This window comes from Ictidomys tridecemlineatus, chromosome 6 (genome assembly GCF_052094955.1).
Source record: "Ictidomys tridecemlineatus isolate mIctTri1 chromosome 6, mIctTri1.hap1, whole genome shotgun sequence".
Taxonomy (NCBI): domain Eukaryota; kingdom Metazoa; phylum Chordata; class Mammalia; order Rodentia; family Sciuridae; genus Ictidomys; species Ictidomys tridecemlineatus.
In genome coordinates, this window is record NC_135482.1 from 146,715,572 (window position 1) to 146,787,660 (window position 72,089).

Here is a 72,089-nt window from a genome sequence, read left to right on the forward strand (position 1 = left end):
GTCTTGCTTCTTTTTCAACATGCTCTACCCAAAAGCATTTAATAGTCTAGTTCATAGCCAACTACAATTGTTGTATAAAAGTAGTAAAATGTTATTAATGTAACTTAATTGCTAAATAAAGACTATACTTTGTTGTTAAAGCGAGAATACTAAGGGTTTCAAAAATAGAAAAAAATATACTACTCAAGAGGCAGAGGGGAAAATTTTATCTATCTATCTATATTTTTTTTCAAATTTTATTTTATGTCATTTGGTCTATGATAAATTATATTATATTAATAGTACTAAATGTGATCTTTATACAGGTGTGATTTTTCTATCAGGACCTTATTTATATTCCTTACAAAAATAAAAACAACTTTAAAAAGAAAGGTTTAAAAATACTTAAAAACTTTCTAGAAATAACAGCTTATGGTGTTACCAAAAATCATGTGAATAAATTGATATGTACCACTTTCCTTAGCTGTCTTATGTAGGAAAAACTATAAAATACTGTGAACAATATTGTATGAATTTACAAAAATTAATAAATATCATTTAATGTAGAAATCTATGTATTCTGGAATCTACATAATCAAGGATTTTTCTCAAAATGAGAATTCAGCAAGTAATCAATATGTGGAGAACAGCTAAGCATTGTTTGAAGAGCTCACACAATGTAATTATTTTTATTATAGTTAAAAAGAAATTAAACTTTTTAATTAGAAAGTTACATTGTAATTTGAATCTAAGCAACTGTTAATAATATAGCCACTGGCACTGTCATTAAAATAAAAATAGATTTAATTTAAATTAAAATAAATGCCTTTTCAGAAAACACAGCTGGGCTTCTAATACATTTTCTTCATAGAATCTATTAAAATGCCTCTAAACATTTTAAATCATATTTCATTTTATTAATTATCAATTTTTGATATATATGTACTTTTTATTTTAAAGTTCTAGGATGGCATAAGTTGTTGATACTTATAAAATTCATTATTTCAAGACGCAATTTTATTACTGAGTGCTTGAGAAACCCTAATCTTTCCTTTATGTTTAAAAACATGGCTAAGTAAAAGAAGATTTTGTGAAAAACATTCAATTTCAATCACAGTAGTAGTGATAGTACAACTACTACAGATATATAGGTCTAGTTTTGCCTATTTTTTTAATTGATCAATGCAAAAGAAGTATGAATACATGATTCACAATTAATAGCTTCAAGAAGTGTATAAAATTGTAATACAGAATTTAAGACTGAAAATATTTTAAACTGACAATGACAAATGAAGTCAAATTTTCCATGGAGAAAATAGTGTCTAACAAGGTATATAAATTGTTAAATCTTAAGCAAAATTATGATTCAGATTTAAAATATTTTGTTAGTATTTTGTGTACTTTAATGGAAAAGACAATTTTTCCATCTTCAAGAAACTGGTCTCAGTGCAAACTAAAACTACACAGATTTCATGTCATTCCAACCAGAATGGCAACAATCAAGAATACAAGCAACAATAAATATTGGCGATGATATGTGGACAAGAGTATATTCACAGATTGGTGGTTGCAAATTGGTGCAACCACTCTGGAAAGCAGTATGGAATATCCTCAAAAAACTAGGAATGGAACCCCACCACTTGACCAAGTTATGCAACTCCTAGGTACATGTCCAAAGGAGTTAAACAGCATACTGCAGTGATGGACACACATCAATGTTTATAGAAGCTCAATTCACAATAACTAAGCTATGGAACCAACCTAAGTGCCCTTCAACAAATGAATGCATAAAGAAAATATGTATACATATACATGTAATATGTATGATGTATATGTGTATATTATACACATATATACACACACACATATATATATGAAATATTACACACACACACACACACACATATATATATATATATATGGAATATTAATCAGCTGTAAAGAATAATGACTTTATGAATTTTGCTGGGAAATGGGTGGATCTGGAGACTATCATGCTAAGTGAAATAAGCCAATCTCCCAAAAACAGAGGTTGAATGTTCTTTCTGATATTCCTGCCTCAATTAGTGGCTTACAATTATTTCAGAAAATGTTTCTGTTTTGTACCTAAAGTATAGAAAACAGATACAGAAGAATGATGGTTGTCAAAGACTTTGAATTGAGGTGGATTATTAAAAATCATTTGTAATGAGAAGCTCCATCATTACTTCTGAACTCATTCCCTAGCCTTTCTTCAGTATATCACTCTCACTAACATCTCACAAAGTAGAAAAGTTGTGTGATTAAGATGTTTTCCAGCAAGATTGATGGGTGGCAGAATGTAATTAAAATATGAGGTCATATGTAGATAAGTATTTTTGTAAGGGAAAAAAATTATTGAAAGAAGGAGATTAAAGTCAGCATTTCATATGATTGCATTCTGCATCTACAGATTCAACCAATCACCAATCACAGGTTGAAAATATTTGGTTAAGTGTGAAGAGCAGTGATTGGAATCAAATCATGGCTCTGACTTTCCTGGGGCTACCTTTGCACTGGAGTTGACTATGAAAAGTTCAGGGCAGGATGCCCCAGTTTCTATGGCACTCTAGCCAGGGAAAGCATCCTGGCTATTATCAGTAGAGGCCTTGAATTCAGCACCTTCTCTCAGGGATAGTGAATTCTGAGCAAAACAAGATGACTCTAATGTCTCACAAGCCTTGCATCCTTCAAATTGCCTGCTTTGCTGAAACTTTCCAACAAATAACCTTTTGATTAAACCTATATAATATACTTGCTGAGCTAGCTTGGAGTCAGCCAAGCCTCACTAAGGCTTGGCTTACCCACTGGGCCTCCGCTTTATGCTCCATATGCATCTCTGTGTGTTTTTTTTTAAATCCCCCATGGTCTCTGTGCATCTGGTATCCCCTTAATTAAGTGCCATAGCAGTGGGAAAAACAAAGAAACCCTATATTGAACTGAACACATTCAAATTATTTTTAATCTTGCATTAGATATTTGTCTATCGATAATATAATATATATTGTTGAATGTGCAGAGATTATATATAAATACTATTACATTTTATGTAAGAAACTTAGAATTCTGTGGATTTTTGTAACTGTGAGGGTCTTAGAAGTTAACTCAGAGATATACCCATGGGGAAAATTGTGTGAATGAATGCACACAGCTACTAGGCACAAACCTACATATATATGCACACTAAATTTTTCAGAAATATAGATGTTTTTATATTGACAATGTGTAACATAATAGAAAATATGTAAAAAAATAATTTTCCATTTAAATCTTATTGTATTATTTTATTGGTGAATTTATGAGGTCTGGGTGTTCAATATTAATTTGTATGCAATTGGAAGCCTCGTTATTTTTACCAAAAATGAAATTTTACCCATTTTCTGAAATATAAATTTTTAAACAGCTGTGTAGGTACAATTGAAGTAAGTAGAAAAGAGTAAAAAAGAGTCAAGGATATCTTTGGAATGTTTAAATTAAATAATTTTAAGGTCCCAAAAAAGTATGGGGCAAATAATCTAGAAGCAAGGTAATCTCTGAACTGTGTTAATCACTTTTTGCAAATCATGTTAATGTGTTGGTGCAAGGAAAGAAAGATGTAGGAAGTAGTGAAGACAAGAGATGACTGAATAATTTTTGGAATATTTTTTAAATTGGATATTCTAATGTAATGAGAGATAAATTGTGATCCAGAACTTTCTTTTTACTTTCTTCTTTTTTTCCATTTCACAGAGATACAACATCTAATAGTGTCTTTGGTATCACACATTTGAGTATTTTGAAATATACATTGAATCATTAAATAATAAACAGAGATTTCAGTTAGATAGGGGTTATTGGTGAATATAATTTAAAGAATTGAAAAAATATTTTTTATTCTTTTAAAACAGGTGATAGCAAAAGAATCCTTGAAGGTCAATCTTACTCATTTTAGTGGCAATGAATTTATATTAATTGAGCCATCTATAAAAAAATGCCAAATTCTTCAGAGGCATTTTAGAGACAAATTTCCCCTTCTTAGAAGATAAATTTAAAGATTCACAGGCAGAACTAAATTTCCTAAAGAGTATAAAACTCTAAATTTATGTGCCATGATCCTCTTGAGAGCCTTTTGAAGTCATGAGAGCAATATATTGAAAGATGCTATGGGATTCAGGAAAAGTAAATTTAAAGTCAAAATTATATGAAAGATATTTTACTATTACATCCTGAAAGATTTAATACAATTGATCTCATTTTTGCTTATGAAATTTCAGGTGATTGAAATAAAAACACATGTTAATTTGAGCTTGAAAATAAAGTTTCCTTTTTTCCCCTTGCTTTCTAATTTTGCTTATGGCTTTTAACTTTAGATGTGAAGTTATTTTTTTTTCCATTAGCTAAGAATGGTGAAGAAAAGAAACAATTAGGCACTCTACAAGTCAAAATTCGATTACATAGTGACACTTGTCTGTAATAGTTGCAAAATACAAGTATAGCTTTCTATTTAGAAGATACGAACTTAGGTATCCCTTTTGGAAAAGATATTTGGGCTCAGAAGTGTTGATTTGGCTCTCCATAGTTCTACGTGTGTGCTTCATTTCTATTAAACACTGAAACGTTTTCTTTTTAAAGAAAAGACTGCCAAGAATCCTTGGGTGGTGATTTATAGGAGGAGCTGGTATGAGCGGAGAAAAATCCTGCTTATAGTACACTAGATAAATGAGGGCTCCTTGTTTGCTAAGATTGTTTGGCACATCTGCACAGACCAAGTTATGTTTGGTGAATTATAAAAGAATAGAACACCTTAGGAAACAATGTCAAATGGTGTAAAGATACTAAGTATGTGACTTTTGATATATTATTTAGCCACTCTAATTTCCCATGCATATAATAAGTATTAAAATATAAAACTAATCTAAATGATGATTACCTGAAGTCAAAAGAGAGGATTTAATGGAGAATTTACCAAAAAGCAAATATTTTGTCATCTAACATAAAATTTGTTTTTCATTTTTGAAAAAAAAAACACTTAAATTTTAATTTGAAATAATAATTTTAATCATTTCCTACTAGTATAATACCTTTTTAAAATATAGAACCAAAAATAATAAAAGTGTAGAAAAAGGGAATAAAAGATTAAATGAAATTCATATTTTTTAAATATTAAATAACAGTAGAATAATGTTGTTTATAAGATTTTTAGTTGTAAATTTAACTTATAATGTAAAAGTATTTTCTGATAATAAAAAGGTACTGAAGGTATTTAAGCCATGTCCTTTCTTTGATACCTACGTAAATAGAAGACCCATTTTCTTTATAACAATAATGCCAGTTAAAACAGTTGAGACAAGGTACATACAATAAAATTCCAGGAAATTAAAACTGTAATGCAGCAACTGAGAAGTCAAATGAGGCTATAATTAGCAAATACTTAACTAGCTAGAACTACCTGACTGCAGATAGAGACACCAAATCTTCTCACTCCAAGTTACCATTTTATAAACCTGCCCCAGGATAACATTTTTGGCAAATTCACAGTTTTCTGAATCACTTGGAATTAGATTCAAGGGAAAATATGAATGACAACGTTTTTTAATGTAAAAGTGTTTTTCAATTCAATATACTATCAAAAGCTAAATATCAACATATTTAAAAATCCTTCTGTCTCCTGGATTGTCCTCTCTTTAGGCCAAGAAACTTATAATGGGTTTCATATCTCTAATCACTCATTCCCACCAACTGGTAGATTAGGAATTCTGTCACAATAGAGGTAAGGGGGACTTCTCAATCAGAATAGGATAAATTGATGAGCATCAGGAAAGGTCTTGCTACTACTGTGTTTATCTGGCACCCATATAATCAGGTTGGCACTCTCTCTTATGGGATGCTTGTGTGGTTTTTGGATAAGCCTCATTATTTGGAGAGTCAGCATTAGTTGGCGCTCATATAGGGGGTATCTTTGAGTCTTTGTGCAATGTTTTCCAAATTCTTCAAGTCAAGTCACCCTAGTGAAGGTTCTCTTAGCTTGAAAGCAATTTTTTTTTTTTAAGGATGAAACTTCTCTTTCCTCACACCCAATGCTTTCTGAGAACATAAGCATCCAGAGAAACTCACATGCATCCTGATTCCACTGTTCAACCTCATTCTAAACTTATGTTATTTACAATATAATTTTTTCCAACTGGTAAAAAAGAACCCCCTTTAGTCTTTAATTTAGACTTTTCATGGGTTAATATCATTTTTCATGTCTATTGAACATTAAGACATATATAAAGTTCACTGAAATGAACTAACTTTACAATCACTATGTCCAATTGAGGGAATCCCTCTTTCCTCTTTCCATGAAATACAAAAGGTCATGAAAATAAAATCCAACGAAAGTTGTCTTCTGGACAGTTGACTTGTGTGGACACAGAAGACATAAAATCTGAAAACAAAGCTACCATTTTTTTGGTTGCAGAAGTTCTTAAAGTATCTGGTGGTTATACATTAACTGTTTATATGTAATAATAAAACAATAGAAAAAGCAATTGAGAGTTTAGAAAATTGGTGATCCTTATCAACCAACAAACTATTTTAAGTTAACTAACTATAAAATACTGAAACGCTACAGTCATTTACTCTGGGAATATTTAAAATTCACCAACAAAATATTTATGTGCTTTGTAGTTATATAAAAGTTCAATTCCTGCACTCTGAATATAAGTAGAGTTTAAATTTTGTATACTGAATGTTTTAATTACTCTCTCAACTGCTATTTCCCTGTTATCCTTCAAAAATAGCATTTGGAACATGTATCTCTTATGGGTCCCCTGAGAAACCAATTCTTTATTATCCACAGTCCTCTCGATGCATTAATCTTTGTAATAGCTTTCTTTTTTGATATTTAATTTTTAAATGAAAAACATAATGCATTTTATAGTTAAAACATTTTATTATACTTTATACCTAAACACTGTGTAAATAAATATTTAAAATTGCATTCACCATCCAGGTGTTTTTCTTTCATTTTCTTTAAATTCCTATATGTGCTTACTCTTTATCTTATACTTTGAGATAATGGACAAATGTAGATAGACAATACTTCGTCATAAGGCAGAATGTTTTCAAAATTTCAAACAACTCACATCATTTGGGGGAGGGGGAAATTTGAAGTCAAATTATATAGCATAAGAGGAAAGATTCTTCCATGATTCTCTCCATGGAATATATGAATTGTTATAACAATATCTATAATTAAAATATGTCAAAGTAAATCATAATGACTATTTTCCCAGGTACTTATACATTTATGAATTATTAACAACTTGAACAGAGGAAATCAGATCATGACCTTGGGACCATGTGGGAAGAGCAGTCATTGTAAGCAAAGATCATTCAAGAAAAGCAAATCGCAAAATCAAAGATCTTGAGGTAGAGCTATATCTTTCCTATTAAAAAATAACAGTAATAAAAACAGTGTGCCTGAAGTAGAGAGAGAATGAAAGAGTAGTGAAAATATGTACTATTTATAGTAAATTGAGAATTTTATGGTTAGTCTGAGAAAGATTAATGTGTACTAGAGAGATGGAGAGTGAAATCTACTTGTATGGAAAGCATTATCTGGTTAATATGTTGATAGGTTAAAAGTAGAATTTAGAGAGACAGAGATAAAAAAGACAATTATACAAATATATATCTTAAAAATATATATTTCTTGCACTTATTTGACTTGATTATAAAATGCATTATTATGTTTTGTTTAAAATTTAAATAACATAAATGAGTCTGCTATTATCATATAAGATTTCTATCATTTTGATTACCATTTTCATGACCATGAAACCACAAGAACTTTGAGAATTTAATAAGGTTCACACAGCTTCCTCAAACATTACGAATGCTAATAGGATAATGGTATTTGATTAAATTCCATCTCTTTATAACCAGTGCTATTACACATAATTGTATTTATTTATAGTTGTAAACAAAAAGCCAGTGTAAATTTCCCACATGGCTATTAAAAAGCTAAATATTATATATTATGAGTGCCTATTAATAGTATGGGTGTTTTTCTTACTATAAAATATTTCATTAAATTTTGAATAAAGGCAATTATCATAATTAATTGGAGAAATAGGAATATATTATAGCTATGTCAAACATAATAAAGAACTACTAGAAATAATTGAATATTGCAAGCTTGCCAGGCTGGTGAGATGAGCTGGGTTCAAAGAAGCAGGCTGTAACAACAACTATGAAAATGGTGAAGAAACTATGTAGCACACAAACATGAGTTTGTAAGAACAAGGGCAGGACAGTTTGGTGACCCCAAGGGTCAGCTCCACACTGGGCAGTGCTGGGAAGAGCAAGAGAGCGAGCATGCAGAACCCCCCCTCCATTTATTGGGGAGAAGACATTCAATAGAATATTTCACCCAAATAAGGCAAGGTTTTGAAGGGTGGAGTCTTGCTTGGTAATGTCTTGTGGTCAGCAGATTGATTGACATCTTGGCAAGTCACACCCATCTCAGGTGCTGTGTGAGATCACAGGCAGAGTGAGAGGAAAGGCATATTTGTTTGGAAAAGCCCAATCAGTGTGCAACACCAGATCAGTCCCCTCATATGCACAAATGCTCATAGCTCACACACACAGCCTATGGTTGGCTGGAGACAACTGAAAATCTAGAAAATAATTTTCTTTCAGACAGTCAAATGCAGTTCAATGTTACGGTATGTTAAAAATGATTGAATTGGTAGCTGAGATTATAATTTAGGAAGAAGGATTAATAGTATCTACTGTGAGTAAAGTCATTATAGAAAACTTGAGAGTACAGGGAGGGATGTTAGAGTCTACAATGAAAATGGGCTTCAATTGGCAAGAAGAAAAAAGGCTCAGAGTTAAAAAACAGTTTAGAGTATGAAAATGTTTGTCAATTCTTTGGATTATAGAAATTATACCAGAGCTTAGTAATATGTTTTATCTTGAACTCACAGGCTACCTATAAAAAGAAATTCTATATTGGGCTCTTACCATAAAGGAAGAACTTGGTCCTATATATTTTTATTCCAAAAGAATGTTGTGATACTGTGCCAGGAACTATTTTAATATCAAATACCTACCACCTGGCTACAATAAAATTCAAAATTTGAGAAGTAGACATAATCATTCACATTAAAATGTTTCTTTTACCATAAATGTATAACCATGAATGTCTTTATACATATTTTTTTTATTTTTCATTTTTTATTTTTTTTAATTTTTATTGTTGGTTGTTCAAAACATTACATAGTTCTTGACATATCATATTTCACACTTTGATTCAAATAGGTTATGAACTCCCATTTTTACCCCATATACAGATTGCAGAATCACATCGGTTACACATCCACTGTTTTACATATTGCCATACTAGTGTCTGTTGTATTCTGCTGCCTTTCCTATCCTCTACTATCCCCCCTCCCCTCCCCTCCCCTTCCATCTTCTCTCTCTACCCCATCTACTGTAATTCATTTCTCTCCTTGTTTTTTTTTCCCATTGCCCTCACAACCTCTTATGTGTAATTTTGTCTAATAATGAGGGTCTCCTTCCATTTCCATGCAATTTCCCTTCTCTCTCCCTTTCCCTCCCACCTCTCATCCCTGTTTAATGTTAATATTCTTCTTATGCTCTTCCTCCCTATTCTGTTCTTAGTTACTCTCCTTATATCAAAGAAGACATTTGGCATTTGTTTTTTAGGGATTGGCTAGCTTCACTTAGCATAATCTGCTCTAATGCCATCCATTTCCCTGCAAATTCCATGATTTTGTCATTTTTTAGTGCTGCTTAGTATTCCATTGTGTATAAATGCCACATTTTTTTTTTATCCATTCATCTATTGAAGGGCATCTGGGTTGGTTCCACAGTCTAGCTATTGTGAATTGTGCTGCTATGAACATCAATGTGGCAGTATCCCTGTAGAATGCTATTTTAAGGTCTTCAGGGAATAGTCCAAGAAGGGCAATAGCTGGGTCAAATGGTGGTTCCATTCCCAGCTTTCCCAGGAATCTCTATACTGCTTTCCAAATTGGCCGCACCAATTTGCAGTCCCACCAGCAATGAACAAGTGTACCCTTTTCCCCACATCCTCGCCAGCACTTATTGTTGTTTGACTTCATAATGGCTGCCAATCTTACTGGAGTGAGATGGTATCTTAGGGTGGTTTTGATTTGCATTTCTCTGACTGCTAGAGATGGTGAGCATTTTTTCATGTACTTGTTGATTGATTGTATGTCCTCCTCTGAGAAGTGTCTGTTCAGGTCCTTGGCCCATTTGTTGATTGGGTTATTTGTTTTCTTATTGTTTAATTTTTTGAGTTCTTTGTATACTCTGGATATTAGGACTCGATCTGAAGTGTGAGGAGTAAATATTTGTTCCCAGGATGTAGGCTCCCTATTTACCTCTTATTGTTTCTCTTGCTGAGAAAAAAACTTTTTAGTTTGAGTAAGTCCCATTTGTTGATTCTAGTTATTAACTCTTGTGCTATGGGTGTCCTATTGAGGAATTTGGAGCCCGACCCCACAGTATGTAGATCGGAGCCAACTTTTTCTTTTATCAGACATAGTGTCTCTGATTTGATATCAAGCTCCTTGATCCATTTTGAGTTAACTTTTGTGCATGGTGAGAGAAAGGGATTCAGTATCATTTTGTTGCATATGGATTTCCAGTTTTCCCAGCACCATTTGTTGAAGATGCTATCCTTCCTCCATTGCATGCTCTTAGCCCCTTTCTCAAATATATGATAGTTGTAATTTTGTCGATTGGTCTCTGTGTCCTCTATTCTGTACCATTGGTCCACCCGCCTCTTTTGGTACCAGTACCATGCTGTTTTTGTTACTATTGCTCTGTAGTATAGTTTGAAGTCTGGTATCCCTATACTGCCTGATTCACACTTCCTGCTTAGAGTTGTTTTTGCTATTCTGGGTCTTTTATTTTTTCATATGAATTTCATGATTGCTTTATCTATTTCTACAAGAAATGCCATTGGGATTTTGATTGGCATTGCATTAAACCTATAGAGATCTTTTGGTAATATCACCATTTTGATGATGTTAGTTCTGCCTACCCTTGAACAGGGTATATTTTTCCATCTTCTAAGATCTTCTTCTGTTTCTCTCTTTAGGGTTCTGTAGTTTTCATTGTATAAGTCTTTCACCTCTTTTGTTAGGTTGATTCCCAAGTTTTTTTTTTTTTTTGAGGATATTGTGAATGGAGTGGTTGTCCTCATTTCCATTTCAGAAGATTTGTTGCTGATATACAGGAATGCCTTTGATTTATGCTTGTTGATTTTATATCCTGCCACTTTGCTGAATTCATTTATTAGCTCTAATAGTTTCTTTGTAGACCCTTTTGAGTCTGCTAGGTATAGAATCATGTCATCTGCAAATAGTGATAATTTAAGTTCTTCTTTTCCTATTTTTATGCCTTTAATTGCTCTGGCCAGTGTTTCGAGAACTATGTTGAACAGAAGTGGTGAGAGAGGGCATCCCTGTCTTGTTCCAGATTTTATAGGGAATGCCTTCAATTTTTCTCCATTCAGAATGATGCTAGCCTGAGGCTTAGCATAGATAGCTTTTACAGTATTGAGGTATGTTCCTGTTATCCCTAGTTTTTCTAGAGTTTCGAACATAAAGGGATGCTGTACTTTGTCAAATGCTTTTTCTGCATCTATGGAGATGATCATATGGTTATTATCTTTAAGTCTATTGATGTGGTAAATAATATTTATTGATTTCTGTATATTGAACTAGCCTTACATCCCAGGGATGAAACTTACTTGATCATGGTGCACAATTATTTTGATATGATTTTGTATCCGATTCGCCAGAATTTTATTGAGGATTTTTGCATCTAGGTTCATTAGAGGTATTGGTCTGTAGTTTTCTTTCTTTGAAGTGTCTTTGTCTGGTTTAAGAATCAGGGTGATGTTGGCCTCGTAGAATGAATTTGGAAGTTCTCCCTCTTTTTCTATTTCCTGAAATAGCTTGAAAAGTATTGGTATTAGTTATTCTTCAAAGGTTTTGTAAAACTTTGCTGTATACCCATCCGGTCCTGGGCTTTTCTTAGATGGTAATCTTTTGATGGCTTCTTCTATTTTCTCAATTGATATTGGTATGTTTAGGTTGTGTATATCCTCCTGACTCAATCTGGGCAGATCATAAGACTTAAGGAATTTATCTATGCCTTCACTATCTTCTATTTTATTGGAGTATAAGGATTCAAAATAATTTCTAATTATCTTCTGTATTTCTGAAGTGTCTGTTGTGATATTGCCTTTTTCATCCCGTATGCGAGTAATTTGAATTCTCTCTCTTCTTCTCTTCGTTAGCATGGCCAAGGGTCTGTCGATCTTATTTATTTTTTCAAAGAACCAACTTTTAGTTTTGTCAATTTTTTCAATTGTTTCTTTTGTTTTGATTTCATTGATTTCAGCTCTGATTTTAATATTTCTTGCCTTCTACTTCTTTTGCTGTTGTTTTGCTCTTCTTTTTCTATGATTTTGAGATGAAGTGTGAGATCATTTATTTATTGTTTTTTCGTTTTTTAAGGAATGAACTCCAATCAATGAATTTTCCTCTTAGAACTGCTTTCATTGTGTCCCATAGATTCTGATATGTTGTGTCTGTGTTTTTGTTTATCTCTAAGAATTTTTTAATTTCCTCCTTGATGTCTTCTATAACCCATTGATCATTCAGTAACCTATTTTTCATTCTCCAAGTGATGCATGATTTTTCCTTCCTTCTTTTATCATTGATTTCCAGTTTCATTCCATTATGATCAGATAGGATGCCTGGTATTATCTCTACTCCTTTATAATGTCTAAGAGTTGCCCTGTGACATAATATATGATCTATTTTTGAGAAGGATTCATGTGCTGCTGAGAAAAATGTGTAACTGCTTGATGTTGGGTGGTATAGTCTATATATGTCAATTAAGTCTAGGTTATTAATTGAATTATTGAGTTCTATAGTTTCTTTATTCAACTTTTGTTTGGAAGAACTGTCCAGTGGTGAGAGAGGTATGTTGAAGTCTCCCATAATTATTGTATGGTGGTCTATTAGACTCTTGAACTTGAGAAGAGTTTGTTTGATAAACATAGCTGCACCATTGCTTGGGGCATATATATTTATGATTGTTATGTCTTGTTGGTATATGGTTCCCTTGAGCAGTATGTAGTGTCCCTCTTTATCCCTTTTGATTAACTTTGGCTGGAAATCTATTTTATTTGATATGAGTATGGACACTTCTGCTTGTTTCTGAAGTCCATATGAGTGATATGATTTTTCCCAACCTTTCCCCTTCAGTCTCTGTATGTCTTTTCTTATCAAATGCATCTCCTGTAGGCAGCATATTGTTGGATCTTTTTTTTTTTATCCATTCTACTAGCCTGTGTCTTAATTGGTGAGTGTAAGCCATTAACATTTAGGGTTATTATTGAGATATGAATTGTTCTTCCAGCCATATTTGTTTATTTATGTTACTTAACATGGTTTGTTTTTCCTCTTTGATTATTTTTTCCCTTTACTGTACTACCTTTCACTGTTGGTTTTCATTGTTATTTTTCATTTCCTCTTCCTGTAATGTTTTGCCGAGGATGTTTTGAAGAGATGGTTTTCTAGCTGCAAATTCTTTTAACTTTTGTTTATCGTGGAAGGTTTTAATTTCATCTTCCATCCTGAAGCTTAATTTCACTGGATACACAATTCTTGGTTGGAACCCATTTTCTTTCAATGTTTGAAATATGTTGTTCCAGGATCTTCTAGCTTTCAGAGTCTGTGTTGAAAGATCACCTATTATCCTGATTGGTTTACCCCTAAATGAAATCTGCTTCCGTTCTCTTGTAGCTTTTAAAATTTTCTCCTTATTCTGTATGTTGGGCATCTTCATTATAATGTGTCTAGGTGTGGATCTCTTATGATTTTGCACATTCGGCATCCTGAAGGCTTCTAGGATTTGGGATTCTGTCTCTTTCTTCAAGTCTGGGAAGTTTTCTCGTATTATTTCATTGAACAGATTTCTCATTCCTTTTGTTTGGACCTCTATAGCTTCCTGTATCCCAGTGACTCTTAAGTTTGGCCTCTTTATGTTATCCCATATTTCTTGGATGTTATGCTCATGGTTTCTTAAGAGTCTCACTGAGCTGTCTATGTTCTTTTCAAGTTGAAATACTTTGTCTTCATTGTATGATGGTCTATCTTCTAAGTGTTCTACTCTGCTGGTAGTATTCTCATTTGAGTTTTTAATTTGGTTTATTGCTTCCTGCATTTCGAGGATTTCTGTTTGTTTGTTTTTTATAACCTCTATCTCCCTGTATAGTTGATCTTTTGCTTCTTGATTTGTTTATGTAATCCATTGTCGAAGTGACCTTTCATTGTCTGATTTTGCTGTCTAATGTCTTCCTTGAGATTCCAGATCATCTGAAACATGTATATCCTGAATTCTTTATCTGACATTCCATCTGCTGCAGATATTACCTCTTCTAAAGTTGAGTTGACCTGCATTGCTTGTGGTCCTTTCTTTCCTTGTCTTTTCATACTGCTCATGTTTCTTTCTTCTTGGTGAAACTGTTATGTTATTAAATTTTCCCCATATATTTATATTGCTCTTGTATAGTTGCAAAGTCTCCCTTTTGTGGAGAAAGACAATGTTAACAGATCTCAATATCAATAGTACATCATCTAAGCACACGTTTTCTTTATTACTACATTTATAGCTAGACTCTATGTCTACAAATGTTGGTTTCGATGATCGTTTACAAATATGGTCATTAGTTTCATGAAAGGCATCCGATTTCTGGTAGCTTGAAGAAAACTGGATTTCATGTGTAGGATGTTATGTTTATGGGGAAAGGAGTGAGGGTATGGGGTTAATCTAACTTAGTAACTTTGGAGAGCTCTAACCAATAGATGGGTAATTTATGGAAGAATGTATAGATTCAAATTCCTATCTGTATTTATAAGATTACTCTACTTATGAATAGTAAAATTTAGGGGCTTGCAAGTGGAATCGAGGGAGTAAGAGGGAGGAAAACAGATAACAAGGAAAGGGAGAGAAAAAAGAAAATACGAGAAAAAAGAAAAGGAATAAAAAGGGGGAAGGGAGGTGGGGGATATGCAATTCCTCTATAGTATATTATTCTAGTGATTCAGTTGTTAAAGACCTTTTTTGTGTACAATTTTTGGTTTCACATATGTTGAGGTTGCGAAGACCCGAGGGGGAAGGGTAGAGGAGACTGGGTGAATGGCTGAAAAGAGAGAGAGAAGAGAGAAAAAGAAAGAAAAAAAGAAAAAAAAATGTCTCTCAGAACTCTGTTTTCATTTCTTCCAGTTGGTGGCATTGTCTATTCCTAGCTTGAATCTCTGGGTTCAGGATGGTGGTGGTAGTCAGTGTGAGAGGACTTGAACTTCTACTCTTATTCTCTGAGATGTAAACCAGGTGCCTGATCTGCTGCAGAACTGCACTGGTAGCCATGCTAGTCAACTGGTTGGTGTGTTTTAAGGTTTGGTGGGATTTTCCAAGATGAGTTCCATCAGTTTTTCTCATAAGGTGTTTGATGAGGTGGGGGTATTGGGGAAACCTTATGTTTGTCAAGAGCTTAGTCAGGTGACTGCAGGGGCGGGTGGCAGGGTCCCTCCTCCAATTGGAGTGGTCTGTCTACCTCACCGGCAGGAGGCTGGGCTCCTCCAACTGGGGAGGTCTGTCTCCTGCTCAGGCGATTCGCTGGGCCTGTTCTCGAGGTCACAGGTCTGCCTACTGTGCAGGTGCAGGTGGTGGCTGGGCCCCTCCTCCAATTGGGGTGCTCTGTCTACCATGCCGGTGGGCCACTTGGCCCCTTCTCCGGGACACACAGCCTGCCTACCTTGCAGGCCGTGGCTGGGCCCCTCGTCCAATAGGGGTGATCTGTCTACCGTACGGGGCGGGGGGGGGGGGACCACTGGGCTTGTTCTTCAGGTCACAGGTCTGCCTACCTTGCAGGCGTGGGCGGCAGCTGTGCTCCTCCTCCAATAGGGGTGATCTGTCTACCACGCCAGTGGGCTGCTGTGCCTGTTCTCCGGGTGGGTCGCAGATGGCTATAATTCTAAAAACTCCTTAGATTAGTAAGATTAATATACCATCCATAAAATTATACATGAGAATATAAGTAAAAAACAAATAATAAAAATTTTAAAAAAAGAAAAGAGGAAGAGTTACACACAGTTGCACATACCTGCAATCCTAGTGGTTTGGGATACTGAGGCAGGAGAATCTCAAGTTCAAAGTAACTTAACAAGGTTCTAAACAAATCAGTGAGACCCTGTTTCTAAATAAAATATGGGGCTGTGACTCAGTAGTTAAGTATCCCTGGGCTGAATTTTTGGTACCAAAAAAATAAAGGACAATAGGCACACATACGTAATTTACATCAGATAATTAACTATGTTACATTCAAGGTTACCTACACAATCACAGAGAAATATGTTTAAACCTCATGACTAGCTCTAACTGAAGTTAGTTAAAAACCACAATGCATTCAAGATGAATGTATCTCCAACTACTAAACCAACTTTGTTACAAAAATAGTTTCTGCCTTCTTTCCAAATCAACAAGTTGTGATCACATTGAAGCATAGGTATAATTGAACATATTTCTTAAAAAAAAAATAGTGCATTTAATCTAAGTAACATAAACAGATAGAGTTGAATATTCTTTATGCTTCTTAGTAAACAGAAATTTTCTGTTTTCTAATAGAATGTATAAGATACGTTCTATTTGAGAAAATACAATTGTATAACATTCAATACCATTCAAACATTCATTCAAATATTACTTCATAATAAAATCAAAAGCATAACAATTATATTATCCCAAACAACTTTCTTCTTACACACAGATTGCAACAATTGACTTCTACCAGTCATCAGAATATTATCTTTATGAGGTCTATTCTTTATGAATTCTTATTGATGTAGCACTGGATATTTAGTAAAGGAAGTTAAGGCAGCTAACATATTTAAATGTGTACAGCAAATTTATTACTGATAATGACAAAATAATATAAAAATGTTTAAATGGTAACTGTCTCATAGATAGAATGAAGAATTAAATCAGTAAATGCTTACATAGCAATAAAAAAATCAGTAGTTATATAAACTTGTAGTTATAGCATTGCTGATAAAATTTTGGGAAAATTAAGAATCAAAGAAATTTTTTCTGGCTATTTTGGATTTATATTGATTAGTATGGCAGGAGAAATTGTAAAACAAACAAACAACAGCAAAAATAACAAAAACCTTCCCTAGTTATAAAACTTAACAATTTAAGATGTATAATCTGGGGAATTTCTTTTAATACCCTTTTCTACCATCTTTTTTTCTTTAATTTCCTCTCCTCTGCAGTTAGTTATTTCTTAATGTGTTAATTAAACCCATATCCCATACATTTGTTTAGGTATAATAATAAAATTTGTGATAACTTTTCATTGCTGTGACAAAATACCTGATAAAATCAATTTGAGTTGAAAAGTTTTATTTTGGCACTAGATTCAGAGGTTTCAGATCATGGTCAGCTACATCCATTGATTTGGGCTTCAGGTGAAGCAGAGAAAAACTCCTTACCTCATGGCAGACAGCAAAGGAGAAAGAAGAGGAGGCCAGGGATAAGATTTAGCCCTAAGGGCATTCCAACAGGAACCCTCCAAATGGTTTCTATGCCATACACTTTCTACTACCTCCCAATAATCCATTCAAGTACAAATTCCTCCATGTATTAATCCACCAATGAGTTTAGATCCTTCATTATCTAATTATTACCCCAAATCCCTACCTATGAGCATAGTTTGTACTTGGGACAAAGCTTTCAACACATGAGTCTTTGGGGGGACATTTCAGATTCAAACCACAGACAATGTGTTTTGAATTTAAATTTTGACAGTTAAATTTTAAATAATGTTCAAAGTTTCAAAATAAAAGCTGTCAGAAGAATCATATTTCAGCTCAAACATAAAATCAATGAAACTTTGGTAACTGTTTTCAAGTATATTTTTAATTATTCCAAAACTATTTAATCATAATTTAAGGCTTTCTTGAAAAAGATAAAACACAAAAACTGTAAGAGTCATTTAAAGTGAAATAAATATCAAACTTTTACAATCTTCAGAAAAAGTTATAAATATGTGTTTGGGGTTTTGATTTCTTTTTACAATTAATGTGCATTCTGATAGCAACATTTCTTAATTATGGACAGAAACTATAATACATTTTGACTATGCCCAGAACGTGAGTTATCTATTTAATAGGCATTTTTCTACTTCTTATATACAGTAATTTGACACATTTGAATATATACATTTCTTTAATTCTTGTGCTTGCCTTATAAGATATGATACAATACATTATCTTTCACATTTATATAATTTATACTAAAAATTTTACCCTAAATTAAATATTAGGATCAGAAAACCAAAGTATTGACACTTGAAGAAATTCATTCCTAAATTTGGTGAAATAGATTAAGTGCTTTTATATTCAGTAAAAATACTCATATATATTTACACAAAATAGTAATAATTTTTTTTTGGTTTGTATTAAAGACTCAGTACTTTAGTAGAAGTTTTTGAGAGGAAGTACTATTCTTATCTTAGCCTGGAGTGTGCTTTTCACATTTGCTACACAGCAAAATGCCATGTGCACCTTTCCTAAGAATGAACATGTTCTAGTTCCTCAGAGAGAATCAAAGAACTTCTGTACATTGTTTGTTTCATATGTCTTTATTGACAACCAGCAAAATATGGAATATTGGGATGAAGTTTATATTCCTACATAGAGTATTATACACATCTGGTCCTCTTCAGTTAATTTATTTTACTGTTAGTACTCCCTAAGATAAGCAATGTTTGTTTGTTAGTGTTTATATCTTCACCACATAACACACATTTCAGACAAATGAATGAAAATTAACAATTTAGTTATGCTTCTAAACAGTAATAAAAGTTTTGTACATAATTGAAGAAGATACACAAAGGTCTTTTTGCAAACAACACTCTAAACTAAAACTTCTGTCTGTGATATCAAAACATGACCTATGCTGACTGACTTGATCCTTCTCAGTCTTCCCATGATAATCAGCTGAGCAATCAATAAGAGGCCATAGAGGCTAAAGGTTGAGGATTCTGTATCTCAATTTTTCACACTTATTCTTAGTTTTAAATTTGCCCTGTCATGCTTGGATCTTATTTCATAACTCTCCCATATAAAGTAGAAGAATAATTTTAAGTGTAGTACACCCAAGTACATGTATGTGTGTGTGTGCATGCACATACACACACACACACACACACACACACCCCTTCCACTGTATATTGTCTGAATGTAATCTGGGTAAAGATGATGCATTTCAATAAAAAAATCAAAATAGAAATGACATAAGATTGACATCAATGTGTGACCAACATTTCACTCATATCTGGATGATAATCACACACATATATAAAATTCATTTCCCAGAGGTAACCTAAAAATGACATTTGGTCTGTCATAAATCACTTTGCTTATTTAAAAGAAGTATAAGGTCAAAGACGATTTTCCACCAGAGAGAGGACCTGTAAAAACAGAATAAAATAAATTTCAAGAAAAGATCATAACATGAATCAGAGCCTTTTTAAAAATCAGAGCTATTGCCACTACTTAATTTTTTTTCAGTGTTATGAAAATTATTCCTTTAATTCTCCTAAACTAAGATCAGCAACATTATTCATTTCAGAATCCTAAATAAACTCTGGATATGATGCTGAATTAAGTGACCATGTGACACACTGTGTATCTAATAATGTGCCACTGCAATTGTGTCACTTATTATGACAGACACAGACAAATAAACTTCCTGGAAAAGCATTGTTGGCTCAAATCAGTAAAAGTTTTATTTATGCTAAAAACATAAAGCAACAGATTAAATGGCAGCCCAGAAGAAAAAGTCATGACCCTTGGCAGTATACTGTCACTCACCTTTCTCAAGTGAATTAATTTGCCATGAACATTACAAATAGCATCTAGCATATCAGAAGGAAAACCATTAAATAACCATCTAGAGAATGGACAGGATTACATAGACATGTAGGGACTTGAATGCCACAGCAATGATAATATCCAGTAACTCAGTGGCTTGAGAGTTTTACTTATCTGTTGTTTAACCAATGGACATCTGGATATAAAATCTGTAAGCCCTGAGTGGCTACTTAAAATAGATGTGGCCAACAGATGCAAAAGAACCAAAATAAGAAAACAATTTAAATGACAGAACAGTTTGATTGCTACCAGAAATAACAATAAATAATGAATAGATGTTGGTAGGCAGATGTTATGCAGGTAGGAAATATAACACAGAGATATTATATTTAGTGCTGCTATTTTGTGCTCATCTACCATTTTATTTACAGGATCAGAGACACTGCAATAGGACTTCATTAACACCAGACATACTTATGATCAGTGTGATAGTTTCTTATTGGTACCGACTGAATCATGACACTCTGGCCTTCAGCCTCCATATCAAAATGAGAAAAGTATTCTAGTAACAGCACTGGAGTGTGTCATTTAAAAGTCTGTGTCCTCAGACTTCATAATGTGGTGCAGGTGAATCTCTCTAGCCAACTTTTTAATTCTGCACTAACCAATATGTGCTTCAGTTTCTCCTACACTGGACTAAACTTTAAGACAGGCTTCTTCCTGACTCTAGGTCCTCGGCTTCCCTTTTCTTAGAGCCTTCACATTAGAAAATTTGAAATTGTAAATAATCTTTCCCCTGTCCCACTCCAGTGTAAATCTCTCAGCCTATTTCTAGTTTTATAACTCAAGAATATTCTTCTTAAAGACTTAGGGGCCATTCTTTTAAAATGAAACCATCAAGAAAATGGTGCCTCTCTCCCAATCTCTAGAAAATTATAAGATCCTAACTTCACTTCGATCAGCAAACCCATAAGGCTTAATCACATTGACAATATTCACCTTCAATGTCTTAGGACACTTACCCACTAAATCACCCCAGTCCTTAAAAACTATTAAAAATTCTTCTGTTTTTTTTTTTTGTTGTTGTTGTTGTTGTTGTTATTGTTGTTGTCTGTTTGTTTTATTTTTTTTCCAGAAGGCACTTAAATTAAATTTTTCTCCTCTGTTGCGACAGTCTTGACCCTGTTGTAATAATATTCAATATGACTTTCTCATCCATTTCATTCTGTGATCCATTTTCTTCTTCAAAAGCACTTGCCCCTGCTTGCCATTTTTTCATGGCTTTTTGTGTTTCCTCCAGGTTTTTTTGAGATCCCAATTATTTTTCCATATTTATACCAAATGCATTTTATGCAAGTACAAGCAATTGAAATGAAATTCACACAGGAGTACTGGGAGAGCCCTTGCAATTTTTTAAAATAATTTTTTCCCAAAAATGTAAAAAAAAAACTAACTAAATAAACAATCTTGTGCTGCTTGTCTTAGGCATTTTCTCTTACAACACTCAATATCTTTAATGAGTGGCTGAAAGGGTAGTGAAAGATATTATTTTTTGCCTAGTAGTTATCCAAGTATTCCTTTGGTTTCCAATCTTCACATGTTCTCTTAGAGAGGGAAAATAAATGAATTAGAATGCTGTGAAATTTGTCTTGCTGAAATATTTTTCAGTTACTTAAAAGATGAAGAAGACTATCATCTTCTCTCTCACCAGGAAGCTTCCTTCAAATGATTTTATAATGTCACTGAATATAGAACTCTGCTGAGCAGGGAATAGAAACATTGATGTCTATAGAAAAGTGCTAAAGAACTTCTTGACATTTTGTGTCTGGCTCTGCAAGGAAGTTTACTTATAAGAAAGTTTATTGTGATGCTCATCAGGCATTGAACGTTCTATTTTTTCCATACAAAAATGTGTAATTATGTTCAGCAGTATACATGTATATCTGACTAGGAAAAAAATAACACAGTAGGAAATGAGGGCAGGAGATATAAAGGTATTTTTTGTTATTTTATCTTTTATTCTTAGGCTTTAAAAAAATATCAAATGGAAATGAAATAACATTATGATCATAAAATTAGATGTTGAAAAAGAATAAGATTCTATTTAAAATTTTTTTTTGACTCATGCATTACTCAACATATGATCTGTTTATGCATTGTCTGAATATATCTTAAAATATATATCCAAAATTCTCTTCTGGTCTGGGTCATTAGGACTCCAAACCTCTTTCCCACCCATCTCTCAATTGGGCTTTTTCAATGACTTCAGAATTGCTATTTCTGTTTTTTCTCCTCCTTCTAAAAAATGTGTATTCCTGGCAGTAAAAGTCACCTTGGTGAAATAATACTATGCTTTCAGTCAAAGAAAACATGTTACTCCCATGCTTGAAAGCTGTCAAAGCTATTTCAAAAGATCTCAAGCACTTGAACCTATTCTAAATGGTACTGTATGATCCTATATGATCGACCTGAAATCTACTTACTTAAAATGACTGCATTTTCCTTCTTCTCAAATGGTCCTCTACTTAGTCCAAATTGAATTAATTGCTTTACTCAAAAGTAAATGCCTGCAATTTTTTTCCCTGGAGATCTGGATATGATTCACTGCTTTACTCCATTTAGGAGTATAATCAAGTATCTTCCTTTTAGAGACTCCTAGACTCTCTTTTTGAAATGGATCATTCTTCTTTCTAGGTCACCTTGTAAGACAGGAACCTTCTCTATTGTTGTGATAGTACAATTTCAACTTGATATAATTTATGAAACAATAAGATTTTATCACTTCAAAAAGGTTGCTTCCTCCTTAAACCAAGAATAAAAGCCACAATGTCTTGCATAGAGAAAGAAACCATGATCAGAATCCCCCCTGTGTCTGTGAATTGGTCATCACACAGCATTCCTTCTATTTGTTGACTCTTTTTCAGCCATTTTAATCCTCTTTCATATTTTAAACATAAAACTTAGCTTCTGTTTTAGGGTGGTTGTATCTGTTGTCTTTGTCATGGGTCATTTTTTTTCTTTATAACCAGGTGTAGCACCTCTTCTGAATTGAGACATTCCTTCAGTATTGAAATAGCACTTCACAACATTTTTGCCTTATCTTACTTATTTTTCATACATCCATAGTTATTTCATATGTTAAACATCCATTTTATTTGTTGATTTATGCACAACCCAATAGAGTGAGAGTAGAAATGTCAACTATCTCAGTTTTCACAACATCTTTGGCTGTAAGAAACAGTGCCTGCTACACAATGGGACCTCATTAAATATAATGAATAAATCAATTTACATGTATATTCATAAGCTCTTTTCTTCAAATACTGCACATGAAAGACTCATAGGAATATACAAATTTCCTTTCAATTATACCACTTTTGGGGATTCATATATTGTTTCTTTATGCCCCAAAGAAATTTGAAATGGATATTTTAATTTATTATGATATTTGATTAATAAAATAATAAATAACATACTGTTTTAATGTAAAAATCATCCTCATGCTCTGCAATACCTCATTTTTGAAATAACATTATAAAATACTAGCATAAAGAAGGAATAATGAGGCATAAGCTTCTTGGGATTCAGTTCCTCTTTGCTCTGTTGTAGAAAATATTTGATTATTTATTTAGTATTTGTATCTCCAACCTAAACTTGTTTCCTAAATTTCAATTTTGTAATGTTTATATCCTATTCTCTTTTCATTAGCTTAAAATTATCAGATCATAATCTCTTTTCTAATCCCATTGTAATTCCTTCCCTTGTTTTAAACTTTCTCCTGTTTTTAATCTCTACCTCAACTAATATCATTTAACATTAACTCTGTTGCCAAAACAAGACCACTAAGTAGTCCTTAATTGTAATGGACATCCCCATTGAACATTTTCTACCACTGAAATGCAAAACATTTGAAAATGCAATACTAGAATTAGAATCCTGAGCAAAATTTATGAAAAATTATTTTTAGTCACTGAATACCATGCACCAACATGACCATGATTTCTAAAACAAAGTAAAATAAGTTTGATTGCTGAGGGCAAGAACCCTCAGAGGTGAGGCAAGAACCTCACCCCCCCACTGGTGCTTAGGCCTATCCACAAGCATGGCTGAATGCTGGACTGGTAGTCAGTGACGGGTTGATCTGGTTGCAGTGGATTCAATCTAAGACAGGAAACTGACATGTAAAGGTCAGTTCTCCCATGACAGGTAAAAACCACATGTTGAATTGGACAACCTACCAGGCACGGTCCTAAGCCACATTGCTTGTTGTTTAATTAATCAGAAGGGGGGAGATGCTGAGGGCCATTACCAAGTAGGAATGACGCATCGAAATTTCCTTGCCAAGCGTACCCCATGCTGCTTAGAGGACATTCGATGGGACATTGCATGCATGCTTTAATAAGGTGACCTTGCTCAAGGACCAAGGCGGATCCAGGTTTAGAGCTGATCAGGTTTGAGGAAGTAACCGGCTCCTTGAGTTTAAGGCTTACCAGTTTAAGATAATGGGTTTTAGGGAAGTTAAAGGTTGAAGATTATTGCTGTGATTAGGGTGTTCCTGCTGCTTGTTCCTGTTGAGTTCTGGTGAGATTAAAATGGGATTTGGAGAGAGCCTCGTGAAGTAGGTGGATTGTGCGGGCAGACGGCAGAACGCGATTGCCCCTGGACCTGTGTGGAGGCGGTGTGAGAGCTGGAATAAAGAATTGCTGTTTGAACGTACAAAGCTGTGGTGCCTCCTGATTCTGGTGCCCCCCAAGACATCGGCATTCTACCATTATTCTGTCTTTTTCTTAGAGGGTACTATGTACTATGTTATCAGAAAGCCCAGGAACAAAGCACAGGTGTGTAAAGGAATACCTGTGCAGGAATACCTGTGAGGAGGTGCACAAAAGAATAGACACAGACAAAGTGCAAGAAGACAGACAGGAGGGTCAGAGAGAAGTGAAGTGAAGTGGTGGAGGAAAACTGCAAAAGTGAAATGTCCACTCTTCCCTGCCTGGGAGTTTATTAACTCAAGAATACATACCTCCTGTTACCATAACTATATTCTAATTAGTATTTCTTTAACCAAGTGCTAGCTAACTGAGATAAGGTCCAGGTTAATACAATCACAGAGCCTCTTCTTTCCAAGGAAATTGCTAAGGAAACCAGATAGTGCCTGCATAGTTATCTTATTACCTCATAGGGAGGCTGGGCAAACCAATCATGGGAATCAGGGCTCAGGTTACCCCTACCCCCACATCCTGGAGTTTGCTAACCCGGGGAATGCTTCACTATTTCCATGGTCAGAATACCTACACAGGGATCTTACATTCCTGCTGATTATAGAAACATATTAAATTTCACATAAGTTGAATTAATTGGAATTTTCAAAGCCAAGTAATGGTGACAGGAAATACAAGAATAAAAAGTGATTTATAATTTTTATTTATTTATTTAATTTTATTTTATTGGTTGTTCAAAACATTACAAAGATTGCAGAATCACATTGGTTACACATCCACATTTTTACATAATGCCATATTAGTAACTGTTGTATTCTGCTACCTTTCCTATCCTCTACTATCCCCCCTTCCCTCCCATCCCATCTTCTATCTCTACCCCATCTACTGTAATTCATTTCTCTCCTTGTTTTTTTTCCCCATTCCCCTCACAACCTCTTATATGTAATTTTATATAACATTGAGGGTCTCCTTCCATTTCCATGCAATTTCCCATTTCTCTCCCTTTCCCTCCCACCTCATGTCTCTGTTTAATGTTAATCTTTTCCTCCTGCTCTTCCTCCCTGCTCTGTTCTTAGTTGCTCTCATTATATCAAAGAAGACATTTGGCATTTGTTTTTTAGGGATTGGCTAGCTTCACTTAGCATAATCTGCTCTAGTGCCATCCATTTCCCTGCAAATTCCATGATTTTGTCATTTTTTAGTGCTGCGTAGTACTCCGTTGTGTATAAATGCCACATTTTTTTTTATCCATTTATCTATTGAAGGGCATCTGGGTTGGTTCCACAGTCTAGCTATTGTGAATTGTGCTGCTCTGAACATCGATGTGGCAGTGTCCCTGTAGTATGCTCTTTTTAGGTCTTTAGGGAATAGACAGAGAAGGGCAATATCTGGGTCAAATGGTGGTTCCTTTCCCAGCTTTCCCAGGAATCTCCAAACTGCTTTCCAAATTGGCCGCACCAATATGCATTCCCACCAGCAATGTACAAGTGTACCCTTTTCCCCACATCCTTGCCAGCACTTGTTGTTGTTTGACTTCAGAATGGCTGCCAATCTTACTGGAGTGAGATGGTATCTTAGGGTGATTTTGATTTGCATTTCTCTGACTGCTAGAGATGGTGAGCATTTTTTCATGTACTTGTTGATTGATTGTATGTCCTCCTCTGAGAAGTGTCTGTTCAGGTCCTTGGTCCATTTGTTGATTGGGTTATTTGTTTTCTTATTGTTTAATTTTTTGAGTTCTTTGTATACTCTGGATATTAGGACTCTATCTGAAGTGTGAGGAGTAAAGATTTGTTCCCAGGATGTAGGCTCCCTGTTTACCTCTCTTATTGTTTCTCTTGCTAAAAAAAACCTTTTATAAGCAGGAAGTGTGAATCAGGTGGTATAGCGATACAGGATTTCAAACTGTACTACAGAGCAATAGTAACAAAAACAGCATGGTACTGGTACCAAAACAGGCGGTTGGACCAATGTTATAGAATAGAGGACACAGAAACCAATCCACAAAATTACAACTATCTTTTATTCGATAAAGGGGCTAAAAGCATGCAATGGAGGAAGGATAGCATTTTCAACAAATTGTGCTGGGAAAACTGGAAATCCATTTGCAACAAAATGAATCTGAATCCCCTTCTCTCCCCATGCACAAAAGTTAACTCAAAATGGATCAAGGACCTTGATATCAAATCAGAGACTATGCATCTGATAGAAGAAAAGGTTGGCTCTGATCTACATATTTTGGGGTCGGGCTCCAAATTCCTTAATAGGACACCCATAGAATAAGAGTTAATAACAAGGATCTATAATTTTTATATGCATTGTCTAACGTTTCTTATTAAGTAATTTTGCATATGTAGGAAAAAATTCCAAGAGAATTAGCAAAGAAAAAAAATACCTGAGAAAGAACAACTATTGAAGAACCACAAACTTAAAAATTGCTACATTTCACATAAACAAAGTAATATTTGAGTAACCAGAAAGAGTGAATAGAATATATTGAATATACAAGGAAATCAGTTGAAATTCCATAATAGCCACCTTAGGATATGAACAACTATACTACTTAGATTGTAAATTACACAATATCTATCCCCCCAAAAAATAAAATAAAGCTTCCAGAATAAAGAATATCCATTAAAATAACTTATCTGCCTGCTTAAATAAACTATAACAGTTAAAGAAGACAATTAAATTTCAGATATAAAAAAGCAATGCCCCTCACCAAATAAAAAATTACTAGACAGAAAGAAGCAAGAAAATGTGGTTTGTAAGTAGTAAATAAAAACAGAAAGATAAAAGTGATCAAGATAATGGAATTAGCAGAGAAGTCTCTAGAATAACTGATTTTGTCACATTAAAATATTTAGACATAAACATTAACACAATTTAGAGAAAAATAAAAAATATAAATGAGAACTAAATACAACTTTCAGGTTACAAAAATACATTGTCTAGAATTTTTAAAATATGTAGTAGATATAATGAACAACAGTTTATATGTTGAAGAAAAACAAATCAATAACCTCGGAGAATGTGCCTACAATAAAGCACTGAAATATTAGACACTGAAAAGGAAGCAAGCAATAAAATGCGAATCAAAAATATTCTACCATCTCACTCCAATCAGAATGTCAGCTATTATGAAGACAAACAACAATGAGTGTTGGCGAGGATGTGGGGAAAAATGCACACTCATACATTGCTGGTGGGACTACAAATTGGTGCAGCCAATATGGTAACAGTATGGAGATTCCTTGGTAATCTGGGAATGGAACCACCATTTGACCCAGATCTCCTTCTCCTCAGACTATATCCAAAGGACTTAAAAACAGTATACTACAGGGACACAGCCATCAATATTTATAGCATCACATTTCACAATAGCTAAACTGTGGAGCAAATCTAAATGCCCTTCAGTGGATAAATGGATACAAAAAAATGTGGCATATATGCACAATGGAATTTTACTCAGTAGTAAAGGAGAATAAAATCATTGCATTTGAAGGTAAATGGATAGTGTTGGAGAAAAACAATGCTAAGTAAAGTTAGCCAATCTCCCCAAAAAACAAATGCCAAATGTTTTCTCTGATATAAGGAGGCAGACTCACAGTGGGATAGGTGGGAGAGATGGGAGAAATAGATGAATTCTAGATAGGGAAGAGGGATGGGAGGGAAAGGGAGAGGGCAGGGGATTAGCAAGGATAGTGGAATGTGATAGACATCATTATCCAAAGTATATGTATGAAGGCAAGAATTGATGTGAACATACTTTATATACAAACAGAGATATGAAAAATTGTTTTATTGTTAGATCAGGACTCAAGAAAAGACCACTGACTCCAATTAAAATCAAATTAAAGCAAGCTTTAGACCTGGCCAGGCTGCCTCTCCCACCCTAAACCGTGGGAACAAGACAGTAGCCGCAGCTTTCCTGCAGCCCAGATTTATAGCCCAGAAAGCTACACAAAGGGGGGTTACAGATAACAGAACTCTGAGGAGCATAATACTAATGGTAGTTTACATTTTTGCTGGCTCCAACATCAGAATTTATGAGGATCATTAGAGCCTCAGAGAGGGTCGTTATCTGGCCAGGGAAGGCCAAGATTTTGAGGTGTCACTAAAGTTTCAGAGAGGGCTGCTATCTGTCAGAGAGCCAGGCATGGGTGAGTTCAAGGCACGGGCAGGCATTCCAAGCAGGTTCAGAATTTGCAGTAATTTATAGTAAAGCCAAAATTATTATTTCATGGCTTTGTGGCAAGATGGCTCCCAATTTTAAGAAAGGATCAGGTTGGGTCTATCACTATATGTGTAATAAGAATTATGATGTATCCCACTGCCATTTATTTAAAAAATAAAACCAATAAAAAAATTAAAAAATAAAATATTTTAGAAAAGCAAGCAATAAAGAGAAAGTTTCTAAATTATACAAAAAGACATCCAAAATATATTTCCAACTTCTCATAAAATGATGTGTTTTCACTTTACTTTTCAATATTTCATTCAAGTGCTTTCCATATAGAATTCTGTTAAACGAATGTAGAAGGGAATTTGTGTTAAACAAGTGTATACAGGGAAATCATGTTCCAAATGTTCCTTCTTTTGTGCTTACAAAACTTGAAAGGAACTGATGCAAATTGACAAAAGCTCATTTATCTTTTGATTTCCACTGCCAACCTATATAAAATATTAACATTTTTCACATAATGGCATTGATGTTCATGTTCAAATTATTATTTTCATAAATTTAATTTAATATTATGTTTGTGTTTGAGGAAGTATTTATCTGGGGAATAACATCCATTGTTTTTAATAAATTCTTCTTATTGAAGAATTTCAGAGTTTTCCAAAAGAAAAAGGTATACTATGTGTTCCTGAATTCAGAAATGTTTTAATTTTTATACACAAAGTCTAATTCATGACTCTGATAACCACTGTGTTTGGAGATGTTTGTACACTAGGAACAAAAACAACTAGTATTGGACTTCAATATACCTACCTTTGAATAGAACTCTAAGTTGTGTATTTTTCTTTTTTCTTTCTTTCTTTGTTTTGGGGGGGGTACCAGGGTGAATTTAGGGGCACTCAACCACTGAGCCACACCCCCAGTTTTATTTTGTATTTTATTTAGAGACAGGGTCTCAGATGCTTAGTGTCTTTTCATTGCTAAATCTGCCTTTGAACTGGAGATCCTCCTGTCTCAGCCTCTCAAGCTGCTGGGATTATGGCACTGGACCCACAAACCCAGTTTGAGAGGCACCCTGATGTCTTCTGGCTGTTTCAATTCTATGTTTTCCTTCTGTAAGAACATTATGTATTTTGTTCTTGACTTCTCCGTTAGGGTGACATGTAATTTTTCTTTTTAATTCATCTTCCTTTTGAAAATTCCTCCTCATTAAATTAGAAAGAGCTTGTTAAATATATCCAGAGCACCCTATACTTCTATTAGAAGGCTTCTCTCTTTAGCTGCTGATTGAAATTTCTTTCTTCTCTTCAGTATTGGATTCACTATGAAGCAACTGAATTGTGCTATTAATTTAATAAGGCAACTTTGCAGGCTTTGATTACAGAGTACTGATGAATCAAAGATCATTTGAATTAGTCTCCGCGCATAAAATCTGAAATCACCGGAATCCTCATAACTAGCACATGAAATTTACTTGATCAAGGTCTCACCAAATTTAACAACTCAACAATGTAACAGATATAACCAGTGAATTTAGAGCCTTAAAAAGCATAAATAAACTATAATCAAAAGGGCAGTCCTTCTAAAGGAAAGACTGTGGTGTGTGAATCTTATTCTCTAGGTATCATCTTTTATGAATAAATTCATCACCTGAAAGTCAACCATAAATAGGCACATAATCCTTTCAAAGCACTGTTAATATTAGAAAACATTTTTGTTTTTCATATTGATCAATGAATATGAAAGCCACATAATAATCTCACTCACTTATAAATCAAGATATGATACAGTGTTATGGGTTATCTGTCTCTGGTTGACCAAATATCAGGTGATTTGTCTTGAAATAATCACCAATGATTCTTTACAGTCATCATTTGAGGTATTTATTTTTGCAAAAAACTTAGTACTTTGTATAAATAGGTCATTGTCATGTGGTACATCTGTTGTAATAGGCGCTGCTAGGGTGAAGCTTAATCTATTTTATAACAATGATAAAAATATTTTAAACTACAGATTAAATGGTTCTGACTCCAACCACAAAGTATAAAACCATCTTCCTTGAACTGTTTCACATGCACATAATATGTTACTAATTGTAATTAGTAATCCTTATGGAATGTAACAGTTTTTTATTTCACACCAAAACTCACCATTACTATCATTTAAAATATAATAACTGTAACAATTGGAATCATGATGCAAAGTTTGTACAATTGCACAGTGCAAGAGGAAGCAAAAATTAAAAAGTTAATGAAGAAAAAATAAAGTACCTATGCACATCAAAAACTTAGTATTCACTAAGGACAGGTTTTTTTATTCTCCTGTGTCTTTAGGATCACAAAATATAATCTTACATATACTAGCGGATCAATATTGTATTGTGAATAAATAGCTTAATGTTTAAAAATAATTGGGTATAATTTAATATTTATTTATATATTTTTTCAATTTTGTTAGTTATAAATTGATACAATACTTTATTTTGTTTTATTTTATTTTTATGTGGTGCTGAGGATGAAACCTAATTCCTCACACATTTGAGGCAAGCACTCGACTGCTGAGCCACAACACTAGCCCAATATCTGTTTTTAATATGTAAAAAGTGAGAGATCTCAGCTATTCATGCCTCAAATTAATAAATAATTAAAATTGAAAGCATCCTACATAGTATAATATGGTTACAATTTATTATGTAACAATTTAGAAGTAAATAAGATGCAAAGCATGTAGTTTATAAACACACAGATGTTATTTTTATAAGTTTTTACACACATGAATGTGGGTCTCTTTCTATATGGCTAGTAATAGTCTTATCTGACAAATTCTCAAGATTCCATATTTTTTAAAAAATCTGAAAAATGACAAACCTCAATTTACTTTATAGCACCACTCTATTTACTTGGATGCATGAAGTTCTAATACAATTTTCAAAGATTTTGTCAATAGTTTGAAACTATATACATAGGAATTCTAATACTGTATTCTCTAAAGCCACACACTATAATAATAGTAAGTATTCACAAGTCTATAGTATTTTTAGAGGAATAATGTATATTCAAAGTTTAAGTAATATGGAGTTTTTGAAGGTTTTAGGGTATTCAAAATGAATCAGAATACAAAGTAAATATAGTTGGGATTAGTTAACAATATGCTTCCTTCAAGATTTAATCATTATTTGGAAAAGGTAAAACATATCCATTTATTAAAAAACTTTTAAAATCAAAACTTTTAATTACTGACAACTGGTGTCCAGAGTCACCTCATTCCCAAAGAGGAATGATCTCTCCTTCTCACTAAATCACACCGTATTATGTGACAAGGCATGGGATGTGTTAGTGGCCACATGCTGGCTGAGCAGCTGTACAAAATGAATTAAACCAAATTTTGAACACATCAAAGACTACAAACATTTTAGAATTTATAATGGAAACAAAAAGATGTTTGTGTCTATTACAGAATTTATCAAATGAAATAACAATTTTGGTATATTTATAATTAATATTTTATGTATTGCCTGTGAATGATCAATTATAGTTTCAATATAATCTTTATTTAGATTTAATGGCCGGAATTTTAAAAGAAAAAGTGTATAAATGTATGACAACTTAAAGTAAAATAGAATGGAGAAACATTTTGTAAATTGTGATTATTGACTAAATCAATAGGAGTTAAATAAGATTTAGGATTCAAAGATTATATAAAAAGGAATCAAATGATATCAAAGGGTATCAATGTTATTGACTCTATTAAAATATTTCATTATTTAAAATCTGACAATTTTCAATTTATTACAGCCTCGGGACTAAATTTACCCTCCAAAGCATGCTCTGTGATAACAAACATATTTCTTTAAAACTTTTCTCATATATAGAGAACACAATGTAAGCTTTCTTAGCAGAGGTAACTACAAAGAGAATAAAGAAACTTTCTGGTATTTTCAGAAGTTGCACAGTTGATCTGTAGCATGGGTGTCAGAACTGCCTCAATATCAAATCTGTAAATGTGATCTCTTGGTATCTTTCCAGCCATAGCCCAGAGTTGTGGGACAGACAGAAAACCATCTTGAAGAGTGGAGAAGCGTAGGTGAGCCAAAGTCAGGGTCAGAGACATGGACATACTGAAGTGGGGATGCTGGTTTGGGGAGATGAACCAGAATGTGTGATGTTTGTGTTGGGAGATCCATAGTGTCCATAGGGTGGACAGAATGTGTGATGTTTGTGTTGGGAGATCCATAGTGTCCATAGGTGCTGCAGCTATTTCAATATAGACACTGGATACCATAAAACTTTTTCACAGTTCATAATTCTCAGGTCACCTGCCTCAAGACCCTAGAATCTTATCTTTAAGCCCCTTCTAATGCAACACCCTATGGACACTATGGATCTCCCAACACAAACATCACACATTCTAGTTCATCTCCCCAAACCAGCATCCCCACTTCAGTATGTCCATGTCTCTGACCCTGACTTTGGCTCACCTACGCTTCTCCACAATTCAAGGTGGTTTTCTGTCTGTCCCACAACTCTCTGTGAATTCCTAAACCAGCCCGACCAACAAACTTCTCATCCACTGGCCTGAAACTTCATTTTTCTATGGAGGTATTAAACATAGCCTTGGGAGTGGACCATTATTCTGTGGCACTCACTAGGTAGTCTTTTGTAGCTCTAAGATACCACATAAATACTTCTTACACTTATCATTATTTAACCACAAATTATGATTTGACATTAAAATTCCACTGGGTTTTATCCAGACTGGAGTCATTGATATAAAATTAACATGAAGGGTGATTCCAAAAGATAATGCCCAAAATATGGGATTTGGCATTAATTTTGTCCTGGAGTTTGAGCACAGTGCTGAACTACTTGCCAATAAGAAATAGAATGGCTATCAACCTCTGTTGCACAGTGGAATTTCAATCCAACTAACACCTGTAGTTGATTGTGATGAATTACCAACTGACACATGCACCTTGCGAGCACATGTGGCTGCTATACTTGACTGGTTTGGTAGTCGTTATGATATAATAACTATAATGCAGGATAGATTCTTTTGAATGAAAGTAGCTTGGCTTCTGTTTTCTAAGGTAAGTCTTTTTAAAAAATGAATGTTAATTCTGAATGTGTATAAAACATAAAGTTACAAGTGAGAGGGTTACACAGGAGATCAGTCTTTTGTTAATGAAAACAAAATAATAGTTCATTTGAAAATGTTGCCTTAGAAGATGATGCTCTTTTTACTCAACACTCATGTAATTACCCCTGTTGACACCAGACTCACAACCATAGCTCAGATATGAGTGTGCTCAGGGGGATTGGATATAAACTATCTTCCATGAAAAAAAAATAGCTTACAAATCAAAATACAGCAATAGCAACCTTTTTTCTGATACACTTTGGTCAAAAAAGATGAACCTATGTGGGTATGAAAATGAAGGATGTTAAATCAAAAAGAAAAGGATGTAAGAGTGGATTGGGCTGGATTAATTGATCTGAGTGCACTTACTAAAAATCCCAGATTTAATGTCATGTTTACTGTTCTCCAAATACTGCTTCTGAATTGTTGTCCTTTTTTTCTTCTTGGACTACAAATGTTAAACATTTTTCTCTATCATTCATTGCATATTTTTCCTAAACATTTTATCTCTGTGCTTCAAGTAGAATATTTTATATTGACGTTCTCCCACTTGCTAATCTGTTCTATCTTTTCCAATATGCTGATAAATTTAATGAGTTCTTAATTTCAATTTGTTTGATCTCAATCCTAGACTTCTTCTTTGCTTTTTTTTCTATTTAAATTAATATTTTTTTTAGTTCTCTAGCATACATTTGATTTTTGGTATGTAAGTCATTTGTATTTACAGTCATTTGCTAATAAGTTGAATAACATTTTTATCCTTGAGTATATTTTCATTACTTTTGCCTCTGAATTCTTGATGTATTAACAATGAATAAAGATTACAAAAAATTTAAGAGACTCTGGATTGATTTGTTTTTTCTTGAAAGGCCTCACCCTATTCTCTTGTGTACAAATGCATTTTTTTTGTAGTTGTTTGTTTGTTTTTTCAACCAGATTTGGTTTTGTTGTGTTCTGGGATGGAGTTCATTCTTCATAAGTGACTCTATGAGGGATAAAACCAGAAATATTTAGCTTATATGCATTCACTATCTAGTATATAAATTACATTAAAATAGAGACTGTCTACAATGTTACTTTTTAAAATCTGCAATATCTTGACATTCTATAATCTACAATGGAAATTAATTATGACTATCTGAGAGGTTAAAAGTAGACTGAAAGAAATAAAATGGAAAACTGATCTAGTAACAATGCCAAGAGAAAACATCAATTTTATGTGAGTTAATGTTATGCGGCTGTAGGTAGTAGTTTTAGGAACTTTTAAAAGGTCCAGGTGTGTGGCTGAGGATTTTACCTTCTAGGAGTCATAAAAATTATTTTATTTGAGCCTCAGTATCAGGAACATCTGTGTTTCTCTTGAATGACTCTAAGGAAGATTTGATGTAATGAATGTTGATTTTCTCCGAATTTATTGTGTTTGTTTCTGATTTGGTTATTCAGGAACTAGAATAAATAATAGCTTATCTTTAGCTATTCAATTGTTTTCCTTAGGAGATCATTTATAATTACCTTTGCTTTTGCTTCCTAGTATTTTTTCCTCTTTGCTACATAAATTATATATAATTTCCCTTCCATAGCATTGAATATATAAATCTTGATAAGTTGTTTCAAATCTTTTTTCAGTCTGAAGTGAAAGATAAGTGAATACATACATGAAATTAAAATGCAAAACAAAGAGAATGAGGGCCTTCCTATCTCAATTTGCCTAATTTTATAAAGCACAGGCATAATTTACAAAGTATGTCTTCAGTGAATCATAAGTAAAAAAATCTTGATAAAATAGCCTGACTGAATAAAGACTTTATTTTCCTACAAGGAAGATCAAAATGATATAGCTGTTTTCCTTTGTGTTTCTACATCATCACAAGGTCTGTTAAACCTTCCTGTAATTCTTTTCATTTTCTCATTCTTAATTCATAATGGCTACAAGGCTCCTATAATCATACACTTGTTTAATGACATAAAAAAGAGGAACATCTTTGGTTTTAATACTGAAAAAATAAACTTTTTAATGATCCAATCAGTCGACTTCCATTTATGTATAATTTAGGGGACTCAAGTTCTCATATTTGTAGATTATTCATAAGAGACTTTAATTTACAGATAGGACTGAGTAATAGTTTACTAGCAGGTTTTGTGACAGGCAAGGCACCCATAAGGCACATCATCGTGTAACACATTTTTAAAATCAGGAGTGTGTGTGTGTGTGTGTATTTTGCAACACACACACATATATTTAGGTCCAACTCTTTAGTCATCAGTAAAAAATGTCCTTCAACAAAAAATACTGGGTATGTGATTTTTGCCAACTAAAGTTCTAGAAAATAGAGACAATTTAATGGATAAAATAACTAAAATCCTAGGATCCATGGAATTTATCAAACAGTGGTTAAGGCAGCATAGAAATAAAAAATGGGTAATATATAATATATTAGATGATACTAAAGTCTAAGAGAAAAAGAACAAATAAAACCATGAGTGTTGATAGTTTACTATATTAACATACAGTGTACTATATTTAAACTATTATTTGTTTACATAGAAGAAGACTTTTAATTCCTGGAAGAAAATAAACTAAAAAATGTAACATATGTTTTTAGCAAAGCAAAACAGGCAAAGGAAGAGTACAAACATTCTGAGGTAGAAGCATTCTTATACCCTTTCCAAACTACAGAGAAGGTCAGTTACTGGAATGGAATATTCAAGGACAAAGAAGGAAAGGGTAAGAAAGTTTTATAGATTATTTGTCTTTTAATCCAAAAATGATAAAAAGTCAATGACAATTTTTCAGTACAGAAATAATTGATTTTGGAAATTGATATGTATGAAAATTTCTCACCTGAAATTTTTGAAGAAATTCTTTGGACTGCTATGTTGGAAACAGATGAATTAAAACTAGGACAAAAATATGAATGCCAGTTAGAGAACTATTCCAAAAATGGAAGTGAAAGATGATGTTCTCTTGGACCTAGATGTCTGCAAAAAATAAGTGAGATTTCACCAAATTTTGAATATGTATTGCTGTAGAGCAGAAAACATTGCTGAAGGAAGGCATGTGGAGATCAGTGGATGAAGGATGAATTAAATATCTAATACAAATTTTCCCTGAGATTTAAATAATTGTTTTGTTTTTTAACATAAATATTATTCTCTCATAATATTAAACTTAAAAATTCTGCCCTAACTTTAAATTCTCTCACATAGATATGACTTAATGTTTTTCTTGATTTCCTAAAATGTTGTTACTCTCTTCATCATTTCCCAGTAATATTGTAAATTATATCCTTTGTATTTGGATTCCAAGGTACCTATTTTATAATTGCAAAAGTAATTTTCAGTATGGAGAGAAAGCATTTTTTTTAGAAATACTTGTACAACTTGAGCATATTTGTGCTTATGAAGATATTCCAGATGATTTTAATTGCAGTTTGTAAAATATTTTGCCTAAATTGAAAAATGAAAAAGGAAATTAAGAAAAGTCAATGTAGTATTTTTATATAAAAATATTTTATACTTCCTAAATTTAGGCAATATAATTAAAGATGGATGAAATACATTCTGGAGCCCACCTGTTTGGCTTCAAATTAGAGTTTTGTCATTTTAAATATTTGAACTTGTTTGTTGGTCAATTTTTGCCAAATGCCTAACAAAAAGCAACTTAAAAAAATCTAAGTTTAATTTTGGACTCACAGCTTCAGAAAATTCAGTCTGTTTGGTCAGCTTTATTGGTCTGAGCCTGAGACAGGGCAGAACAATACGGTGGAAGTGTGCTAATGTGAGTGGGAGAGAGCTTCTCAGCTAATGGCAGCTAGAAAACAGAGAAAGATAGTCAAGGATCCAGGTGTAAAATATTATAAACCTAAGATCACACACCTAGTGATCCCTTTTTCCAGTCAATCCACACCTGCCAACAGTTACCACCTAGTAAATTCACTCAAATTATTAATTCAGGGAATGAACTTACCTACCAATCATGTAAGAGATCTCATAATCAAGTCATTTTGCCTACTGCTTCACACAGGTGCATTTGTGGAATACCTCATATCCAAAATATAACATTAATTACTTTAGTGTTTTTTGTCCAAATTTCCTCTGTTATAAAACATGGCTAATAATAATTAATAAAAAATACTTTTTCTCATAGTTTGTGTTATGAATGGTGTTGATTCCTTCAAAAAGTTATGTTGAAATCCTAACTCCTGGTATCTGAGAATATGAGTTTGCTTATATGTGTGTGTCTACAGATATAATTAGTTAAGATGTGGTCATTAATGTAGGCCATAATCCATTTGATCTGATGTTCTTGCAGGAGAGGAAAATAGTATGTTAAGTGAATCACACAAGGAGAATGCATTTCAGGTGGAGGCAGAAATTGGAGTAGTGTAACTGCAATCCAAGTAATGTTAAAAATCACCTCTGCCACTAGAACTAAGAAATGCACAGAACAGATTAAACCCCAGAGTCTTCAGGAAAGAATGATTTTACCCAGATCTTGATTTCAAATGTCTGATCTCCAGAAAACTGAAAAAATAAATTTATTTTCTTTGAAGGCATTCAGTGGTAATTTCTTATGCAGAAAATTAACATAGAGAACTTATGAATACTAAATCAAATAAACCTAGGAACAGAATAGAACATGGCACATTTTAGATAGTTTATGTGTTTTGATAACAAACATTATTGAAGAATTAATTCAGATGACTAAATAGGATGTTATCTTCAGATACTCATTTTATTTATTCTGTCTTACTTTACTCCTGCATTACTTTTCTGGAAACTGGAAATTCAACATCATGAAACCTTCAAAATTTGGTCCCCCGTGAGAGCAAAAAGCAAAAAGTATTTGAGATATCATCTCACATTTCACCTGGTTTGTATAAAGAAATATTAAGTGTGATAGATGATAAATACATTTTTACTGTGTGTGTGTATGTGTGTGTATGTGAGTGTGTGTGTGTGTATTTGTGTGTATGTGAGTGAGTGTGTGTGTGTGTGTGTGTGTGTGTGTGTATGTGTGTGTGTGTATGTGTTGCTGGGGATTGGACTCATGGCCTTATGAATGCAAGGCAAGCACTCTACCAACTGAGCTATATCCCCAGCTCTGATGAATACATTTTAAAAGTTTAATCCAAAATTAATTTCAACCCAAAAATAAAGGCATAGAAGATAAATAATTATCAGTTTAGATTGTTTATGTTTCTAAACCACACCAATATATCACTTGATCTCAAATAAGCATAGAAATAAAAATAGCTATTTCTTCTTATATAACAAAATATGTAAAGCACTATTTTGGTAGATTTTCTGCTTGATTTCTCTTTGTTTTATACTCCTAGTAGAATATAAGTGTATGCTTATAATAGCTCTAATAATTTGACCACTTTAAATTAAAAAAAAAAAACAGGAAATTAGGGAGAAGCTGAAGGAAAATGAAAATAGAGGAAGAAATAGTCAACGAGAACTTAAAAGTAGATCTACTAGAATACATAAGTGGTAAGAATAAATCTTTGAAAACACTTACCAATTTTCCATAAAGGTGAGAAAGGAAGAAAAGAAAATTACTAGGGGACAATGCTAGCTCTTGGCTTCTTTATAAAACATCCAGGGCAGAAGAGAAGTAAAGGAATGAATTTTAATATAAAGAGCTTCAGTAGTGTGAATAGAACTACAGATTTTTTCCATAGTAGCTTCACACACACACACACACACACACACACACGCACACACGCACACACACACATACACACAAAGAAAAAATATCTCTCAATGGCTGGAATACCATGAATAATACATTTCAGAAGGGAACAGATATTTCATTCATCCTTTTATATATCTGCTTTAATACCTAACACAAAGCAGTCATTCAAAAACATTTTCAAACAGTGATTTTATAGAAATTATATGTTGACCTTCTCTGTCTACCAATCTAAGAAATGGTCCCATAAAGTGTAGTGTATTTGAACAGTTAGCTTTTGAACTAACCAGATCCTTAAACCAGCCCAAATCATCAGTTATCAAAGCAGGGAAGTCTATATTACAAAGCAAAAAAAAAAAGCAGGTTAATGATTTACTTTTACTTTATAACTGAAGTGTTTTAATCACTTAATATGAAAGAGCAACTCTAAGATAGGTAAAAATAGATGAAGCAAAATAAATTCTTAATTAGGTTAATAATAATTGCTGATAATTTTAGGTTGCAGACTTGGTCTTAGGCTCAATCAAGATAACACATTTGAAACTCTTTATTAAATTTGAGCCAAGACATGATTTAATGTGAATCATCTAATGTCAAGAAAATAACATAAATTATGTTAATTTTATGAATTAAAATGCTAAAGAACTTTCTGGCCCTTAAATTATAATTATCCTATAGAGGACTAGATCAAGATTAAGAAAGCTATTTCCCATTGACCAAATCCACCTTATCTCCTGAATATTAATGGATTTTATTGATATCCAGCCAAATTCATACCTCTGTGCATATCAAGGACCAATTTCATGCTATAATGGCACAGAGTTAAGATGCTAAATCAATCAGGGGGCATTAGATCAGTGGAGGAACTTTGGATGGGCCAAAGTGGGGAGAGGGGAGAGGAAGGCACATGAGGACAGAAGAGATGGTGGTATGAGATGGACATCATTACCCTGGGTACATGTATGATTGCACAAATGGTGTGACCTTAATTTGTGTACAACCAAAGAAGTGAAAAATTGTGCTTCATTTGTGTACAATGAATCAAAGAGCATTCTACTGTTATGTATAACTGATTAGAACAAATAAATTTTTTTAAAAAAGAGTTTATGGCTTGCAAAGCCCAAGATATTTGCTACCATACAGAAATTGTTTACCAAACTCTGCACTACATTCAGCTTTTTCTTATATTTAAACACAAATCCCAATTTCTTGTTTATCAAATTGCTTACCAAAATATGAACTAGATTATATTTTCTTATATTTAAACAAAAATTCACAAATAAAAATAAATTTAAAAATTTAAGTAAATGAAAGAGTAACAATCATTCCTAGGCTTACAGTCCATCTTGTCTAAAAGTAGTTCAGTAATTTTTGCGCACACTAAAGTCTCTCTAATAATACTGCTTCATACTTTATTAATTTAACCATCAGAATGAAAAAAAAAAGGAATGGTAAATAACTTTTTTATAAAATGAGGAAGTTGCACAAGAAGTTGTCAATAGTTAATGTAGGGCATGATGTAACGCGGGGCATGTTACATCAGAAAAGAGGAAACTTAACTTGGTGGCTGCACGCACTTCCCAGTCCTGGGGCCACATGTGCTAAGAGAGTACTTAGCATTAGCCAGAAGGCATTGCCATGAGTTGTGATGAAGAATCGGACCACATCTAGGATAGACTCAGAACCCTTCTGCTCTCAGGGACATTACTGCCTGTAGGATGGGTATAGATGTAAATTCTCTCCACCCTGCTGACCTTCATCCTGATTGGCTCCTGTACATTATATTAGCTGTGTATGTTTTCTCATTAAACGAGTTCCAGTTTTGACAGTTCTCCCTGGCCCGCCTGATTGTCCTCCTGGGAGGGAGGGCTGGGTGCTGGCGGCCAGTGGACCTTTACCCTTCTTGGCCTGTCATGGTCAGGGCATGCTCCACCAATCTCTCCTGCAGGTCAGGAGGGAACAGGGGGGCTAAAAACCCCGACAAGTTAAGAGTTAAAATGATATTCTTCTATAATTAAATATTATATATTAAGATAAAAGTCCTCCTCACAAATTTTACCTTTAGCAATGATGTCAATTATACTGAACTTTCACAATTAGGGAATATATATGTTACTGAATCATGATAGACATTTAATTTATAATATAAACTCATGTCCTAATTCAAGATTATAATAGTGATTTACAATACGTTCATTTTCTAAGTTATGCTGTTTGTGAAAGCACACACAAAACCTTTTTGTTTATGTATGTGTATTTGTTATACATAGAGATGTATATCTCTTAAAATAATTTAGACAATATGAATAGCTTCCATGCTAAAAAATATTTAACTTTTTTTCTTTCTTTTTTTCATTTTTTTAAGGAGGAAGAGAAAGGTAAGATTCACTGTAATGCATATTTTCAAAGAAAAACTTGCAAAGATACCAAATTATAGGTTGGTTGAAAATGCCAAGTGTCTGAGTGAATCTGAAAAAAAAAAGTCCACATAGTCTGTATGGAAAAAAAAATGGATTTTCTTAAAATAGCAAAATGTGAGAATTTTATGGTCATGGATTAAAATATCTCTGTTCTTTAGAGGAGATTTTTAAGTTTCCCAAGGTCACATATCAGGAAAGTATAAGGAAATCAAAGAGGACATAACATTTGGAGAGCCAGTCAGGAGTCCCTTCTAAAGGAAATTATGAAGATTAATAAGGATAATGAGTGCATGGATATATGCTTACATTGTATCACTAATTCTCATTTATTCAAATTATAAACTACTATATGACTTATTTCTATAACCTATTCATTATTAAACAAACCAGTTACCACTTCTTCTACATTTAACCTTTTCTCTGAGGCCAGTTCTCATTTATCCATTTGCATCTCCTCTTTTTTTCCCTGTAGCTAAAGATTTGTCTTTTTTTAAAAAATCTTTTCAAAGAAGAAAGTTTGCTGTCATCAAATTCTATTGTTATTCTGGTATCAAACGCACAGTATTTTTTTTTTTAATTTCTTACCATGTACTATGTATGGGTTGTCTCCTTTTTACTACTTTTATTAGGTGTAATATGTTATTGATTTGAGATATCAGTGTTTGCTCTAATAAATTTTCCTCTCATCATACTTCTCACTATATCCCACAAGTTGGATATGTTGAAATTTGTTTTTATTTATCTCTTAGTGTTTTTTCAAATCCCTTTTTATCTCTTGGATTACTTTTAGTTTTAACCAACATATGTGAGAATTTTCCAGTATGCCTTCTGTTATTGATTTCTAAATTTTTTACCCACCTCAGGCTGGGTTATATATAAAGAAAAGAGTTTTATTTACCTCAGACTTGTGGAGGTTCAAGAACATGGCACTCACTCAGTGGACGGCTTAATGGGGGATGACATCTTAGTGGGAACAGATGCAGAAGTGATCACACCACAAATGAGGAAGTCAGAGAATAGTCTTTCTTTTATAACAACCTATTTTTGAAAACTAATTTACTCCAGAAGACCAGCATAATTCCTTCTGAGGTTGATTTCTCCAGTGTGCCTTTCACTAGATCCCAACTATTAAAGGTTCCAGAACCTGTTAATACTATAATATTGGGAACCAAGCTTCTAACGCACAAATCTTTTGGGGGGGAAATCACATACAAGCCATAGCAGTGGGTATTGAAATCTCATGTATTTTTGTAGAGCTTCCTCTTACTCTCTTATGTGAAAAGTTTTTATAATATATTCAGGATTGTGTTATTTGATGTGCACACATTTATAATTATATTCTGTTGAATTAATCTTTTTACCAATACATATTGTGCTTTTGGGCTCTTGTAACCCTTTTACATTCTCTTTGCTTTTATCTGTTTCATCACTGATATGAATACAGCATCTCTAGAATTCTTTTGGTTACTATATGTATTGAATATCTTTTTGGCATTCTTTATAATTTTCAAACTATTACTACCTTTGGAATTAATATGCAGCTCTTGTAATTAGCCTATAGTTGGATTGATTTTTTTAATTCCATTCTGCCAATGTCTGTCTTTGAGAAAGTAATTTCTCTCTTTTTGCTTTTAGGATTCTTTCTGATACAGTTTTTAGCTCTTTGATCATAATGTATTCCACCATGAATCTCTTGGCAGGCTGTTTAAGATTCTTAGGTTTGCAGATTAATGTCTTTCACAAAATTTGGGAAATTTGGGGTTTTATTTCCTCAAATGTTGTTTCTGGCCCTCCCTCCCCCCTCCTCATCCTCTTCCTCCACCTTCTTCTTCTCTCTCTCTTTCTTTCCCTCCCTCCTTTCCTCCCTCCCTCTTTCTCTCTCTCTATCTCACTTTTTATTTAGAGATAGGGACTCACTGAGTTGCTAATTGCCTAAGTTGTTGAGACTGACTTTGAACTTGCAAACCTCCTGTCTCAGCCTCCCCAGCCACTGGGATTACAGTTACACCACCATTTCTATCCCCTTCCTCTCTTATATAATGATCCCTATAATATGCATGCTGGAGCACTTGATACTACGTCATAGGTCACTTATGCAAAATTCACTTTTATTCATTCTCTTGCTCTCTTTCTCAGAATGAATAATTTCAATGATCTGACCTATTTTATTTTTATTTATTCTGCTTGGTGAAATTTGTTGTTGAAATTTTAATGACGTTTTTTCATTCTATTACTGCCGGGATTTGGAAGGAAACAAAATAAAATTCTAAACATTAAAATGTTTGTCTTGTAATCCACAATTTTTTTTTGGTTTTATTTTTGTAATTTCTACCATTAAATTCATATCCTAAGTTTGCTCACATATCATTTTCCTGGTATTCTTTGGTGAATTATTTACAACTTCCTCCAGCTCTGTGAATGTATTTAATACATTTGATTAAATTCCTTTGTCTAGTAATTTTCATATCTAGACTACCTGATCCATATAGTTCTGTCAATTCACTTCTTTCCTCTAAATGGGACCTAATTTTTTTTGCTTGTTTCTTTATAAGCTTTGTCTCATTTTACTGAAAAATAGAAATTTGAATATTCTATATTAGAATTGTGGAAATCAAAATTTCCCCTTTCCTAAGATTTGTTCCTTTCCGTTGCTGAAGACTGTAGTTACTTGTTTGTTACTGACTATTCCTGCTTTGTTTTCAAATGTTGTATTCCTTGTCATGTGTAGTCAGTGAATTATATTTCTGTAGTATGAATTCAGCTATGTTCAGTTAAAGATTTCTTTGAATAATCTAGAACATGTTAAAATTGACTTTTTTTTTTTTTTTTTTTTTTTTACTCAACATTGACTTTGCTGCTATACTTATTCACTTCTTTTCTGGGTATTCAACTATCTGGCTCTGAGAGTTTTTGCCTGATGGATTTATCTGTGTAATAGTGGGAATTCAGGGATGCTTACTTTGCCATTGTTAAGTTTGAATTTGTTAACTATTTAAAAGTGCATTGGAAAAGTAAGGCTTAGGAAACAAAAATTGAAGGAACATCTTTTATTTTCTTTGATTCAGTTATAATTAATTGAATAGGAGAGTCTGCACATTTGTAATAATGTTAAAATATGAAAAAATAAGTGAAAATATCAAATATGATAAATGGTAAAGTGGATAACATTTTTTCCTGAAAATATTAATATTAAAATGATCTAAAATTTAATTTTGTTTTAGCACTGGATCATTTTGATAATAATTATATTTTTCTTTGGCATCAAAACATCTTACCCTGCAGTTGGCTATCATATCATGTTTACAACCATTGAAACCTCTATTTTTGGCAGGATTTGGAAGGAAATAAAATAAAATAAAATTTCTAAAAAATAAAATGTTTGTCTTGTAATTTATAGATTACACAACAGATTTATCATGATGCTATGTCAAACTTTCATATCCTCACTACCTATACATGAACTTCTAATTTATCCTGTGAACCATATTCACTTTTAAAAATTCGCTAAATAGCCCTGTTTTTTAATCTGAAATATAATAATCTTCTAAATTTACCTTACAATTTGGGGAATGTTTGTCGCTTATATCCTTCAGTCACACTCTCCCTCATTCCCCAGTTATATATGCTTGGTTTCTTGGTTCTGATAATTGCTTTATTTGCAAAATGAACTCATTAATTTTCAGTCTTAACTGTTCAATGAGTTAAATCCCTCAGGCTCATTAGAAATTTTGTGTGCTTCATCCTTTAATGTTGTTTCTTCTATTTATATGTGATTGAGCAATAAAAATAATTGATTATCTTCCTGAAATTAAGTTTACCTATTAGAGTTTATGTCCCATGAAATATATATTATTGTTTTCAGACTTTTTGTTGCATACTTCTCTGTAAATTTCAGTAAATTGTTTACAGTCAAAATTGGGAAGGATAGTAATATCTTATTGAGCCACTTTGCTATGCTGAGAATTGGAGACTTTAATTCCCTGAGTCAATTGGACTCTAATATAAAAAAAAAATGCTGTTTCCTCATAAAGTCACTTGAACATTCTAACTTGTAGATGTGTTAAATTTTAACTATAATCAAATATTCCCATCTTCCCTTTTGACAAGAGCAGAATAGCCAAAAGTTAAAGCCTTTCTTTGAAGAGACAAAATGACAATTTTCGCTTAGATCATTAAGCTACTCTAAGAAAACTTATAAAAATCTTTTACATTTAAAAAAATATTCTAAGATATATCTGTGTTTTCTTCTATAATTCTTTATGAGTAATTTTTTCTCAGTTATTTGGGAAACACAGAGATGTATTTTATTGATTTTTAAACATGGTAAAAAATGCCTTTAAAATAAAAACCTTATTTGAAAATAATTATTCTAAATATTGGAATCATTTTATTATTAACATATATTAAACTATTAATCCCAATACAGTCCCTCAATAAGAAATAATGCTGTGGACCTTAATTAAACAGCTCATAAAATGGAAATGAGTAGCTTTTAAACACCTGAAAAATTAATATCAGAATAGCAATAGGCAGCTCCAAGAATACAAAAAAAAAGACAAGTAGTTATATTTTGGGGGATATTGCTGCTGAAATTACTATTGAAATGAACCATTTCAATCTTTTATATTTTATTCAGATTTGTATGCCACAGCAAAAGATTCAGAATCCTTTGTGCATTTGCTTGTGTCAACCTATTAATTGGCTAGTTAATGAATGACAGGCCAATCCAATCCTTAACAAGGAATATAGAAGAGGTAACTGAAAGAAAAAGTATAGATATTAGGTGACTAAAACAACCTATGTCTACCCATATGAAATTATATTCTTTAAAAATGGCATAAGGATTTAGTAAAGTTAACATCTTGGCAACATTTGAGCAAACATTTTATGTTCTCATATATAATATACTAGAAGTCTCTTTCATCTCATATTTTAAGAAATTTTGCACAGAATCCTTTAAAAGGTCATGATAATAAAAATAATGATTCAAAGTTCAAGCATCAAAGCTTTAAAAGTTGAGCTTATTTTGTGTCAATGGTATCTCTTAAATCAAAATGTATTCTTTCAAGGACTGCTATGAAAAAGTGCTTGAGGTTATTACTTTCAACAAAGATGAAATACATCACTTAGTAAAATTAATAGCTTTTTAGCCTCTCCTAGTGTTTTTTTTTATTTTATAAGGCTAAAAAATAACTGGCATTTCTAACACTACATTTGCTTTATAACTAAAAAAAAACATCACTTTCTCAAGAAATTCTATTCTTAGTGTCAATATTTATATGTTTCTAAAACATATGTTATATAAAATTGGGTGGAGTTTTATACTTCTAGATGAATAGAAATTATTATATATTTTCAATGATCAAACAAGATTTTATTGTAAAAAATATAAATCACAATATTCCTAAATGATATGTCATAGAATAAGGTCCATCTTAAAAAATATATAGTATTTTCAAACTGCACAAATATCATATATAGAATATAATTAAATAAATGACACAAGAGTAATCATTGCAGACTTAGGTGCAATATTTTCTTAACCCCTTGAAATCTTTAAATAAGGAAATTGAATTATTAATGTATATTCTTCTTATTCCTGGAAAAATAATTGTTTCTTTAAATTTTGTTTTCCCTTTTTGTATCTTACTTTTCATTTCCTGACATACAATATTGAGTAGGGACTTCAGTCCAAGGTTGTATAGAAATAGAAATCATCATAATTCTTCAACTTTTTATTTTAATGAAAATTTGTGTACTATTTCTCTGCTAAGAATTAAATTTGATGTGGGATGTATATTTGTATCACTTTGAGTTACCTAGAAAACACGCTGAAACAAATACTTCATAGAAATATTTTATTGGGAAGTATTATCTCTGAAACAATGTATGTGATTGATTACAAATTATGGTTTTGTTTTAAAAGAAAGAAAGAAAAGAGGCTCAGCTCTCTGTCGTTTTTATTGTTGTTTGGTACCAGGGATCAAACCCAGGGTTGGTTTACCACTGAGCTATATACCCATCATTTTTATTTTCTATTATAAGACAGGGTGTTCAGGAATTGCTGAGGCTAGACTCAAACTTGTGATCCTCCTGCCTCAGCCTCCTGAGTCTCTGGGATTACAGGCCTGGGACACAATGTCTAGCACTATCTCTTCCAGTAGGGATCTCTAAGGTCATTCAGAGTTGTCTCATATAGAAGGAGACATGTAGCCCAATCTTTGTATCCCCACATCAACCAGCTTTTGGCTTTTGACTCCAAGGAGAAAAAGGGCATACTATTAAGTGAGGCAGCAGCATCTCTAGCCAAGAGAAATATTCTCAATGAAACTCAAAAGTGAGCAATTAGTAATTAAAACTCCCAGAAGGAGCATAAGTGCCTTGGTGCCAAAGGGGGTATCTATGTGGTGACTCAACTATCAACCGCAATTGAGGCCTCTATTTTAGTGTCTTTATTTACTTATGGTAATAAATTCAGCCTACTGTTCAAGATTCTATCTGGTTTAATTTTCTGGAAATCCTATAAGGAGAGTTAGTGAGGTAAACTATAAGACCCCTAATTTTGTTAGCTGAAAATGATAATCATTATCTGACCTCTCATTCCAATTCAAGATTGACTACTTGTCAGTCTAAGTTAGGATGAAGACTCATTTGTTTTTCTACTTATATTACTGCATGAAGAAGCAGCACCAATGAAGGGCACCAATTGTAGATTCAGATAAGACTTTGATGATAGAAAACTGTTCCGTTAGGGACAAGTGTCCATGAATTTATGATTTAGTGTCATAGGAATGTGAAACAACAATTTCCCATAAGAAATCATGGTTCATGGAGAGTTTTTCTTCTGTTTCTTGTTTCCTAAAACCATGTTTTCTTTATATTTGGAACACAGATACCGCTTAATAAACATTGAATAACATAAGTACTGCAACTTGAGGGTTAGCACATCACCATGCATGGTAATGTCTGTAATCTGACATTCCAGGTGCAACCTTACAAAGCCTTTTGATAACTTTTAAAGATTGACAGTTCTAGATCACAGATAATCAGTGGATTTTTATCATACCTGTTTTCTTTCTATTTATTTTCCTCTGTAAATTGGGTTTCTTGGACTAATGTTGCTATGTTAAACACCCTGTAAACCCATGAATGCCAGTGCTTAACCTGTTTCATCTCTGTGGGCTGAAACAATAAACATTATCTGGAATACAGTCCAGTTCTACATATGGTAAATCACAATTAAATTTCCTAAGATAATGATGCCTTAGATGAGACTCTGCTTTTATATCTGTTGTTGAAGGGTTTTACATAATGCAGAGGCAGCTGAGCTGGTTATTGATGCAAAGCCTATGTTTCTGCACACACTTTTTTGTAGTTTCATCTCTGCCTCCAACTGTATCTGCAGGATTGTTTGCTTATTTTTCAGGAGAAAATAAAATTCTGAAATTTGGTCACAAACGTAAAATGTCTTTTTTTTTTTTTTAAATGGGGATGGATTGAACCCAGGGTATTTAACCAGGGAGGTACATTATTTATTTGTTTGTTTATATTTTGAGACAGGATGTCACTGTCTCAAAATATCATCGATTGAGGGTCTTGCCAAATATATAATTGTATAATATAAATGATAAATATATAATTGATTTTATATTTGCTAAGTATGTAATTGATTATATGATTGCTAAATATATAATTGAAGATCTTGCTGAATATATAATTGATTGAGGGTCTTGCTAAATTGCTGAGGCTAGTCTTGAACTTGGATTCTCCTTCCTCAGCCTCTTAAATTGCCAAGATCCCAGGCTTGTGCCACTGTCTCCAGTTAAATAAGCCATTTTTAAATATAGTAATATTATCTTGAAACAAATTTCTTAAGTTTGTTTACATTAGTGTCGGAGTTTTTAGCCCGCCATTCCCTCCTGACCTGTGGGTGAGATTGGGGGAGCACGCCCCAACCAGGACAGGATAAGAAAGGTAAAGGTTGACTGGCTGCCCACACCCAGCCCTCCCTCCCCAGAGGACAATCAGACACGCCAGGGAGAACTGTCATAGCAGGATCTCCTTTAATGAGAAAACACACACAGCTAATATAATGTACAGGAGCCAATCAGAATAAAGGTCAGCAGGGTGGGGAGGGTTCACATGTACACCCATCCTACAGGCAGTAATATCCATGAGGGCAGAGGGGTTCTGAGCCTATTGTAGAGGTGGTCCGATTCTTCATCACAACCCAGGGCAATGCCTTCTGGCTAATCGCCAGGTGCTCTCTTAGCTACATGTGGCCTCAGGACTGGAAAGTGGGTGCAGCCAGCCAGTTAAGTTTCCTCTTTTCTGATGCAACATGCCCCACATTACATTATGCCCTACACATAAGAGCCAATGAAGTGGCCTGTGTACTTGAAGGGACTTCTTAGAAATACAATCATCCTTATGAAGATACTTTGTGAAAGATTTAGAAGTTTATTTGAAATCATATTGAATACTTTTTGTAACTTACAATGATAGAGTTTTTCATATTAAAAGAGGCAGCACCTACATAGTAAAACACTAAGATTAATTCAATTTATGTAATATGCCAATGCATATACATTTTTATTTAATACTACTTTAATTACTATAATATAGAATCTCATTTATAATATGGAAATGTGGTTATATTCTGTTTCTAAACAAGCAGCAGATTTTTATTATACTTTCAAATTAAAGTTATTTCTATATAAAATTTTTTGAATCATACATAATTACATATAATAATGAATTGTATCCAATGGCATTGTAAATTCCTAAAAAGCATTATCTTTATTAACTGCATCAAATAGTTTTTCTCTTATGATGTAAAACAGGTTTTCTCTGTCACTATTTCATTGACATTGCTTTCATAAATGTTATTAGTCATTTCCACTGATGTTAAACACAATTACCCAGTCTTGTTCTTATCTGACACATCACTGTCATTTAGTATCACTAATAATTCTTACTTCTAATAACATCTTTTACTTGAATTCTAGGATGCTATGTTACTAGCTCTTTAAGTCTTTGAATCTTTTCCTGTATGTTAAACAAAGGCAAGTCCAGCATATTCTATTAGCTCAGTGTTGGTCACCTTTTAGTCAATGTTTCGGCCACACAAACCATGGAAGTCCTAACTGGTCAAGTTGCAACATTACATATGGAATCTCTTCCAAGTGAGCCCATGTCAATGAATTCAGCCTAATTTAACTTTATGTCATTACATGTGTGCTACTCAACTTTTAATTGCTGAAGAACAACTTAGAGGAGGAAATTTTTATTTGGCTCTTAAATTCAGATGTCTTAGTCCATGATTGGCAAACTCCATTTCTTTGGGCCTGAAGTAAGGTAGAATATAATGGTGGGAAGGCATGGTAGAGTAGAGCTGCTCAGCTAATGGTATCAAGGAAGCAGAGAGAGAGAGAGAAAGAAGGGGCTAGAGCCAAGACACACTCCAGTGATCTACTTCCTCTAAGCAAGACCCACCTGCTTATAGATACTCCCCAGGGATAGATTTAAATTATTAATCTACCCAATGGATTAATCTTCTGATGAAGGCCGAGCTTCCAAACCATTACACCACCCTTACTTTACAATCTTAGAATCTATTTCCAATTATGTTCTCCATGTTTCTCTCTGTGTAATTCTTTAGGAATTCAGTGTCTCTTCTTGGGTCAAATTTGAGCCTTATCTTCAAAAGCATGCTGAGACTTCAGTCAATTGATAGCAAGAGAAACAAAGAAGAATGGTGAGGTTGGGCCTCATTTGGCCTGAAATATCCCTTGTAGGGAGTGATTAGTTTCCTCAAGCAATGTAAAGTTAATTCCCAGAGATGGGTTTGAAGAAGCTCCTACTGCTGAAACTGTGGATGACTCTACTACTTTCGGTAAGGAAACTTCTGCTACTCTCAAATTTAAGGGGCTCAAGATCCTCAGCTTCACTAAACTCAACAGACACTAAAAGAGACTGGGAGGTTTGTCTTTTATTGTATCATATCTAACTGCAGGATGAGACTGTGCAATGGCTTTTCAACAATCTCAGTTCTAAAGCTACAAGAGATAAGATATCCTCCAAGGTATATGTAGAAGTTTTACATCATGAATGTGGCCCTTGTCCTAGGAATTCTAAAACCTGGAATCATTCATTTCTTTGTCCCTTTTGTAAAGTGGCATTAGGAACACATACTAATCTTATTATATTAACTAGTTTTCTAAAAGTTTTCCAAGATATATGTACAATTGCCTGTATTCTTCTTGTTTTATATAAGTTCTTGATGATGAATATCTAATGCAGATATTTTGTGTTTGTCAATTACCAGATGATGCTATAAACAATCAATATTTTCTTCAATACTGTAAATAGAATAAATATAATGTTTAATTCTAATTATATTAAATATCCAATCCCAGAAACCTCAGGGCTAATACAGAAAACTAACTTTAACATTTCCTGCCTTTAAAACCAATTAGAGTCCTGAAGTATGAATTAGTCAAGTATCAGGATTTACAAAAAAAAAAAAATGTATGCTCAGAAATCTGATGACCTGTTATCTGCAAGCTGGATTCCCAAGAAAGTTAGTGTAGCTCAGTGTACATCTATGGCCTAAAATTTGGAGGAGCTGATGGTTTAAGTTTCGATTCAAGGTCAGAAATAGATTGATACACTAGCTCAACAGTCAGAAAAGAGAGGATGATTTTCCTTTCCTCTGTCATTTGTTCTATTCTAAGAAAGGACTGGATCATGTTTGGATTTTTTTTTTTTTTTTGGTGGGACAAAGTCAATCTACTTTTATGAGTTCACTAACTAAAATACTAATATCACTGAAAACCTCATAGGTACATGCAAAAATGTTTAAACTATGCATATTATGATGCAATTAACTTGACACACAAAATCGATCATAGTAATTACTGATATGTGTGTTTCTGTGTGTTCATGTGAATCACTATCTATTATCACTTTCTTTCAGTCTAAAGCATGCTCTTTAGGTATTATTTGTGGTGTGTCTGCAGAAAGCAAATGCTATCAGTTTTTTGCTTATTTGCAAAGTCTTAATTTTATTTTTTTAAATAGATTTGTTTGGATGCAGAATTATTGGTTGATAGTTGTTTACTTGGAACACTGAATATGTTACCCCAATATCTTCTGGCAAGAAATTAGTCATAATTTCTGATGAGAAATGAATCATTCAACTTACTAGGATGTCCTTTGTATAATTCATTCTGATTGTTGCAGTCAAACTTTTCCCTTTGTTTCTGACTTTCAGTATTATTACTATAATGGGCCTATTTATGTTTATCCTACTCAGTGTTCATTCAGCCTCCAGGGTATGTGAATTATTGGCTATCAATAAACTTAGAAATAAGTTTTTGAGAAATTTTATGCTTATTTTGGCATTCTTTTTATTTTATTTATTTATTTTGGGGGTTGTAGATAGACACGATATCTTTATTTTATTTATGTATTTTCATGTGGTGCTGAGGAGCAAACCCAGTACCTCACACATGCTGGCAAATGCTCTACCACTGTGCCACACCCTAGCACCTATTTTGGTATTCTTAGTGCACTCATTTGGTATGCCCCCCCATTTTTTGAGGCACAGTTTATTTTACTCATTCTTTTCTCTCTCTTATTAAAACTGTATAAGCTCTCTGAATTTATTTTTCAAGTTATCTAATTCATTCTGCTACCAAATCAAAACTATATTCCCAAATGTTGTTGCAAATTAGCTCAGCTTATTTGAGAACTTAATCATTTTTTCATTGCTACCATAAAATACCTAATACTGTCACTTATTAAGAAAAGTGGTTTATTTAGATCATAATTTCAGATTTAAAAGTCCAGCAAGAATAGTGTTGATTCTGGAAAAAATCCCTTTGAATGCATCACCTCCTGGTAGATGAAATCACAATGATTGGAACACATGCAAGAAGAACAGACCTTATAGTAAGAGAGAAAGTTAGACCATGAGAAAGAACCAGCATTGTGTTTTCCTACTAGGTCCAGCACACCTTTGTGGTAGAGTGATGAAGGGTAGAGGGTAGAGTGTTAATTATTTACTCTTCCATTTAAAGCATGGATATAGGAGGAAAATAAAATTCAAACATATTAAATATTTGCTTTTCTGTTAAATTTTTAAACTTTATGAATTAGTCTATATAGAATTATATTATGTCAATCAGTATATTGTTTGAATTCCTTCTTTTACTTCTTCAGGAAATAATAGTTCTTTTAATGCATTAAATTTTGCAGGTATTTTCTTTGTGTAATGTTTAAAAGGACATGCATTGGTGAATGATGTAATCATTTTGGCTATAAAGTTTATTTATGCTAAAATAAATTCACTCATGTAAGAGTTTTATTTAATAAAAGTACATGTGTTGTTATTAAAATATTAAAGAAAATATTAAATGTTATAAAGTGAAAAAAAGAAAAATGGTCTAATTATCAATTTCAAGTGAACTTTAAAAATACATAAGCAATTCAATGTGACTTAAATGTCACCTAAAATACAGAACAAAGAAAATCATCTAGATTATTATTAAAGAAACCAGATTATATTCCACACAGAAGAATATTCATATTTTTGCACCACTGCACAATTGCAATATGGGGTGAATTCCACTGGCAATAATATAGCATTATGTGATACCTAAGCATAAACTAATGCCAGCAGAAGGTAATCAAGTGGAACAGTAGGGAAATGGATGTGTATGTGTTCGTCTTATTGGGGTTCCAGTATGAATACATTCTCTGCCCAGTTTACAAATTCCAGTGGATACTTGGAAAAAACTTTCTATAGGTCTGCATTTTTTAAAATAAAAATACTTTTAGCATTATTTGATCAATAGGAAGTTATTTGATTATTCCAGCCTATAAAGACGAATGCTGAAAATAAAGTAAGCATCTATAATATATCAGACCTCTAGGGAAGAAAAAACAAACAATTGTTTAAAAACATATATATTTAGCAAAGCGATTAAAAACATGCTTAAACAATCTTTAAATAGTGTCAAAAGTAGTTGTTGGGGACACTGAATCTAGAGTCCTTAGACTTAAAACCTGGATCTGCTGTTTTATTTATATGCTATTTAGAACTTACTAAAGCCTCCCTGTACCTCAATTACTTCTCTTGTAAAGTGAGAATCATAATACAACTTCTTCATGGGGTTGGTATGAGTATTAAATGAATTTATTCAAATAAAATTCTCTTGAGAGTGCTTCGCACCTGATGAAGGGCTTAGAAAAAATTCATCATTGTATAACTGCCCTAAAAGTTATACAAAACTAAGCAGAACACTTACCTATTTTATCCAAAATAAGTCTCTGATAACCACCATTCTTTTTATCATCTCCATAGTTTTGTCTTCTTGAAAATGAATTATATGCTGGGCATGGTGGCACACCTGTAATCCCCGTGTTTCAGGATGCTGAGGCAGGAGGATCTCAAAATCAAAGCCAGCCTCAGGACTAATCAAATCAGTGACACCCTGTATCTAAATAAAATACAAAATAGGGCTGGGGATGTGGCTCACTGGTCAAGTGCCCCTGAATTCAATCCCCGGTATATCCCCCCAAAAAGAAACAGAAATGTAATATAGTTTGAATAATGTCACCTTTTCAGATTACCTTCTTTCACTTATACACTTAATGTTCTTATGTGTCTTTTCATGATTTGATAGTGCATTTCATTTTAGTGCTCAATAATTTATTTTCTGGTTGTAGTATAATTTATTCATACATCTTGGTTGTCTCTAAGTTTTGGTAATTATATAAAGCTGCCATAATTATTGGTATGCAGGCTTTTCTGTGGAACTAAGTTTCAATTCTTTGTATGAATACCAAAAAGTGTCTCTATATTGGAAAATAAATTAAGATTGTGCATAGTTTTGTAAGAGACTTCCAGATTTTCCCCCAAAGTTGCTATTTTATTTTGCATTCCCATCAGTAATGAATGAGAGTTCCTATTGTTCCATGTATTCATCAGTATTTGATGTTGTCAGTGTGCAGTATTCTAGCCATTCAAAAAGGTGAGTAGTGACATGTGGTTATTTAAATTTATGTTTTCTGGACATTATATGATTTGGAGCATCTTTTCATATGCTTTCTTGACATATTTATACTGGTAAATGACATTGGTGAGGTATTTTTTAAGGTTTTTGGAATATTTATAAATTGGGTCATTTTCTGATTCTTTTATTTTTAATTGGATAATGGTTCTTTATCAAATGTTTCCCTTATAAATATTTTCCCCAGTCTGTTATTTGCCTTTTATTTGTATTTCTATTGTCTTTTGTAGAGTATGAGTTTTTAATGTTAATAAAGTTCATCTCAATTATTTCTTTCATGAATCATGACTTTAGTGTTGTATTTAAAGTGTCATCACCACCCACAGTATGTAGAAATTTTATAGTTTTGCATTTCACATTTATATACATAGTTTGTTATGACTACATTTTTTATATGTGTGAATTTTGTGTCTAGATTCAGTTGTTTGTTTATTTTTTATGTGAATATCCACTTTGGCACCACTTGTTAAAAATCATCTTATCTCCATTCTATATGGTTTTTCCTTTGTCAAGATCAGTTGACTATATTGATGTGGATCTCTTTCTGGGCTTTTTATTCTGTTCCACTGATGAATTTATCTGTACTTTCCCTGTCTTGATAACTGTTGCTTGGGACTAAGTTCTGGCATTTGTAGTGCCGGTCTTCTTTATTCTTATCAATTAATATTTTTTTGATGATTATGGCTCTTTTGTCTCCTTATATGAACTTGATCATAAATTTGTTGATATACAAAAGATAAATTGGTAAAATTTTTATTGGTATTGCATTTAATCTGTTGGTTAAATTGGGAAGAAAATATTATCTTAGTCCATTCTGATTGCTATAATATAATGCCTTAAACTGCAAGTAATTTGTGAACAATAGAATTTGTTGCTAATAATTTGGAGTCTTCAAAGTCCAAGATGAAAGAACCGTCAAATGGAGGGTCTGAGAAGGATTTGATCTCTGCTTCATTGGGATACCTCACCAGCTGTGTCTTCACATGGTCACAAGAGCAATTAATTTTCCTCAGGTTACTTTTATAAAGACACTAATCCAATTAATGAAGGATTTACCCTCATGAATTAATCACTTCTGGAAAAGCCTCATATTTTAGCAATATTATATTAATAATCAGGCTACAACAAAAAATTTGTAGGGAAACAATTGTTCAAATTACAGCAAGCATCTTGGCAATATAGAGTGGTCTTATCCAGAAACTTGGAGTATGTCTCCATTTATTTAATTATTTGTTTTCTTTTATCAAAGTCTTGTGATTTTCAAAATGCAATTATTTTGAATTTTATCTAAGTTTATACCTAAGTATTTCACTTGGGGAAATGAAATGTAAGTAGTCTTATGCTTTTAATTGAAAATTCTGTTTTTCTTTACCAGTGTATAGGAAAGTGATTGTCTTTTTGTAGAGGATCATTTTCTTCACACCTATGGTTATAGAGTTTCAAGTAATGTTATCAAATATTAGTGTACTGCCCAAAGTGAATAGAATTATATGGGATAAATAATTATCATAAACAATCCTAGGTGAATAAGATAGATGGAATAGGAAGCTTATTATTTGAATGGATGGATCTTATTTTTCATAAGAGAATTTTTGTTTAAATTAAAATAGTATGGATACATAAAGTAGTGGTTTTTAACTTGAGTTTAAAGTGATAATAACAACATTTTATGTTTCTGTAATGAAAATTTAGTAAAATATTCATCCATGAACAAAAAAATCAAACATGAGGCATGGTTGAACTACTCTTTATGCTTAACTGAAATTTGATATATCAATTAAAATCAATCCTGCAACTAACTGAAATATTTGTTAAAATTGGAGCATTTTTTATAAAACCAATCTTGTCTGTTGCCACTCATGTTTGTCAGACATTCTAATAATGTATGAATGAAGACTGGATTACCTTCCAACTATTTACTTTTCTTATTAATGTGTGTGTGTGTGTGTGTGTGTGTGTGTTTGTGGGGGAAGGGGGGCATTTCTGAGTATTCAACTTTGACAATGTAAATAAATTCCCCAAACTACAATTCTGACCAAACTATAGTAAGTCACAGTAACACCGTTTTTTTCCCATTATATGTTCCTGAAAATGAATAAAAGATATGGAGTTTTAAATTTCAGCACTCCAATGATCCTTCAATCATCACATGATTATCTCTTAACAAGTTATTTCACTTTGAAATGATATCTGATATTTAAAGCCTGTATAAATAGAAGAGATTTAAGTGTGTTAATCCAAATTAATTGTTATCTAACTTATACATGAATCAAAATGTTACATTTCACTTACAAATATGTACAAATATGTGTCAATGAAAAATAAACTTTAAAAATATAGAAAATTTTGTTTTTTATTTAAATAGTGAAAATATTTACAAAATTATTTTTAAAAATATGTAAACTTCTAAACAGTATAATGTGATGGTAGGTTATACACTATTAGAGGTTTCTATAAATTCATGACTATTCCAATTATAAGGAATATTTGTGCAATAATTTTAAATTCATAATAATTTCCCATTATCCATTTTTCTTTAATTCTTGAATTTTTAACTTTTTGATTCTTTTTACTTATAAATGAAGGTAAAATTTCCTGTGGTACTGTATTTAAGAAAATAACATTTTTTTCAAACAATTCATTCCACAATGCCTCCCTTTCCCATCCTTCCACTCTGAATCTCCTTTTGCACTAGTGGTATTCCCTTTATCTTTATGATATCCTATCTTTCCCTCGTCTTTTTCTTTATTTTATATTAGCTTCCACATATGAGATAAAACATTTGACCTTTTTGTTTCTGAGTCTGGTTTATTTCACTTAGTGTGATAGTCTCCATATCCAATCCATTCAGCAGCAAATGCCATAATTTCATTTTTCTTTATGGCTGAGTAGAACTTTATTGTGTATATATACAAAAATTTCTTAACCAATTCATCTATTGACAGATACATGGTGGATTCCATAATTTATTGTGTATTTTGCTGGTATAAACATTGAGGTGAATATATCAGTATATTATGCTAATTTTATTTCTTTTGGGAAAATACCAAGGAGTGGGATAGCTGAGTCATATAGTGGGTACATCCTTAGTGTTTTGAGGAATCTCTGCTTTCCAGTGGTTGTACTAGTCTGCAGTTCCACCAAAAAGTCACAAGTGTACCTTCGTCCACTTCCTTAACAGCATTTATTATTGTTTGTATTCTTGATCATTGCCATTCTGAAAGGAATAAGATGAAATTTTAGTATAGTTTTGATTTGCATTTCCCTGATAGCTAGATATGTTGAATATTTTTTTTCAAATATTGGTTGGCCATAAAAGTGTTTCATTATTTGAGAAATTTCTGTTTAACAATAATAACCCATTATTGATTGGGTTATTTGGTTTTGAATGTTAAATTTTTTGAGTTCTTTATGTATTCTGAATATTAATCTCCTATCAGAGAAGTATCTGGCAAATATTTTCTCCCATTCTGTAGGCTTTCTCTTCATGCTTTTAATAATTTCTTTTGCTGTGCAGAAACATTTAGTTTGATGCCATCTCGTTTATTAATTATTGGTTTTATTTCTTGCTCTTTGGGAATCTTGTTAAGGAAATAAGTACCAGAAGCAATATGACAGAATGTTGACTCTGTGTTTCCTTCTAGCGATTGCAAGGTTTCTGGTCTAATTCCTAAGTCTTTGATCCATTTTGATTTGACTTTTGTGCATAGTGAAAGACAGGTATCTAGTTCCATTTTCTACATATAGGTATCCAGTTTTCCTAACACCTTTTGCTGGAAAGACTATATTTGCTCCAAAATATATTTTTGGCAACTGTGTATAGTACCAGATAGCTGTAGGTATATGGATTTGTCTCTGTTTTCTATTCCACATTGTTTTTCGTTCCTATTTTGATGCCAATACCATAAACTCTTTTTGCTACCACCGCTCTGTAGTATAATTTTAGATCAGGTATTATGATGCCTTCTGTTTCAATTTTCCTGCTTGGTATTGCTTTGGATATTCTGAGTCTCTTATACTTCTAACTGAATTTAAGAATTGTTTTCTTCCATTCTGTAAAGAATGTCATTAGTATTCTGATGGGGATTGCATTGAATCTGTATGTGGCTTTTGGTACTATGATCATTTTGACAATATTAATTTTTCCTATCCTAAAACATGGAATGTCTTTCCTGGTTCTAGAGTCTTCCTCAATTCCTTTCTTCAGTGTTCTATAATTTTCATTGTAGAGCTCTTTTACCTCCCTAATTTGATTAATTATCAAGTATTTTATTATACTTATTTTATTGTGAATAGTACAGTTTTCCTGATTTCTTCTTTGGCTGAATCATTGTTGGAATATAAGAAAGCTATTGATTTATGGTTGCTGATCTTGTATACTGCTCCTTTTCTGAACTAATTTATAAGCCCTAGAAGTGTTCTCTTATGAATTTGGGGGGTCTTCTAGCTATTAAATCATGTCATCAGCAAACAGAGATAGTTTGTTTTTTTTTTTCTTTTCTATTTGTATCCTTTTGATTACCTTCTCTTGCCTGATTGCTCTGGCTAATGTTTTGAGGACTATATTAAATAGGAGTGGTGAGAGGAGAGAGTTGTGTCTTCTTTCTGATGTTAAAGGAAATGCTTTTAGTTTTTCTCCATTCAGTATAAAGTTGGCTTTGGGATTGTTGTAAATGGCTTTTATGAAGTTGAGGTAATTTACTTTAATCACTAGCTTCTCCAGCATTTCTAACATGAATGGGTGCTGGATCTTTATTAAAGGTCTTTTTAAAATGCATCTATGAAGATGATTATGTGGTTCTTGTCCTTAATTCTGATTAAGTGGTGAATTACATTTATTGATTTGCACATGTGAAACCAATTTTGCATCCCTGAAACTCACTTGATCATGGTGATTTGTCTTCTTAATGTCTTGTATTATAATCTACGAGCCCTTAAACACTAAATCAAACACATTTTGGAATGGTTTGGCAATATTTTATTCAGGATTTTTACATCTATGTTAATCAGGCATATTGGTCTGAAGTTTTCTTTTATTAATGTGTCTGTCTTAATTTGATGTCAGGGATCTGTACATGTGGTAAAAATGGGAGTTCATCACCCACTTGAATCAAATGTATAAAATATGATATGTCAAGAGCATTTTAATGTTTTGAACAATAATAAAAAAGTAATATTGGCTTCATGGAGTGAAATTGGGAATGTTCCCTTCTTTTCTATTTTATAGAACAATTTGAGCAGGCGTGGCATTTGTTTTTCTTTAAGGGTCTGGTAGAACTCAGGTAAGAATACATCTGATCTTATTCTTTTCTCTTTTGAAAGAATTTTAATTGCTGTTTTAATTTCATTACTTGATATTATTCCATTTAGTTTTTATTTTATCTTCATGGTTCAATTTGAACAGGTCATATGTGTCTAGAAATTTGGCAATATATTCTTGATTTTCCAGATTAGGGGAGTATAATCTTTTTAAGATAGGTTCTAATGATCCTCTGTATTTCAGAATCTTCTATGGTTACATCTCCTTTTGTTGACTTGAGTCCTCTCTCTCTCTCTCTCTCTCTCTCTCTCTCTCTCATCTATTTATTTTTGATTAGGTTGGCCAAGAAGTTTTCCAACTTATTTATCTTTTTGAAGAACTAACTCTTCATTACATTGATCCTATTTTTTATTCTTTTTTACTCTCAATTACATTTGATTTTGGCTCTAATATTAATTATTTCCTGTCTTGGACTGATTTTGGAGTTAGTTTTTTTTTTTTTTTCTGAGATCCTTAGATGGAGTACAAGCTTATTTATTTTGGATCTCTATGGTTTTTTTTGTGTGTGTATATATATACATTTAATTTTTGATACCTGAGATTGAATCTAGGAGCCCTTAAACACTAAATCACATCCCTGAATCTTTAATAATTTATTCTGTGATAGGGTCTCAATAAGTTGCCTAGCATCTCAGTAAGTTGCTGAGTTAGGTGTTGAACTTGCTGTTCTACAGCAAGGTGGTGCATTCCTGTAATGTAGGCACCCAATGCTGTAAATTTTCCTCTCAGAACTGCTTTTATAGTGTACCACAGATTTTGATAGGTTATATCTCTGTTATTATTTGTTTCCAAGAATTTCTTGATTTCTGTCCTCATTTCTTCTCTGAACAATTCTTCACTTAAAAGACTTGTTCAAGTTCCATGTTTTTATGTGGTATTATTTATTTATTTATTATTTATTTTTGCTGTTGATTTATAATTTTATTCCATTATGATTTGATAGCATTCATGTGAGGGTATCAATTTTTTTAACATGGTAAGATTTACTTTGTGACAGAGAACATGGTCTATGTGGAAAACATTCCTTGAGCTGATGAGAAGAAGGCAAATTCAGCTGTTTTGAGGCTGAAATATTCTGAAGATGTTTGTCAGATTCATTAGACTTATAGTATTATTTAGTTGAGGATATCTTTATTGATTTTATGTTTTCTTGACCTCTCTATTGGTGATAAGGGTTTAGTGAAGTCACCCAGTATTACTCTGTTGGGATCTATCTGGAATTTAATAACATGGAGTATATTTTTTAATACTTTTTAGTTATAGATAGACATAATGCCTTTATTTTATTTTTATGTGGTGCTGAGGAACAAACCCAGTGTCTCCCACATGTGAGGCAAGCATCCCAGCCATAACATGGAGTATATTTTATTGAATTTGGGGAAAAAATATTTACTTTTGCTGTATCTTTTGTTGTATCCCTTTACTGGTATATAGTGGCCTTCTTTGTCTCTTTTGATTATTTTTTGCCTGAAATCTGCTTTGTCAGATGTGAGGACAGCTACTCATACTTATTTTCTGTGTGTGTGTGTGTGTGTGTGTGTGTGTTCTTTTATCTTCAGCCTATGGATGTCTTTTTCTATGAGTTTCTTGCAAACAGCATATAGATGGAATCTTGTTTCTTGATCCATTCTTTGAAATTAGGACTTTTAATTTGGAATTTGATACCATTAACATTCCGTATTGATAGGATGTTTGTGGTTTCCTGCCATTTTAATATTTTCATATGTTTAATATTGTCTTGATTTTCATTTATTGAATTATTCTTCTGTTGGTTTTCCTTCAATTGAGAGCTTTGAGATTTGTTTTTTAGTTCCTCTGTGTGCAATTTATCTTTGAGTATTGTTCATAGTGTTGGCTTGGTGGTCATGAATTCTTCTAGTTTATTTCTGTCATGAAAAGCTGATACTTTTCCCCTCAAATTTAAAACATAATTTTTTCCTGGATATACTAACCTTGCTGGCAGTTTTTTTTTCTTTTAGAGGTTGAAATACCTCATTCCTGATCCTCCTTGATTTAAGAGTCTGAACTGAGAAATGAGAAGAAGCCTTATTGGTTTACTTCTAAATGTGAACTGATGCTTTTCTCTTGAAGCTTTTAATATTCTTTCCTTATTTTGTATGTTAGGTAACTGATTATGATATGTCTTGGATAGCTTCTCATTTTAATAGATCTATCTAGGGTCCTATAAAGCCTTCTGATTGTTAATATCTTTCTTATTTCTTATATAAGAAAAAATTCCTGTAACTATGTCAATGAAAATATTTTTTATGTCTTTATATTATATTTCTGTTTTCTTCAATTCTAATGATTCTCAGGTTTTATCTCTTGATATTGTCACAGAGTTCTTGTACATTCTGATGTTCTGTAATTTTTCCCTTTATTACATTCTGTGTACTCAAGATCATATACCTGTCTTCAGTGTTTGAAGCTCTGTCTTCAAGGGCTGATGTTCTATTTCCTATGCAATCTCATCTGTCAGTGATGATTTCAAGTGAATTTTAAATTTGATTGTGTCTTTTACTTCTTGGAAATATAATTGCTTTCTTTTTACTGTTTTCTATTTCTTTATTGAAGTGATTTTCCAGCTCTTGTATTTGCTACCTTAATTCATTCCTTAGATTTACTTTTAGTTAATAAAACATTTGATAGATCAGCATTTTTTTAAAAAAATAATCTTTCTCCAGACTATCATCCACATCAGTATCTGTGGAATTCTTTGTTGAAGGGTTGTGAATTGGAGCTGGGGGGGGGGATTTGCCTGTTTCCTCATGTTTTTAGAGGTTTTAGACTCATAAATTAATTGAGATAGATTCCTCTTCTTCTTTTTTGCCGTGACCCCTCGCCAGCAAGGAGGACACGACACAGGATTCTTCTTTCAGCAGTTTATTCAGGCCTTTACTTATGTGTCTCTGGAAGCTTTTACTACTACTACTACTACTACTACTACTACTACTACTACTCCACCAGAGCGCCCCAGCCTTGATAAAGCACATCAAGTCCCAATGCACAACTGCCACGTGGACCTTTCTCATAGGGTGCCAAGTCACAGCGCGCCAACTCATTCTGATAAGGAGTTGTTTGTCACAGACTACAGCGGAAACCAGCGCCATCTTGTAATGGCAGCCACAGTTCACAGAAACGGCTCACCACACTTTTTTACATGTGTTCTTACATGTAATTATCTTATTTGTTCTGGGACTTCTCTCTGTTTATGATGTATGAGAAGGACCAGAAGTCCTTCTCTGATTGTCCCTCCTTTGGTCCTTGTTGGTTTAGGATTTTTGTCTCCTCAATTTTTTGAGTTGGAGTAAAGTTAGTGCTCAAGTGGGGTCAGATTGTGTGTGAAAAGAGCTGTGAGCATTTCTCAAATACATGATCTCTACTCAGAGATCTTGAAGGGTTCCAATATCTCTCTAGCCCCTCTTAAAGTGAGAGGAGATAGGAATGACACTAATGTAAGCAACAGATGTATAACCTTAAGATAAATGTCTGGTGTCTATTTTGAAATTTATAACATTAATTACCACCTATGTTAGAATGGTGGAATCAGCATTTAGCAACAATTCTAACAACAAAATGTGAACTGGATTAGACATTCAACAGCAGGTGTCTACTATGTTATATATTATATTAATAATCACAACAACTTAAATGGGATAGGAATAACAGTTTATATAATTTCTATTATTTAGTGAAATTACAGTTTCTTAAGAAAAGGAAAATAGGTAAAAAGGCAAGAAAGTTTGAAGTATTTGAAAAAGTGATCCTAAGAGAAGCAGAGGAGAGAGAGCAAGGATCAGCTTAAAGGAAGAAACAATAAGTTAACTGAAATGAAGAAAGAAAAAAAGAAAGAAAAAAAGAAAGAAAGAAAGAAAGAAAGAAAGAAAGAAAGAAAGAAAGAAAGAAAGAAAGAAAGAAAAAAGAAGAGGAAGGAATAAGAAATTTTAAATGTTTCTTGGGGAAAAAAAAAGAGGATATAGAGGGCCTATGTGTAAAAGAACCATTAAATGTAAGATTGAAACTACACACACACACACACCTCTGCACAGTGAGAGCATACACAACCATACAACATACACACAGAATCATGCATAATGAAAAAAAGTGAAGAATAACACAATAAAATGATGTTGAAAAAAGTTAATACTTAATATTTCAAGAGTGGAAAAAAAAGGAATATGGAGAAAAAAGAATAAGAAGACAAGAAAAAATAATGAGGGATAAAAGGCTTGTTTCCACTATGATGATCAAATCTTTCCTCAGGGGTGAATTTTCAGTCTTTATATTTATTTTTGGTTCTGAAGTTTTGGTCATTGTCCTTGCATTCCTTTCCTGGTTGCCAGCTGGGTATAGGAACCCTCAGCTTCCAATCTCCCAGTATAGGATGGGATAGACTAGGGAGTGTTCATAAATTGTTTAATCTGGGTATCCATACTATGGTGCAGATGTGCTTGTGTGGCACACTGCCCGTTTTCTCAGTAACTCTTATAGAGTGCTAGGTACTGTTGGATTTTTCTTCCTTCAGATCCAGAGGCTGAATAGTTTGGGTAAAATGATCTAGGTGCCTGTTTCAGTCTCTCAGGTTCAGGAAATCTCTGGGAATCTTGCTGTGAACTGCTCATAACTTCCTTTCTAGTTCCCAGTCCTTTCCCAGTCTTTTCTCAGCAGTGGGAGCTGGGCGTGGAGAGCTTTCAACTTCCGGGAAACTTTTCCTCACCCCTCAGGTGTTCCATGCTGAAGGAGGGCTGCAGAGGCCTCAGTGGGTAGGGGTTACCTACCATGATCACAGAGGGCTTGCCACTCCCTTGGATGGCTTTCACTGCAATGGACTATTTTGCATTTGTTTTCACTGAGATGTTAACCCTATCAACTCTGTGTTTATTAAACCAGTCTTTCTCTCTAAACCACAGGTATCACTTTGTCAATTTTTCTTTATTTTTTAATTTCTTTATTGACTGCCTTTATATTTATTTCTTTTGTCTGTGTTCCTCGCTCTGTTTCTCTGGCAGCCTGAACTATCACATCTCCAAGGTATTATCTCTTATGTTCATGTTACTGACTTTCTGAAGCACTATGAAAAAAAAATGTTTTAAACTACAAAAAATTCAGTATTATATTTCAGTGGTGTTTCTTTGTTACTCACCTGACTAAGGACAGTTTTCCTATCTTATAAGCCTTGTATTGAGGAGCTGCTGGACCTTGCTTTCTTACTCTACTCTCCTTCCCTGTCTTGGGAAGTTTTTATGATCAATTAATTATAGTGAGTTTTCAATAGTTTAATTACTGTGCTTTATGCTTTTTTTTAAATCAGTGTTGGTTCAGAAATCAGTTGTATTATCATAGGCTATCTAAATAAGTCTATCTAAATTCTTTAAAATAATATTGTAATTAATTGGTTGAGATTATGGGAAGTAAATTGAATTCTAATTTTTTTTAAATATAATATCACATATAAAGTTAACCTTAGTGACTATATAATTTTAGAATTATGTTTGTTTATAGTATGATATATTTGTATTATATATTTAATAATAGTCTTGTGAAATGCAAGAATATGCTAATCATTTTTAAACTAGTATTACTCCATTCTGTTACCAAGAGGTTAGGAAATTATAAGTAGTTTGATGTCTCTAGAAAGTTTAGTCCTGTAATCAGTAACATAAAAAATGAAACTTGCTTTTTTTTTTTCAGTACTAAGCTTGGGCAGATTTTCAAAGCTAGAGGCAAAGTACTGATGAGAACGCCATATGCACGCTGACAATCACTATCACTACTTTACTATGTAATAACATTTGAACATGGTAGAAATGACAGGAAAAATGCTGAATAAAATGCATTTGTAATGTCTTGGTGTCTATGCCAATATTTCAGGTACTAGGTTAGGAATATTTGTGTATTTCAACATGGCAAATTTGAGAGGACAAATGGATATGGTTGTTCAATATGGAAGGGTATTAGATGTACTTAATTTAAAATCTATCCAACATATAATTAGTTGATCACTAATTGTTAGCAACAGTAAAGAGAAAAACAAAATAAAACCCATTTTACAAAGACAACCAGAATGAAAGGAGATACTATGTAGATAAGATTATATATTAATCAATGATTTTCTCCATTTTCTCCTACCCCTATCCTTAATCTTCAAAAATCTTTAGCAGTTTATGCTCATTTTCTTGGAGAAATTTCAATACAGAAGATCGAGTAGAATCTAAGATCCTTCTTATGTATGAGACTTCAGACCTCTGTTGAAAAGTGATTTAATGATGCTGGAATCCAGGTATAAATATGCTCCATCAGAGTTTGCATTCAGTTCATTCAACTACATACGAATTACTCAGCAAGATGATCATGACTGCCTAAATATGTTACACAAAATACATCACTTTTATTACATATCTTTAAGCATTTGGGAAACTAAAAGGCTGCTTTTCTCTGTTATTTAAAATATCAGTAGTAATGACACTAATAAAACACTAAAATGTATTGATCAATTATTAATAAATTTGTACCTAGTAAACGATCTTGAAACGAGAGTACTCTTATTCAGATTCTAGCTCTTTCTATTACATACCATGTAAACTTAGGAAAATTATGTATCTCTGTTCTTCAATGGTACAATTTCTAAAATGCAGATAATAACATCTCTCTCACATAATTTTTTATGAGGATTTAATATATTCAAGGCATTTAAAATGGTGCCTATTATATAGTAGATGTGGCATAAGTGATAATTAAATATCACACTATTTCAGGAACTTCTCCAATTTCAGGCCTCAATGTGATTTATTTGTATATGATTAATTAATATTTATGATAATCATAAAGGCATGATCAAAGCTCCTATTTTATATTATAAACTGAGGCACATGTAGATTAAGAAGCTTGCAAAACTCCACAGAAGGTATGGGCAGCAAGACACTTAAGCTAGAGGGTTAATAAATTTTAATAACTCTATTGGTTTTATTATTTTTTATTTCAAATGTGAGTTTTCTCTAACAGAAATCACAAGTTTTATTACCAGTCAAAAAGACTGTACATTTTTCACATCCAGTTCTAGATCTTTATAGTGTAAATAACCAGATAAAGGGAAATGAATCCTACAGAAGCAAAATAAATTTATTGCAAGATGGAAGTGGAACCAGAAAACAATATACTTTCATTTTTATTTGAGACAGAGTCTCACTTTAGTGCCCAGTTTGGCTTTCAACTCACAATCATTCCATCTCAACTCCCAAGTAGCTGGAACTATAGGCAACTGACTCTAAGTCATAATGTGAAAACAATACAAACTATGGGGATATTTAGGAATGTTCTATAATAGCTTTTCCTCCCCATCTGAGAGAGGGGAAAATGAAGCATTATTATTCTAATGAAAACAAATTTGTCTTTTGCATAAAATAATTTTCTTAGTTGTTTAGTTTTCTATAGTATATAGGAAGATAGACCTATGGTTCTGGTTTTTATGTTTTGAAATGAAGGCACATCATTCTGACTTACTCATAAACTTAGAATACAAAAGAAAATGCTTATAATGAAAAAATAGATATTCTCTATCTTTATATTAATCTCCTATTCTCAAAGAGAATTATTCATGGGAAAAATGAAAATAATTTTCTACAATTCAATAAGTCTTCCTCCAAAGATGAGCATGTTATCATTAAATTACACTAAGATACTAAATGCTTCTTGGTGTAATTCTTACACAAATATTTTATTACAAAAAATGTTTAGAGAATTTAAAATTGACCATATCACAAATTTTTAGCCTGTCTTCAGGGATAAGGAATGTTATTCTTAATATACCTTGCTTGAAGTATAATTTAAAAATAGAAATTATTGCATCTCTTTCCCACAAGAAAAAAATAATTATTTATTGATAGTTTTGGAGGATTTTATGCTGTATGAATGAAATTTTTAAAGAAGGCCAGATATAACTCAGAGAAATAAAACATTGATTTTAGATATGTGGTTTGAGATATAATTTACCATTCAGCCATTAAATAGTTATATCCCCTGAAACTGATAGAGAAAACTTTTGTATTTGATACATAGAACCCAATGTTGTGATAGTAAAAAAAAAAGGATTGGAGGTGTACTTTAGGTTCTATTAGATAATGAAGATAAGGCCATCACAAAGGAGGAATTAATATCTTTAAGAAATAAGAACAGGTATTAGATATTTCTTTTGCATGTGAAGGTACAAAATGCCAACCATATGCGAACTAGGGAGACAAATTTCAACATTTACTAAATTTACTGGCACCTTGGTACTGAACTTCCTAAGATATGGAACGGTGAAAAATAAATATATTTTATTTTAAACCTATGGTACTTAGCTATGGTAGCCTAAACTCTTTCTTCCCTCACCCAACATCCTCCTCATCATCATCTTTAGCCTGTACCTGTGCTGGCTTCATGAAAGAAGGTTTGAGTCCTGAGAAACCGCTAGGGAGTTTTAAATTAAAGAGACAAGACTCTAATTACCTTAAAACCAGCTGCAGGATGGCTCCTCCTAGCTCCAGCCTTAAACCACCTATTGTGGTAGCAAGGTTTACTGAAGAGGCTAGAGAGAGAGAGAGAGAACATGCCAGGGAGTGGACATTTATTGGAGAACAAAAAATTCTGGGGTAAATCCCATCCAAAGAAGATTAAGCGGGGGCAGCATCCCAAGGTCAGGGGCAATGAATGGGTCTTCAGGATAGTGGCCAGACATGCCTCTGCACGGACAAGCCCTGGGACCTGGAGAAGGGTGGGGAAAGCTCTGACACATTTGTGCCTAAGCGCCTCTCGCCCAGCCAGGGAGGTAACTCAAATCACGTGTGAGGATGGCCTTCCACAATCATCATCATCATCATCATCACCACCATAGATGCAAAGACTTCTGACTCGAACTACCTAGAATTAGACCAACCTTCACAGTCTGAGAGAACAATTTTCCAAAAGATATCGACAGATAGTTACTCACTTCAGACATGAGTTACAAGTTATGGAGTCCTATGCTCACCCACATCTCTGATCAGGTTGCTAAAATGTATAAGATCTTTACCACTCTCTCAGTTTGCAAATTCACTAGAATAATCTAGAGAACTCTGGAAAATTTTGTACAGTTAAATAACCCTTTTCCAATATTTAGTAATTTTTTTAAAATTTTTTGAAATATTTACATACATAATAAATTTTGTTGACGATGAATGAATGTTTAAACAGGAAATTTGTTTTATGTATACCTTAGATATGTCATCTGGAGGAAATTATACACAATATTATTACTCCTGTACTTTGATGACAACCATCACACAAAGTCAGACATAAAGATTTACTATTGTAGCAGTTTGTAGGAGCTCAAAGTTTTTGAATCTTGTAAGATTCTGCATTTTCTATTTTCTGATTAGAGATGTTCAATCTGTACTTACATTACAGAAATAAAAACTAGAACCAGTAAAGGAAAGAAACATAGAGCAAGGTCTGGCAGTGTGTCAAAATGAAGCTTCTGTCTTCCTCAGGGATGTATTATCCTCCAAAAAATTGATGTATGACAATACACAGAATATAGCCAACCAAGGAAGCTCACTTGGGTTTCAATTTTCATACTCATCATTGACCCTTTTTTTTAATAGGTATGATTGATTGAATCTTGGCTACATGGTCAAGCTCAATCTCCATCTTCCCTCCCTCTCTGGAGGTAAACTAGGCATTACATATTTTAAAGCCCTAATCCTTTAGTCATAAGGTTGGTCTTTCTCATGAACCTACACTCTATTTACTTCATTAGTATAAATTAGCTAAATGACAAAATAAGTCATCTTTTCTTGTTGGTCCTTTAGATATAAATGACAATAGGAGTGTATTTTGACATATTATACATACACAGAGTATAACTTATTCTAATTATGATCACATTCTTGTGGTTGTATTATGATGTGGAGTTTCATTGGTCTTGTATTGACACAACCATAGGAAGGTTATATCTGATTCATTGACCCATCTTTCCCATTCCCACCCATCTCCCTTCCTTATATTCATTCCCCTTGTCTAATCTGGTGAACACCTCTCTGCCTCTTGTCAGACAGCATCCCCATATCATAGAGAACATTAAGCCTTTAGGTTTTTGGGGACTGGCCTATTTCGCTTAGCATAATATTCTCCACTTCCATGCATTACTGGCAAATGCTGTAATTTAATTCTTCTTTGTGGCTGAGTAATATTAAATTGTGTATATATTCCACATTTTCTTAATTCATTCATCTGTTGAAGGCCATCTAGGTTGGTAAATAGGGATAGTTTGAGCTCTTATTTTCCTATTTGTATCCCTTTAATTGCTGTCCCGTCGACCCACCCATTGTTATGGTTAGGGTTTGAAGACCATGTCAAGTAGAAGTGGTGAAAGATGGCATCCCTGTCTTGTTCCTATCTTTAAAGGGAATGAAATATTTTATTAACTATATTTTATAGTATAGGCTTAGTGGTTATATATTGTGCATTCTTTTTTGGGATGTGGGTAGCAGGAATTGAATTCAGGGGCTTTCAACCTCTGTGCCACATTCCCAACCTGTTTTT